This window comes from Ornithorhynchus anatinus, chromosome 7 (genome assembly GCF_004115215.2).
Source record: "Ornithorhynchus anatinus isolate Pmale09 chromosome 7, mOrnAna1.pri.v4, whole genome shotgun sequence".
Classification (NCBI taxonomy): Eukaryota; Metazoa; Chordata; class Mammalia; order Monotremata; family Ornithorhynchidae; genus Ornithorhynchus; species Ornithorhynchus anatinus.
The window spans coordinates 56,744,895-56,805,842 of record NC_041734.1 but is presented as its reverse complement, the minus strand read 5'-3'; the positions used below and the strand labels follow the sequence as shown (position 1 = coordinate 56,805,842).

The 60,948-nt window shown below is 51.9% G+C and overlaps 4 protein-coding genes across 7 annotated transcripts; 2 read left to right on the top strand and 2 right to left on the bottom strand.

Moving 5' to 3' along the window:
* The first annotated feature begins 1,323 nt into the window (after positions 1-1,323).
* Positions 1,324-19,407, top strand: MOV10 (Mov10 RISC complex RNA helicase). Of its 2 annotated transcripts, XM_029068382.1 has the most exons (22): positions 1,324-1,538; positions 2,404-2,500; positions 2,816-2,931; positions 3,542-3,789; positions 3,941-4,184; positions 4,999-5,127; positions 5,460-5,631; positions 7,561-7,706; positions 10,520-10,696; positions 10,831-10,978; positions 11,724-11,882; positions 12,029-12,132; positions 12,393-12,490; positions 12,578-12,691; positions 12,821-12,920; positions 13,199-13,316; positions 13,605-13,796; positions 14,010-14,084; positions 18,320-18,445; positions 18,548-18,636; positions 18,940-19,055; positions 19,150-19,407. In XM_029068382.1, exons 1-22 carry the CDS (start codon positions 1,363-1,365, stop codon positions 19,215-19,217), a joined length of 3,012 nt encoding a protein of 1,003 aa, XP_028924215.1. In that variant the 5' UTR covers positions 1,324-1,362; the 3' UTR covers positions 19,218-19,407. The 2 variants fall into 2 exon arrangements, with proteins under 2 accessions (XP_028924215.1, XP_039768692.1); XM_039912758.1 differs by lacking the exon at positions 2,816-2,931 and having other exon boundaries at positions 1,343-1,538.
* Positions 19,408-19,592: 185 nt separating this feature from the next.
* Positions 19,593-27,290, bottom strand: RHOC (ras homolog family member C). The gene is made up of 5 exons (XM_029068385.2): positions 27,167-27,290; positions 21,620-21,777; positions 20,800-20,920; positions 20,478-20,608; positions 19,593-20,324 (listed from the first exon to the last, which is right to left on the bottom strand). Exons 2-5 carry the CDS (start codon positions 21,773-21,775, stop codon positions 20,151-20,153), a joined length of 582 nt encoding a protein of 193 aa, XP_028924218.1. The 5' UTR covers positions 21,776-21,777; positions 27,167-27,290; the 3' UTR covers positions 19,593-20,150.
* Positions 27,291-27,404: 114 nt separating this feature from the next.
* TAFA3 (TAFA chemokine like family member 3) lies at positions 27,405-50,645 on the top strand. 3 transcript variants are annotated; one of them, XM_007667600.3, is made up of 6 exons: positions 27,405-27,643; positions 44,860-44,948; positions 46,184-46,299; positions 46,625-46,774; positions 47,391-47,515; positions 48,602-50,645. In XM_007667600.3, the coding sequence occupies exons 3-6, from the start codon at positions 46,185-46,187 to the stop codon at positions 48,611-48,613; spliced, it is 402 nt and encodes a 133-aa protein (XP_007665790.2). In that variant the 5' UTR covers positions 27,405-27,643; positions 44,860-44,948; position 46,184; the 3' UTR covers positions 48,614-50,645. The 3 variants fall into 3 exon arrangements, with proteins under 3 accessions (XP_007665790.2, XP_007665789.2, XP_028924219.1); XM_007667599.4 differs by lacking the exon at positions 27,405-27,643 and adding an exon at positions 32,467-32,680; XM_029068386.2 differs by lacking the exon at positions 27,405-27,643 and adding an exon at positions 41,493-41,670.
* PPM1J (protein phosphatase, Mg2+/Mn2+ dependent 1J) lies at positions 27,692-33,707 on the bottom strand. The gene is given in 11 exon segments (XM_029068384.1): positions 27,692-28,061; positions 28,471-28,622; positions 29,033-29,140; positions 29,325-29,388; positions 29,611-29,729; positions 30,536-30,620; positions 30,921-31,033; positions 31,549-31,863; positions 32,202-32,316; positions 33,385-33,638; positions 33,640-33,707. Coding segments are annotated over 11 exon segments (1,518 nt in total). The 5' UTR covers positions 33,685-33,707; the 3' UTR covers positions 27,692-27,913.
* Positions 50,646-60,948: the final 10,303 nt, after the last annotated feature.

Genomic DNA, 60,948 nt, shown 5'->3' with positions numbered 1-60,948 from the left:
CAAAGGGCAAGAGGCAGTTTGGTAGGTTCAGTCTCTCTGGATAGTAGTCAGTCTCCTGGGGGGTGGTCACTCATCCAGGAGGCAGCTGTGCCCTGGACTTGGGGAGCCAGGTGCCTGGGGAAGAGTGCTCTCAGGGAGGAGTTAGACTCTCTAGACTGTAAGCTCGTCCTCTAAACCGTAAGCTTGTGTGGGTAGGGAATATGTCTGCTTATTGTTATTATTATTGTATTATTGATTATAATTTATTATATTTTATTATTATATATTGTATTATTATCAGGTTGGATACGGTCCCTGTCCCTCTTGAGGCTCACAGTTTCACTCCCCATTTTATAGATGGGGTAACTGAGGCCTGGAGAAGTGAAGTCATTGCCCAATTACTACTACTAATAATAATGATGGTATTTGTTAAGCACTTACTGTGTTCCAGGCACTGTTCTAAGCACTGGGGTGGATACAAACAAATCGGGATGGACACCGTCCTTGTTTCTCGTTGGGCTCACAGTCTCAATCCTCATTTTCCAGATGGGGTAACTGAGCCACAGAAAAGGGAAGTGATCAGCCCAAGGTCACACAGCAGACAAGTGACAGAACTAGGAATGGAACCCACGGCCTTCTGACTCTCAGGCCCGTTATCAATCCTCTACTCCATGCTGCTTCTCATACTGTTGTAGTGTGATCTCCCAAGCGCTTAGCGCAGTGCTCTCCGCACAATAAATGAGTACTGGAGGAAGTGGCACGGTGGAGTGGATAGAGCATAGGCCCGGGAGTCAGAAGGTCATGAGTTCTAATGCCGGCTCCACCACTCGTCTGCTGAATGGCCGCTTATTACAGTGCTCTGCACATAGTAAGCGCTCAATAAATACTATTGAATGAATTGAATGAATGACTTCACTTCTCCGGGCCCCAGTTACCCCGACTGTAAAATGGGGAGTGAGACTCTGAGCCTCAAGAGGGACAGGGACCGTGTCCGACCCGATTTGCTCGTATCCACCCCAGCCTTTAGTACAGTGCTTGGCCCCTAATAAGCGCTTAACAAATACCACAGTTATTATTATCGATAAAGACGATTGAATGTCAGGGATGAGTTGGGGGGGGGGGGAGGTCGTGAAGAGGAGGTGGGTTTCCTGAAGTGACTGAGGCCCGGGGTGCAGGGGGGGTGGGCTAAGTGACCGCCTTGGGCCTCCCTGGGGAGGCTCAGGTCCGAGGTGGGGGAGACGGCCCCCCCCCCCATCCCCCGCCCCATCCTCTCCCGCCGGATCTTTCAGTTTCGTTTCTTCTGGCCCTGTGCCTCCCTGTCGGGCCCCTCCTTCCGTCGTATTTAGTGAGCGCTGCCCGCGAGCCGAGCAGTCGGGAAAGTACATGTCGGAGCGCCCCCGGACAGCCGCCGCCGCCGCCGCCGCGATGCCTTCCAGGTTCAGCATCAAGCAGCTCGTCGAGACCGGCCGGCGCTTCATTTCTTTCCTGGCCGAAAATAAGTGGGACGGAGAGACTGATCGCGAGGTGCTGCGGGACCTCTACAACCTCTTCAGATCGGGGTACAGCCCAGACCCACCCCCCGGGAGAGCATCTCTCCTATCCCCCAGCCGGCTGGTCCTCTCCCGACCGGACCGCTCACACTGAGCGCTCGATAAATACCATCGATGATGATGACGATGGAGCCCTGGGACTCCGCTCACAAGTCCTCGGGGTGGGGAGGGGAGTGCCCCCCCTGCCTCCTTTTTATTCAAAAGTATTTCCTGAGCGCTTACTATGTGCAGAGCACTGTACTAAGCGCTCGGAATGGACAATCCCTCCCCACTCCCGGCCTGGGGCCTCCAGGGTGAAATCAGCCCAGAATGAAGGAACCCTTAATTATTAATAATTATTATTAAGGGACCCGGTGGGAGGGAGGTGGGTGCTGAGATGCCACCACCCGGTGACCCCGGCCCGGGAAGTGATGGTGGTTTGCCCCCGGCTCGCTTCCCGTCAGGGGGTCGTTTGCCCCCTTGGCCAAGGTAGCACTTGGGCCCCACTGAGCAGCAGAAATGCGGGGAGGGGGCCGGGGGACACTGTCTTCAGTGGGTTTCGGGGAAGGTCGGGGGGAGGGACCGCCAGTGACCCTCGACAGCAGCCTTGTCACCTTCTCTACCCCCTCTTGCCTGCTGTTTCTTTTTCTTCTTTTAATGGCTTTTTTTTTTCAGGCCAAACGGCCCTCAGCAGTCTGGAAGGAGCACCCAGCTTGATCTTAAATATGGAAGGAGCACCCGGCTTGATCTTAAATAAACCCCTGGCTGCTCCAAGGGTCAAGCCCCTTAATAGTTGGTGGCCGGGAGGGGAAGGAGCCCAAGGGCGGCAGGTACCCGGGTTTTGTCTTCCTCTGAGCCTCAGCCCTCCTCTTCCTGTTTGGTTCCCCGTCTCCAGCCAAGGCACCCCTGTGGCCACCTTCTCCTCCATGCTATATGGCATGAGAATCAGCAACCGGGCCAGAGTGACCAAGGAGAATGTCATTTTCCGCAAGGTGAACAACTCTGACTCTCAGTCCCCAGACCCCTAAACCCACTGTCAGAGAAAGGCAGCACGGGCCCCAACCTGCCCTCAGCCCCTTAGCCTCTGTCCCTCTCAACCCCTCCCCGTTCGGACCCCAGCCCCTTCCACCTCCCCCACACACCGACCGGGATTTGCAAAATAAATGACTCTAGGAAGAGCGGTGGGAAGGATTGGGAGAGGGAAGGATGAGCCCTTGGGGAGGGGCAGAATGGGTGGATGACCCGATCGGGTGTGTCACCTCCCTGCTCTTACCCTACTGACTGCACACCAACCCTCCCATGTGCAGAAAAAAAACAAAATAAATTTGCCCTCGAGGCCCGCCGCTGGAAATAGGCCGCTGGGAATTGAACAGCCAGAAGGCAGAAAGGCAGAGTCCCTGCTGAAGCAGATCAGGAAGAAAAGGTATCAGGTTTGGGTAAGGAATTGGGCTGGTGGTGGGTCCCAGTCCACAGCCCCTTACCTCTAGTCTGCTGGCTCCCACCTTGCAGCTGAGTCTTCTGGGTGTAGACATCAGAATTTGGGAAATAATTAAAATAATGATAATAACAGTGGTATTTATTAAGCGCTTACTAAGTTCCAAGCATAGCGGTGGGGTGATACAACATAATTAGATTGGACACGATTTCTGTCCCACACGGAGCTCATAGCTGAAGGGGGAGGGAGAGCAGTTATTTAATCCCCATTTTACAGATGAGGAAACTGAGGCATAAGGAAGTTAAATGACTTGTCTAAGGTCACACAGCAGGCAAATGGCAGAGGCAGGATTGGAATCCAGTCTCCTGAAGCCCAGTCCTGTGCTCTTTCCACTAAGCCATGCTGTGTCCCATGAAGCAGGGGGAAATGACTGCCCCATCTCTTCCTACCACACCAGACCCTTCCCCTCATTGCCCCCCGGGGGGAAAAGGTGGCAGGGTTTTAAGGTGGTGGAGCCAGAGATCCCCATGTGGCAGGCTGCTTAGTCCTCAGTGCCCTGAACCCTCGGTCCCTACTCAATCCCCCAACTTCTCTCCAGGTTTGATCTGATCACAGCAAAGTATGGGGTGGTTGTGGAGGTGCTGGAGAAGGAAAGAGTCGAGGTCTGCGATGGACAACTTCGCATCCGCGCCCAACTACACCAGGAGGAGAAACTGACCCTGCAGCTGCAGAATAGAGGGACCCAGCCCGTCATCCTCACCCGACTCTTCACACTTTCCCGTAGCTCCCAGATTAGCTTCCAACCCCTGGATGACAATGAGCTGCTACCCTTCGTGCTCCACCCCAGTGAGGAGGGGGTGGTGAAGGGCAGGGGACCTTGGCAGAGTTGCATACCGGGGGAGGCTGTCCGTCAGGGACCATTTCTAGAGGGCCCCATGCTGAGGCGCCTGGTGGAGGAAGGCTAAACTGACTGTTAGCCCCTTCCTCTGTCCCTCAGATGACTCCCATAGGCTCCGTGTCCACTGCCGGTCTGACGACGTGGGACATTTCCCAGCAACGGTGCTGTGGACGTTAGAGAGGCCAGAGGAGCCTGGAGCTGAGTTCATCGTCCGCTTTCTGGCCTTCAGGGCTCAGAGCCCACTGACTCGACAACTGGAGCCCACGGCCCCCTACAGACGCCGTCAGCTCCCACCAGATCCCCCAAGAAAATCCAAAGTGGAGGAGGGGGAGAGACCAAACAGGTAATACATACAAACACACATTCACACGCATACACGTTCATTCATTTACCCTTTAGGAGAGGTGCCAACTTTTCAACTCCTGGATTGAAAAGGAGGAGGCCGATTCAGAACTGGCATTGATGGACTTTTCCCAGATTTTGGCATAGGGTGTTCAGAGTGGCTCAAGACCAGAGGCCCCTGCCAACTCTGCAACTGTAGCCCAGGCATAGAAAGCCACCCACTGCTCTGGAGGTTGGGTCCCCCAGCCCTGCCTGGCCCCAGAGCCTAGAGTAGCTGAGTCCTTTCCTTGCCCCAGCCCTGGATCCCCAGACCAACCACCCTCTCCTCCCCAACTTCCCACCCTGCTGTAGCAAGTCCAGAGCTAAAGTAAGAGGTGAGAAGCATCTTTTCTTACAAGATCTTGGAGCTGATGTGAAGAACAGGCCCACTACAGAAGTAAAGGGTAGAAGAGAGAACATTCCTAGGCTGAGTGAAGAGCAGAAGGAATTCCAGGCCTGCCATGGACACACTAGAAGGGAACAGTCTGAGGAAGGAGTCACCCTCATGGAGCCTCCAGTTAGTCAGCCAGTTCCAAGGAAGGGGGCAATTTAGCTTTATCTGCCCCTGCCCTGCCTTCCCTTGTCCTAAAAGCTGAGAGAGAGAGAGAGAGAGCGTGTGTGTGTGTGTGTGTGTGTGTGTTGGGAAGAAGGGGTGGGTGAAATTAATGGCTCCCATCAAAATTTCAGAGTTGGCATCTCTACCCTTCAGGCTGAGACAAGGCTGGGTGCTGGGAGGAAGGCAGTCCAACCCTAACCCTATCCCTCTTCCCTCCCAGAACAGCGAAGAGCCTTCTGGAGAAGAATCTGAATCTGAAGTGGTATGACTGCTCCCCTCTCAAACGCCTGGTCCCTGCACTGATGAAATCGGACTCCAGCACTGATGACCCTGAACTTACTCAGATCTGGTACCTTTGCCCCCACCCAGTCCCCTCCCCAAGCAGCCCCTTTCAGCAGCCACCCTCACTCACTCCTCCCAGCTCTCCTCCATCTCATTAATCATCCTGAAACTCTTCTCCTCCCCTTCCCTCCGGCACCTCTCCAAGCAGATGACACTAGAGGCAAAGTCAGTCCAAGACCCCATTTCCATAGCCTCCTCCACCTCATCTTTAATGACTTCTATGCCATCGCCCCCACTCTTCCAACTGCCTACCCATTTCTGAGTGCTTCCTCTGGGGTGCAATTACTGGGGGGTGAGCTGGGGGCCAGGGAGTCCTGATGCCCTTTTCCCTCCCCTCAGGTCACAGCTCAACACTCCACTGAGCTGGGACAATTATGAAGAGAAGTTAAAGTTGCTGCTGCAACTGGAGGAACTGCAGATGGAGCAGGACATCAAACAGTACAATCTCAAGGACACAACTATGTCAGCCGAACCCCAGGCTTCCAGTGGGTCTAACCTCTTCACTCTTAAGGTCAGTGGGGGAAACACCACATGCCCTCCTTTTTTCCTTTCCCTCCACCAAGCATAAGCCACGCTTGGAGATCCCTTGCTCACCCCCTGTCCTGTTCCCTCTCCTTCCTCTAGCCTTACCGGTTCTTTGCAAGGTGAAAAGGGGAGGGGGAAGGAGGAGAAGAGGGAAGGAGGTGGCCTAGTGGAAAGAGCACAAGCCTGGGATCAGAGGGCCTGGGTTCCAGTACTGGATCTGTCACTTGCCTGCTGTCTGACCTTGGGCAAGTCACTTAGCTTCTCTGTGCCTCAGTTTCCTCATCTGTAAAATGGCAGTGAAATACCTATCTGTCCTACTTAGCCTGTGAACCCCATCAATCAATTAATCATATTTATTGAGAAGCAGCTTGGCTCAGTGGAAAGAGCCTGGGCTAGGGAGTCAGAGGTTGTGGGTTCTAATCCTGGCTCTGCCACTTATCAGCTGTGTGACTTTGGGCAAGTCCATTAACTTCTCTGTGCCTCAGTTACCTCTGTGCCTCAGTTACCTCATCTGTAAAATGGGGATTAAGACTGTGAGCCCCACGGGGGACAACCTAATTACCTTGTATCTACCCAGCGCTTAGAACAGTGCTTGGCACATAATAAGCGCTTAACAAATACCAAAATTATTATTATTATTGAGTGCTTACTATGTGCTGAGCACTCTACTCTACTAAGAGTTGGTAGATATGTTTCCTGCCCACAACGAGCTTAAAGTCTGGAGGAGGAGACAGACATTAATATAAATAAATGACAGATATGTATTTAAGTGCTATGGGTCTTAGGGAGGAGTGAATTAAAGGGTGCAAATCCAAATGCCAAAGTGGCACAAAATGGAGTGGGGAAAAGAGGAAATGAGAACTTAGTCGAGGGAAACTTCTTGAAAGAGATGTGCTTTTAATAAGGATATGAAGCCGGAGGGGAGAGAGTGATTGTCTGATGGTTATGAAGAGGGCGTTGCAGGTCAGAGGCAGGATGTGAGCAAGTGGTTGGCGGCAAGATAGACAGTAGTGAGTATGTTGGCATTAGAGGAGTGAAGTGTGTGGGCTGGGTTGTAATAGGAGTGTAGGTAGGCAGGGGCAAGATGATCGAGAGCTTTAAAACCTGTTAAAAGGAGTTTCTGTTTGATGCAGAGGTGGATGGGCAACCCCTGGAGGTTCTTGAAGAGTGGGGAAACATGGACCAAACTGTTCTGTAGAAAAATGACCTGGGTAGCCGAGGAAAGTGTGGATTGAAATTGGGAGAGACAAGAGGCAAGGAAGTCAGCAAGGTGGCTAATGCAGTAATCAAGGCAGGGTAGAGTAGGAGCATGGATTAACGTGGAAGCAGTCTGGATGGAGAGGAAAGGGCAGATTTTAGCATTGTGGTGAAGGTTGAACCGACAGGAATTGGTGACAAATTGAATATTTGGTTGAATGAGAGAGACGAGTCTAGGATAATGCCAAGGTTATAGGCTTATGAAACAGGATGAAGGTTCTTTCTACAGTGATGGGAAGGTCAGAGGGAGGGCAGGGTTTGGGTGGGAAGATGAGGAGTTCTGTTTTGGACATGTTAAATTTGAGGTGTCGGAGGGACATCCAAGTAGAGATGTCCTGATGGCAGGAGAAAATCTGTGCCTGCAGAGAAGGAAGAGAGAGCAGGTACAGGGTGTGTGTTTGATCTGATTATCTCATGTCTATTCCTGGGTTTATTACAGTACTTAGCACATAATAAGCACTTACCATTATTAAATCCCCATACAGCCCCTTCTGCTAGGTCTCCCTCCTCTCTACAGTCAGAACCCATCAGGGGCACAAAGATGATGAACAAAGGTGGGCATGGAACTGGCTTGGACCCGAGGGTGTGGTCGGTGGGAGAGGCCTGGCCCCGTGGCTAGTGCATACGCCCCATTATAACATGCTGTCTCCCCCACAAGGTCCCTGGGGTGGCTGAGAACCGCCCATCGGTGCTGCGTGGAGACCACCTGCTCATCACATTCAGCCAAAATTCAAGGACATTTACATACAAGGGTTATGTGCACAAGGTGGAGCTGGACCAGGTCAAACTGAGTTTACACCCAAGGTGAGAGAGGGTGTGAGGGCACGTGTTGGGGCTGAGGGAGGGGAGAAGGAGGCTGTCACCGCAGCATGGAGTGGAGACTGGGTCAAGGAAGGGAAGGAGAAGCAGAGCCAACTTCCTATGGTACTTGAGGTAGGTAACTGCCAGGGTGGCTGCGTCAGTCACTCACTCAGTGGTATTTATTGTGCATTTAATGTGTGCAGAGCCCTGTTCTAAGCACTTGGGAGAGTACAGTAGAGCCGGTAGACGTGATCCCTACCCTCAAAAAGCTCACAATCTAGATGGGGAAACTGAGCGTATCCAGGGCCCAACGTCATAGGGGATTCATTCATTCAATAGTATTTATTGAGCGCTTACTATGTGCAGAGCACTGTACTAAGCGCTTGGAATGAACAAGTCAGCAACAGATAGAGACAGTCCCTGCCGTTTGACGGGCTTATGGTCTAATCGGGGGAGACGGACAGACGAGAACAATGGCAATAAATAGAGTCGAGGCGATGTACATTTCATTAACAAAATAAATAGGGTAATGAAAATATATACAGTTGAGCAGACGAGTACAGTGCTGAGGGGATGGGAAGGGAGAGGGGGAGGAGCAGAGGGAAATGGGGAGAAAAGAGGGTTAAACTGTGGAGAGGTGAAGGGGGGGTGGTAGAGGGAGTGAAGGGAGAAGAGGAGCTCAGTCTGGGAAGGCCTCTTGGAGGAGGTGAGTTTTAAGTAGGGTTTTGAAGAGAGGAAGAGAATCAGTTTGGCGGAGGTGAGGAGGGAGGGCGTTCCGGGACCGCGGGAGGACGTGGCCCAGGGGTCGACGGCGGGATAGGCGAGACCGAGGGACGGCGAGGAGGTGGGCAGCAGAGGAGCGGAGCGTGCGGAGTGGGCGGTAGAAAGAGAGAAGGGAGGAGAGGTAGGAAGGGGCAAGGTGATGTAGAGTCTTGAAGCCTAGAGCGAGGAGTTTTTGTTTGGAGTGGAGGTTGATAGGCAACCACTGGAGTTGTTTAAGAAGGGGAGTGACATGCCCAGATCATTTCTGCAGGAAGATGAGCCGGGCAGAGGAGTGAAGAATAGACTGGAGCGGGGTGAGAGAGGAGGAAGGGGAAGTTGTGAGAACTAAAACTTTCAAAGCACTCAATCTGAGCCAGCGATGGCAGGATTAACAGGGCTATGGGAAGGATGCCAAGGTTCTATCAGTCAATCAATAGTATTTATTGAATGCTTACTATGTCCAGAGCACTGTACTAAGCACTTGGGAGAGTACAAAATAACAGAGTTGGTAGACACATTACCTGCCCGCAATGAGCTTACAGAAGGAGATAGATATAAATATAAATAAATAAATTACAGTTAGGGACATAAGTACTGTGGGGCTGAGGGAGGGGTGAATGAAGGGCGTAAATCAGAGTGATGGAGAAAGGTGTAAGAGAAGAGGAAATGTGTTTGTGTGTTTTGTTTTATTGTCTGTCTCCCCCTTCTAGACTGTGAGCCCATTGTTGGGCAGGGATTGTCTCCATCAGTTGCCAAATTGTACTTTCCAAGCACTTAGTACAGTGCTCTGCACATAGTAAGTGCTCAATAAATACGATCGAGTGAATGAAAAGGAAATGAGGGCTTAGTTACGGAAGGCCTCTTGGAGGAGATGCGCTTTATTTGAAGGTGGGAAGAGTCACTGTCTGTCGGATATGAAGAAGGGTGTTCTAGCCCAGAGGAAGGATGTGGGCAAGAGGTTGAAATAGACGAGATCGAGTAGGTTGGCATTACAGGAGTGAAGTGTGCGGGCTGGGTGATAATAGGAGTAGCGAGATGAGGTAGGAGGGGACAAGGTGATTGAGTTTTTTTAAAGCCGACGGTAAGGATGTTGTGGAGGTAGATGGGCAACCACTGGAGGTTCTTGAGGGATGGGGAACACGGACAGAACATTTTTGTAGAAAAATGATCTGGGGAGCAGGCTGAATCAAGGCGGGATTAGATAAATGCTTGGATTAACTTGGAAGCAGTTTGGATGGAGAGGAAAGGCAGATTTTAACAATGTTTTAAAGGTTGAATTGACAGGATTTAGTGGTAAATTGAATATGTGCATTGAATAAGAGAGAGGATCCAAGGATAACACCAACTTTACAGGCTTGTAAGGTAGGAAGGATGGTGGTGCTATCTACAGTGCTATCATAGTGCTTCTATGAGAAGCAGCGTGGCTCAGTGGAAAGAGCCCGGGCTTTGGAGTCAGAGGTCATGGATTCAAATCCCGGCTCTGCCATTTGTCAGCTGTGTGACTGTGGGCAAGTCACTTCACTTCTCTGTGCCTCAGTTACCTCATCTGTAAAATGGGATTAAGACTGTGAGCCCCACGTGGGACAACCTGATTCTCCTGTGTTTACCCCAGTGCTTAGAACAGTGCTCTGCACATAGTAAGCACTTAACAAATACCAACATCATTATTATTATTATTACAGTGATGGGAAAGTCAAAGGGAGGACAGGGTTTGTGGGAAGATAAGGAGTGCTGTTTTGGCCATGTTAAGTTTGAGGTGATGGCAGGACATTCAAGTAGTTTTAGAGCAATGCAGGAGGTGAGAGAGCTGGGGGTCGTATGGAATGTCATATGTACTCCAGCGTAACTTGATGAAGTCTCATGGATTGGGAGGGGGCGGTGGATTTTTCCTTTATTTTAGGGTGGCCAGATGTCTGAAGACAACCTGGGAGGTGGGGAGGTGGGTCAGGGACCATGTGTAGACTTTGACCATGTGTAGACTTTCAGGGAGGCAAAGAAGGAATTTCCAAACTCCCCATTGCAACTTCAACATCCCCTCCTCTCCTCCTGCACAGCTTCCCGAAGGAGTCTATAGCGGGGCTAACCTTTAATGTGGCTTTCACCTTAAACCGGCTGCCCCTGCGCCTCCAGTATCGTGCCCTGGAGCTGGCCCGTAAAGTGTCGTTGGAGCCAGTGCTGTTCCCTGCCGCCCCCCGCAGGGTCCCTCTCATCTCTGGAGACCTGAAGCTCACGTGAGTCACAACTGAGATGAGGTAGGAGGAGCTGGGTGGCCGGGAGTAAGGAAGACCCTGGGGAAACCAGCTCCTCCTGGGCTACAGGGGAGTTTGACAGAACACCCCACCCAGCCACGCTCCCTCTCCACCAGGCTGCATGATCGTCGTCTGGAGTCCAACCCACAGCAGGTTCAGGCCATTCGTAATATCATCCTGGACACCTCCCGTCCAGCCCCCTATCTCATCTTCGGACCTCCAGGCACCGGAAAGACCGTTACCTTGGTAGAAGCTATCAAGCAGGTGAGGGACGATTGGTAGCAGAGGCACCGCCCTCATAATCCAAGAGCTCCTTCCACCCCAACCCAAAGGACAACAGAGGAAAATTTTCCGGGTCACTTTTGGAAACAAATTGGGGGTTTCCAGCAACTCACTTTTTAATTTTCTGTTCCTGGTTTCCTGGTTTAGTTCCTTGCTGTCCTATGATTCTGAGACTTCTCTATCAACAGAAGGAACCGGGAAAAGGACTTAAGGGTGACTTAAGCTGTTTAAGAAGACAGTGTGAGCACCTCAGGGTGCTTCTCATTTTTTTTTGGTATTTGTTAAGAGCTTACCATGGGTCAAGCTGTTCTAAGCATTGGAGTAGATACAAGTTTATCAGGGTGGACACAGTCCCTGACCCACATGGGGCTCACATAGTCTAAGTAGGAGAGAGAAGGATTTAATCCCCATTTCACAGTTGAGGAAACTGAGGCACAGAGAAGTTAAGCAAGCAGTTGGGAGAGCAGAGATTAGAACCCAGGTCCCCTGACTCCCAGGCCCGTACTCTTTCTACTAGGCTGCGCTGCTAGGAGAGTCACTGCTTTCTCCTCTCTAGACACTCTCCCCTAGCCTTGGCTCTTTCCTAACCCTTTGATGTCTCAGAAAGTATTGCCTTCTAGGTCAGGGCCAGACCGCTTAGAGGGAGGAGTGATCAGAAACTTCTTTGGACAGACAAAGGGGCTGTGAGGAGGGAGTCAGTTCCCCTTACCCTCTTTCTCCCTAACAGGTGGTGAAGCTTATGCCAGATGCCCACATCCTGGCCTGTGCTCCAACCAACTCGGCAGCCAACCTGCTATGCCAGCGGCTCCTGCCCCATCTGTCCAGCGGGTTATACCGCCTCTTGGCACAAAGCCAAGACTTTCACTTAGTGCCTGAAGATATCAAGGTGGATGGGAGATCATGGGGATAGGTGTTGAGGGAAAGGGGCATCAGGACCCAGGCCCTGTGGGAGGGCCAAGGAGTGGGATTGGGAAGAGGGGAGGAAACTGGGGTAAGCAGTTGACCACTGTTGGCCACTGTCCTTTCCCCCAGGACTACTGTAACTGGGATGAGGACAGTAAGGACTACGAGTACCCACCCAAGGAGAAGTTGCAGAAATATCGGGTTCTCATCACCACACTGCTCACTGCGGGCCGGTAGGACTGTGGGGGAAGAATGGCATGGGGAGCTGGAAGGCTGGGGTCTGAGGGGCTGTTGGAAGTCCGTTAAGCTCTTTGAGGGCAGGGACTCTGGTACTTTTCCAAGTGCTTAGTACACTGTTCTGCCTCCAGTAAGCGCTTAGTAAATGCTGTTGATCTATAGGAGTCTAGAGTGGGGGTCACAGAAGGGAGAGCATTTAGCTACCATCTCTGGGAGGAGTGAAGGGGGCCTGAATTCATCCTTCATTCTTGCCTAGGCTGGCATCAGCTCAGTTCCCCCGTGGTCACTTCTCTCACATATTCATCGATGAAGCGGGTAACACCGCGGAGCCTGAGAGTCTCATAGCTGTGGCAGGTGAAGTGGACATGGGGAGTTTGGGAAGTGAGGGAGAGTGGAGGGGAGTCAGCCTTTCTTTGATCCTCACTCCGCCCCTCTTTCCAGGGTTACTGGATGTTGAAGATTCTGATACCCCAGGAGGTCAGCTGGTCCTGACTGGAGATCCTAAGCAGCTGGGCCCAGTGTTGCATTCCCAACTAGCCCGGAACCACGGTCTGGGTGAGATGGGGGTGCCGCGGCCTCTGCTGCCGTGCAGTGGGAGGTGGGGGCTGCTCTTTCAACTTGAGCAGCTCTGGGCCTGCTGGGGGAGGGAAAATCTCCCTGCTCATGATGTTCCTCCAATGCCAGGCATGTCCTTGCTGGAGCGACTTGTGGAGAAGGCACCGCAGTACAAGCAGGGACCAGGCTATAACTCCACTCTCATAACCAAGCTCCTGTGTAATTACAGGTGATTTTCCCTACCATCCCACCCCTACACCCAGTTCATGTATCCAAATTGTTGGCTCCTGAAGAATTTATTTGCTTCCCACTTCTTGGCATTTATGCCTTTGCCCTGCTCCTGCACGACCCTGGCTCCCAGAGAGAGACCCAGGAGCCAGTAGGCCGGAAGGGTTGCCCACTCAGGATTCACAGAGGGCTTGTGGGATTGATCTGGGACAAATCCCCTAAATGGAGCCTGGCCTGCTCAGTGGTCTGTGTCCTTGCTGTGTCATCCCCACAAACCAGGTCCCATCCATCGATCCTGGAAATTCCCAACCGACTCTTCTACCAGGGGGAGTTGCTGCCCTGTGCTGATCTTATGGATCGGGAACGCTTCTGCCGCTGGGAAGGGTTGCCCCGCCAGGTGATAGGGTGGAGTGGGAGTGGGGTAGGCGGGGCGAAGAGATGGGTAGCAGCAGGGGGAAGCCCTCACTCTGGAGGAGCTAGGACTGGGATCTTCTTCTTCTCTCTGAGGAGCTCTCATCCTTTCCCACTGACCAAGAGCGGGGTTCTGAGGCATAGGGATGGAATGGGATCAAGTTTAGTGAGAACCAAAGCTGGGACCAGGGGTGGTTGAGGGAATGGGCTGGGGGTGGGGGAGGAGCAGGGACAGAGCTGATAGCTGCCCCTTTCTCCCATCCCTGCCCCCCAGGGGTTCCCCATCGTGTTCCACGGAGTACTGGGAGAGGACATGCGAGAAGCCAACAGCCCATCCTTCTTCAATGCTGAGGAGGTCCACAGAGTTGTGGAGTACTTGCATGAACTCCTGTGCTCCCAGCCCAAAAAGGGACAGGGCCGCTTGTCCCCCCAGCATGTGGGGGTCATCTCTCCTTTCAGAAAACAGGTCAGACCTCTGTCCTTCCTTTGCGGCCCCTCTCCCCACCACTAGCACCAAGCACCAGAGCCTGAGGTGGAGGGTGGCACGAATGGAGAGAGTGCGGCTGGAGTTGCCAGACACAGGCTCATAGACCTCTTCCCTGCCCCCAAAAGGCAAATCAATGCAGGGAACGGGATGGGGAAGCAGAGGGGCTGTGACATTTCCTCCTCCTTCATCCAGGTGGAGAAAATTCGTCACTGCCTCACTGTACTGGACAAGAAACTGCGAGACCTGAATAACATCAAAGACCTGAAGGTGATTACCCTCTCCGAAAGAGTGCTTCCACCCTGGAAGCTTCCCTTTTCGATTCTGACTTCCCTTCACCCTCATATCCCTTTCTCCCTTAATCCCCCTTCCCCCTCATCAGGAATAGTTAGTAAACACCTACTCTGAGCAGAGTACTGTACTAAGGCCCCAAGGGGAATGGTAAAATAATAAGATCAGGATGGTCCTTGTCGTTAGGGAGCACATGCAAGTCTAACAGGAAAGACACCCAAACCCAGAGACCCGACCATTATTCTGAGAGCATATGGCCTAGTAGAAAGAGAATAGCACTGGGGCTCAGGAAACCTGCGTTCTCTTGCTACCACCATGCATTACCTGCTATATGACCTTGGGCAAATCTGTGCCTCAGTTTTGTCATCTCTAAAATGGGGATTAAATACCAGTTCTGTCTTCCCCTTAGACTGTGAATTCCATGTGGGACAGGGATTGTGTCCAATCTGATTGGATCTATCTCAGAGCTTGGCACAGAGTGAGTGCTTAAATACCACAATTATTATAAGCAACAGAATTATGACTGGGCAAGTCATTTGACTATTAAAATGGATTGTGAGATTGTGAGTCCTCTGTGGGATAGAGACTGTGTCCAACCTAATTATCTTGTATCTACCCCAACACTTAGCACAGTGTCTGCCACATAGTAAGTGTTTAACTTGTAGTTTCAGCATTCTGGGGCAGCTTCACCAGCCTGAATTAGCATCAGCCCCGCTAGTTGAGGTGAGATCACGGGGGAATTTTGAGAATTTTAGCTTTGGCTGAAGGTGGAAGACTGGACTTCATCACTCAAGAGCCCTTCCAGGTCTCTGATTCAACAATGCATAGCATGGCCAGTGAGGCAGGGAGGTAAGGGGAAGCTACATGCAGGAGGGGAGTTTTAAAACAGTGCTTTGAAAGAGGAGTAGGGTGCAGGAGTCTCAGACACAGTTCTGTGCAAAGGATGGGGAGGAACTTTTGGGCTGAGATCACAAACTAGAGTGGAGCCAGTGAAGAGGGGGTAGAAATGTACAAGGGAACCAGCTCCTGGAGAGTGTAGCAGCCTAAAAGTCAAACATTGTAATTTGATGCAAGAGGCAAGGATGTAACTCAGGGGGCAAGGATGTAACTCATGGGCAGTTAAAATAACAGAATGGAGAGACCAATAAGGAGGTGCTTTCAGAAGTAGCTTGGCGAATTGGACGTGTTCTCGTGTTGTGGCATGAAGAGACATGACTTTCATAAAATGGTATTTGTTAAGGGCTTTCTATCTGCCAGGCACTATACTAAGCACTGGCAGGTTGTCCTACAGAGAAACAGCGTGGCCTAGTGGAGAGAGCACAGATCTGGGAGTCAGAGGACCTGAGTTCTAATCCCAGATCCGCCAGATGTTTGCTGTGTGACCTTGGGCAAGTCTCTCAACTCCTCCGTGCCTCAGTTACCTCATCTGAAAAATGGGGGGTTAAAGCTGTGAACCCCACGTGGGGCACAGACTGTGTCAAACCTGATTAGCTTGTAACTATCCCAGCACTTAATACAGTGCCTTGCACATAGTAAGTGCTAAGCAAATACTATCAACACACACACACACACACCACACAGAGGGCTCACTTGCATGAACTGGGAATTCAGGACCTGGCCACGTACTAAGTTCACAGCATGATGCCAGGGAGCAAGAGGCAGAAATTTTGCTCCCCTATAAGCTGCTGCCTTTCCCAAATGAGGTACAGGGACTGATCAGAATTGGTTTGGAACCAACCCCCACCCAGCTCTGAGGATATGGATTCTACATTTTTTTCCCAAGCTTTTGAAAGGTCAAAAGAGAAAGGCAGAAGATGGGTGAGATCTATGAAATACTTGAGCAGGATGTGAGACAGTGATGTCAAAAATGTTTCCCAAAGTGCAAACTTAGGGAAAAGGGAAGATGGTAGGTGTGGAAAAGTGAGGGGTAGGAAAGGGCTTAAGGGTGATGACTCATAAGCAGGAGAAACCTAAAAGTGGAGAGTAGGTAAGAGATCATCTGATTATTTTGAATTTACCTCAGTGCTCAGTACAATGCTTGGCAGATAGTAAGTGCTTAACAAAATACCACAATTAATATTAAATCAGGACTGGAGAAAGATTTGGAAGCCAGCCTCAGAGAGGAGGTAATTGGAAACACATAAGTGTGTGAATTTTTCCAGAGAGTGTGATGTAAAGTGAAGACAAAAGCACTCAGGAGTGAGCCTTGAGAAAAGCCATAGTTTAAAGAGGAGGAAAGTAAGAAGCACCAGTAGAGGAGGAGGCATCAGCCTATAAGGACAGGAGTGCTAATACTGCAAGCACTGGCCAAGCACTGAGTCGGTATCACAGCACTAAGCAAAACTAAACTGTCAGCTGAAGGCCAGCTCACAGAAACAAGTGCCAGATTTACCTGCTTTGGGAGAGGCCTTTCCTCTTCAGAAACATGACTCTCAGGGGTTGAACTTGCAGTCAGGTGACCAACAGCTTCAGGCCTTCCAGATCTGCCCAGAGGCAGAAGGAATTGTTTCATCCCATTACATGCTTCCCCTAAAGGACTTTGGGAGAACTGGTCGGTTTGTTTTGCTTTATGGTATTTGTTAAGTGCTTATTATGTGTCAAACACTATTCTAAGCCCTAGGGTAGGTACCAGTTAAGTAGGGCTCTGTACTATTTAACTACTTGTACTACTGAAGTCGGACAAAGTCCCTGTCCCACATGGGACTCACAGTCTGTCTCTGAGGCATAGAGAAGTTAAGTGACTTGCCAAAGGTCACAAAGCAAGCACTTGGCAGAACTGGCATTAGAAGCCAGGTCCTCCAACTCGAAGGCCCATGCTCCATTAGGCCACGCTGCTTCTCAAGGTGGTTTGGAGATTTCCACAAGAGTACTCAATTATATGAATTAATTAAATTATTAGCTCCTCAAGGGCAGAGATCATACCTTTTTACTTCTTTGTATGTTCCCAAGCGCCTACTACATGCAGGTCTCTTATAACACTGGGTTATACTCTTCAAGAGCCCTTCATGAAGCAAAAAAATCACACTATTGGTACATATGCTTTGATCAGTGTTATGCATACAACTGCCTCAGTGGATGGAGCCTGGACCTAATACTGGTTCAGTCACTTGTCTTCTGTGTGACCTTGGGCAAGCCACTTCACTTCTCTGTGCCTCAGTTACCTTATCTGTAAAATGAGGATGACTGTGAACCCCATGTGGGACAGGGATTTGTATCCAACCTAATTAACTTCCATCTACCCCAGCACTTAGAACTATGCCTGGCACATAGTAAGCACTTAAATACCATAAAAAAGGAGAAAGAAGCAGTGTGGCCTACTGGAAAGAACATGGGCCCAGAAATCAGAAGACCCGGTTCTAATCCTGACTCCACCACTAGTCTGCCAAGTCACTTTGGACAAGTCAGTTTCTTTGGCAGTTTCCTCAGTTTCCTCATCTGTAAAATGGGGTTTCAATAGCTGTTCTCTCTCCTAATTAGATTGTGAGCCCCATGTGGGCCACGGACTGTCTGACCTCATTATCTTGTACCTTGTCCATCTTATGGCATTGAGTCGCCTCTGACCCATAGAGACACCATGGACACATCTCTCCCCAGCGCCACCTGCAATCTCTCGTAGGGGATCTTGTACTTACCCTACTTCATACAGGGCTTGGCACCTATTAAGCACTTAAATGCCTCAATTATCAACACCAGGTCACAGTGTATCCAGTTAAATGCTCATTGTTGGAAGAATGTTCCCTAATTCAGCCATCAAGCTCTATCCATAGCATGTAATAAATACATGTATTATGGAAGAAAGGAATGTACGGAGCTTCGCACAAGGTTGATGCCCAAATGCTGGAGGAGGAGGAACCTAGAGAGCCAAAGTGGGGGCTGAGACAGGGCTGGAGGTTGAAGAGTTAATTGTGAGAGCATGGTGAGGGCTGTAGCCACAGGGTGGGCCCATTTAGTCTGGGAACAAGACAGGAGAGGGAAGCTAGTGGGTAAAGGCAAGTGGGACAGGATTAAGAGACTGGAGGTCTTATGGCTAAGTAGAGTGCAGGTTTGGAGGGGGAAGGTATGAAGTAAAGTGGTTGTGGTGGAACAGAGCATGTGGAGTGAGGACTGGATAAGTTCCCAGTCCCTACTGCGATCTCACAGATGCTACAACTCGTGGGGAAACAGTAAGTGCCCAGTGAGGGCTCCTCACCGCCCCCCTCCTTTTTGTTCCCCAGGTGGGCTCGGTAGAGGAGTTCCAAGGCCAGGAACGTTACGTGATCATCATCTCCACCGTCTGCAGCAGCCATAACTTTGTCCAGTTGGACAAAGACTTCACCCGGGGTATCCTGAACAACCCCAAGGTCAGAGATTTGGATGATCAACTCCCTCACCACTCCTACCTGCTCCCAACTGGCCCCTCTCCTACCCATTTCCCTACAACTTTTCCAAATCTCTTCCCGCAGAGGTTCAATGTAGCCATGACTCGAGCCAAGGCCCTGCTCATAGTAGTGGGGAACCCCATTCTGCTGTCCCAGGACCGCCAGTGGAAGACGTAAGGATTAATCATCTCAGGCTCCAACCCCAACTTCCTTCCTCCACTGATTCATCCCCATAATCCAACTGCCACCCTGTAGTACTCCAGTCTCCCTCACCGGTGATGTCTGCCCTCCACTGCCCCCCACCCCCCACCAGCACCTTTCTCTGCATCCTCTCCACCCCCAATTCCTTTCCAATGTGCATGCCTCAAGCCCTGATGGTCCACTCCCCCTGCCCCACCTTTGCAGCAGAGCTTCAAGGAAGGGTGGAGGGGCTCTCGCCCTGAAAAACACATGCTTACATTACTCCTCTCGCCAAGGTTCTTACAGTTCTGTAAAGACAATGGCGGGTACAAAGGCTGCCCCTTCCCTACGGACGAAGAGCAAGGCGTATGTCAGCAGCTGAATGAACTGAGCCGCATTTTTCCCACTCAGGGTAAGGAGAGGAAAGGGCTAGGTTGATGGGACCTGGTAGGCAAGCATGGGCTCTCCCTTCCAACTGCTGTATCCTCTCCATTCCTCCCATCCAGATAATCCCGCCACCAAGGACAGCATCTCACCGCTGCAGGAGGAGCTAGCCTGGAAGTGTGAGATGTGATTGCCCAGTCCCTGGAGTCAGCCACCCACCCACCCCCACCCTTTACCTGCCCAGTTAGTCACGGGGAGGATTCCTGCAGTTCTAGGTCCAGCTCCTTGGGAGGAGCACCACCTTGGGAGAACTTGGAAGTCAGGAGATTCTACTGTTGAAAATAAAAGTTTACTTGAGCCAAGGACCTTGGAGGAGTGGACACATGCCTCCCTGGTCATCGTCGCGGCTGGCAGCACAGGCGGGTCAGCCGGGGAGAACTGCTGCCATATTGCCCTTTCTCACTAGCTGGAGGGCACTCCTGAAGGTGAAAAAGCAAACCCTGGGAGACAGAGCAAAAGGAGATGGGTGGTCGAGGAAAAATAATCAGATCTGATACCAGTGCAAGCCCAGAGAGTTCCCATAGCCTTTATTCACCATCATCCTCAACCCCCACCCCTGAAGCCCACAGGAGATCTGCCATTGCGGGGGGGAAGGGGAGAGCAGGGATGGTGGAGGGGAAGGGGAGGAGGAAGAGGGAGAAAAGTTCAGGAGCTCTAACTGTCCCAGCTGAGGGCAGAGGCCATTCCCCTGTGAGTATAAAACACTGTTGTGAGCGTGTGTGCATACATGCGTTACCCCACCCAGGGCTGCTCGCACCACCCCTCCCCTTTCTCCATCCTGGGGCCAGGAGAGCAACCCAATTCAGACCATACAGGGTCCAGCGCCCCCCAGATAAGGAGAGCTTCCCCTTCCTTAGTGATCCTGAGCCCCCAGACCTGGGGGTGGGGAGGAAAGCAGGTGCAGCGTGCACACTCCCGCTTCAGGAAGGGAGTGAACCCTAGAAGGTTGGGTTTAGGGTGTGTGTGGGGAGGGGGCTTCCTGTATACCCACCCATCCCCACAAGGATTGGGATGGGGGGATGAGAAAGAAAAAGGAGGGAACAGGAATCCGGGACAGGGAAGCTCAGAGGAGGGGGCAGCCTCGCCGTCGTTTATTCTTGCGGACCTGCAGGCCAGCCCTGGTGGCCATCTCAAACACCTCCCGCACCCCCTCCTTGGTTTTGGCCGAGCACTCCAGGTAGCCAAAGGCACCAATGCGATTGGCCATGTCCCGGCCTTCATCCGGTCTCACAGGCTCCTAGGGAGGTAGGTGGGAAGAGAAGAGAAAAGAGGGGAAAAACATGAGAGTCGGGCTAGTTGTCTGGGCAGTGGGGGGAAGGAGCAGGGGGATCAATTTAAACATGGACCATGGCCCTCCTCAGCACCCTGGTCACTCCAGTGTCTTCCCTACCTGCTTCATCTTTGCCAGCTCCCGTCGCGTGTGCTCATCCAACCGCAGGTCCTTCTTGTTCCCGACGAGAATGATGGGCACATTCGGGCAGAAATGCTTCACCTCTGGGGTCCACTTCTCAGGAATGTTCTCTGAATAGGTGGCCCACATCAGATGTTAGCCCCCCGAGATGCAGGGGAGGGGGTGGGGCGGAACTGTATAGGCCACCGGACCCACCCACCCAGGACCAACTCCCCTCACCCTCCATCCCTGCCCAAGACTCAAGTCAGGAGCCTGGGTGCCCTCCCTCTTGCCACAGCTTCCATCATCCTCTTCCCCTCACCCAGGCTGTCAGGGCTGTCGATGGAGAAGCACATGAGGATAACATCCGTGTCAGGATAGGAGAGCGGCCTCAAACGGTCATAGTCTTCCTGCCCAGCTGTGTCCCATAGCGCCAGTTCCACCTGTCAGACACAGGAGCTCCGGCATCCTTCCCATCCCCAGACAGGACCAATTTAAAGCTCTGGGGCCCTGGGCAATGGGAACCCTAGGTCAGTGTTCACATCATCTGCTCTTCTTGGAGCAGGTAATCACCTCTACCTCCCATCTCATTGGATCTGTGTCCTTTGGACATTTGATATTTGCCTCACTCCCAAGCCACAACACTTATGTACTTATTTTTAATTTACTTATATTAATGTCTGTCTCACCCCCTAGACTGTACGCTCATTATGGGCGGGGAATATGTCCACTAATTCTGTCATTTTGTGCTCTCCCAAGCACTTGGTACATAATATGGTATTGCTCTGCACATAGTAAGCGCTCAAATGCCATTAATTGATTGATTCCCCTTTCTGTCCCTTAAACAGTGAGCAAAGGGCAAATCATTGTTTAATCAGTGTTTCCTCTAAAGGTAGAGGACCACGGGTAAACCCCTAGTTTGCTAGAATGGTTGGAATGGCTCTGGAAGGGGTCAGGCTGAGGGCAGCAATATACAGGACCAGGAACGTCCTGGTGTTAAAGCCTCCTCAATCTTGGGGCTCAGTCTTTGCGCTGTCCTACACAGCTCTCCCCATCCCAAAGGTGGGGCCCCAACAGCGAAGGGGCTAGTGGTCCTGTCCAAGTGGGGCCCAAGGTTGAGGGAGGTGGAGTCCCCATATCACCTGCTTGCCGTCCACTTCAATATCAGCAATGTAGTTCTCGAAGACAGTAGGCACATAAACTTCAGGAAACTGGTCCTTACTGAAGACAATCAGCAGACAAGTTTTCCCACAGGCCCCATCGCCCACAATTACCAGCTTCTTTCTGATGGCAGCCATGGCTGAGGGAACAGAAGGGAAGAAGTCGAGGGTCATCTGGACCTACTAGCCTAAGGCAGGTCGAGCTAGCCACGCTCTTCCCCCACCCCACACCACGAGAACAAGGTGGTGAGCCCAGAGACAGCGAGAGCAACAGGGAAAGGGTTTGCTGTGGATCTGATCTGGGAATAGGACCCCAGGGATCCTAATTTTAGCCAGGACAGTAGGGAGAGGGAAAGGGTGAAGCTCTTGCTGTTCACCAAGCCAGTCTCAAGTCAAGGCAGGAGGCAGGTCCAGGGTAGCTTGTATGAGCCCCCCGGCCTATCACCTTCTCCAGAATGTTGCACAAAGTAAGAATAGTCCTGGGTGGTTGCTGCATCTCCAGTAACCGGGAAGCCCGCCTGGTTTCCCTTCTCCCTCCCCACCATGCTCTGGGACTGGCAGCTAAGCTCGCTCAACCCTTGGGAGTCAGACAATGGAGACACTGTGCAGGAGGTAGGCCAGCAAGCTCCCAAACAACCTTCACACTCTTTCTCCTTGTATCGCCTAAATAAATCCCATCCTCAACCCAGGGCAGACAATATTGGATCCCGGTATATCTCTCCTCTTCCTTCACCCCTCTTAATTCCTTCCCTGGAGAGAAAGCGTAGGGGATTTGTCGGGGGTGGGAGAGATGAGGGGAGAGGACTCCAGACTCCAAACATAGGAAACTGACATCCAGCCACCCAGGGGCACCACAGGTTGCCTTCCAGTCACACGCCACAACTCCCACCAGTCACCTTTCCCTCCCAGAGGGAGGGCAGCAGGATGCTTCTCTAGGACTGGGACAGAGCCCTCACCCCAATCCTGTGACTCAAGCTTCCTGGGGCGGCCTCCTTCTCTAATCATACCAGGCCCAAACAATTTGTCACGACCTGTTCCCAGAACCAGCTCGGGGCTAAAAGATCCCCCTAGGCATCTTCCCCATTTCCCTGCTCAGCTCTTTCTACACTCATTTGAGGCAGGGCCTAAACCCCACTCGGTAACCCCCTCCGGGTCTCAATTCTAGCAGTTGTCTACAAATCCAGGAATCCTGCAGCAACAGTGCGATCCTTCCCTTGAGGACTACACCAGCTCTAGTGGAAACAGATTGGACTGTAACTCCATCTGAGCTCGGATAAGTGGGACAGGCTGGAGTGGAGCCGGGTTTCTACAAGCTGGGGGAGTGGGATGGGCAGACAGGAAGGGAGAGACAAACTAGCTCAGCCCTAGGGTGGAGGCGGTGACGATGGGCCTGAGCCTGGCCCCTCCACCACAGTGTGGCCACAGCCCAGGGAGGGCTCCTCTTTCCTCCTCCTCCCCCCACCTCCCTCTCCAGTAGAGAGGGGAGAAATCATGCAAAAGTGCTTTCAGGAGGCAGGAAGACTCAACCCCCAGGCTAAGAACAAATCCTACCCTCTTCCTCCTCCACCTGAACACTCACTAGCAACTCAGAGAGGAACAGATGACGTGACACTTCTCCTGCTGCCGCCCCACTGCCTAATCAACCCTCAAGTTCATTCATTCATTCAATTCAATAGTATTTATTGAGTGCTTACTATGTGCAGAACACTGTACTAAGCGATTGGAATGTACAAGTCGGCAACAGATAGAGACAGTCCCTGCCCTTTGACGGTCTTACAGTCTAATCGGGGGAGACAGGCAGACAAGAACAATGGCAATAAATAGAGTCAAGGGGAAGAACATCTCATAAAAACAATGGCAACTAAATAGAATCAGGGTGATGTACATCTCATTAAACAAAAACAAAATAAATAGGTGATAAAGATATATACAGTTGAGCGGACGAGTACAGTGCTGAGGGGGTGGGACAGGAGAGGGAAAGGGGGGAGAAGAGGGTTTAGCTGCGGAGAGGTGAAGGGGGGGGTAGAGGGAGCAGAGGGAAAAAGGGGGGAGCTCAGTCTGGGAAGGCCTCTTGGAGGAGGTGAGCTTTAAGTAGGGATTTGAAGAGGGGAAGAGAATTAGATTGTCGGAGGTGAGGAGGGAGGGCATTCCGGGAGCACGGGAGGACATGGCCCAGGGGTCGACGGCGGGATGGGCGAGACCGAGGGACGGTGAGGAGGTGGGCGGCAGAGGAGCGGAGCGTGCAGGGTGGGCAGTAGAAGGAGAGAAGGGAGGAGAGGTAGGAAGGGGCAAAGTGATGGAGAGCCTTGAAGCCTAGGGTGAGGAGTTTTTGTTTGGAGCGGCAACTACTGGAGGTGTTTAAGAAGGGGAGTGACATGCCCAGATCATTTCTGCAGGAAGATGAGCCAGGCAGCGGAGTGAAGAATGGACTGGAGCCGGGTGAGAGAGGAGGAAGGGAGATCAGAGAGTAGGCTGACACAGTAGTCTAGCCGGGATATAACGAGAGCCTGTAGCAGTATGGTAGCCGTTTGGGTGGAGAGGAAAGGGCGAATCTTGGCGATATTGTAAAGGTGAGACCGGCAGGTCCCAATAACGGATCGGATGTGTGGGGTGAACGAGAGAGATGAGTCAAAGATAACACCGAGGTTGCAGGCCTGAGAGACGGGAAGGATGGTGGTGCCATCCATGGTGAAAGGGAAGTCTGGGAGAGGACCGGGCTTGGGAAGGAAGATGAGGAGCTCAGTCTTGCTCATGTTGAGTTTTAGGTAGCGGGCCGACATCCAGGTGGAGACATCCTGGAGGCAGGAGGAGATGCGAGCCTGAAGGGAGGGGGAGAGGCCAGGGGCAGAGATGTAGATCTGTGTGTCATCTGCGTAGAGCTGGTAGTCAAAGCCATGAGAGCGAATGAGTTCACCAAGGGAGTGAGTGTAAATGCAGAACAGAAGAGGGCAGGAAGAGGCTGGGGCTGGGAGTTGGGCGGAGGGGTGCCTGAGGAAGAGCCATTCTCACGCTGAGTTCTCTCCCAAAAAGAGACAGGAGGGCGATTACCTTCTCCCACCATAGTTCCAGGATTTCCTTACAACACCTCATTCCCCCAGACCCAGTGAAAGGCAGAGAAGTGAACCCCTAAATAATAATAATGGTATTTTAACATTTACTACACTCCGAGCACTGTTCTAAGCACTGGGGTAGATGCAAGGTAATCAGGTTGTCCCGGGGGGGGGGGGGGGCCTCACAGGTTTAATCTCCATTTTCCAGATGAGGTAACTGAGGTACAGAGAAGTTAAGGGGCTAGCCCAAGGTCACACAGCAGACAAGTGACAGAGCCAAGATTAGAACCCACGTCCTGTGATTCCCAAGCTCGAGTTCTTTCCACTATGCCAATCTGCTTCCCTTTTTCTCAATTGTTTCTCTCTGGCTGGTGTATGGAGAATGCTTAAGGCTGCTCACTTCAATACTGCCCAGGTTCAAACTCCTCCACCACCCACTCGCATGCTGAGTTTTGTGTCCATCTATGATCTTGGAAAAGTGTGTGTGTTTGAAAGGATGTGGGGGGGGAGGTGGAAGAACGGAGAGGCAGTTAAACGCCTACCCCTCCACTCATCTTCTCATTCCATTTAGAAATGTTACTAGGAAGTGAGTTTACATTATTTTCCTTAATAATCCAGGATGGCTCCCTCTGATAGGCAGGGCTATTCAGAGTCTCCAGTGTGTTTATCCATCTTGAGTGAGTTGCTTCCAGAGACCAGCTGGCTCTGCCTTCCCCCTCCTTCCCCAATCTCTCCTCCTTTCCTCCAAGGAAGTCTGGCTGAATTCTCCTAGGGTATGGCTGAATTCTCCCAGGGAATGGACCACCAGGGGTGGTTGGTAGTGAAAAACATTTCCACCTTCTTTGCTGAGCCTGCTTTGGAGTTGAGGGATTCCCACAGAGCAGGGAGCCATCCCCCACCCTACCGGCCCGCTCAATCCTACACAGTTTCATTGTTTACCAACTTGTCTTCAGAGAGAGATTTAAAGGGGCATTTCCACCATCACAGAGCTGGAGCAAAGGCTAAATTGCAGTTAAGAGAGGAAGAGCAGCACTCTAATTCCTGGTTATACTTAAGGGTTGAGGGGAGGGGGACTGGCAAATCTCCAGAGCGTCCTACAGCCTAGGCCTCAGCCTAGAGCTCCCAGCTCATCAGAGCCCCGCGCCTGACCAAAACAGCAGCAGCTGGGGAAGGAGGGGAAATCAGCTCATCAGAGTCACATCCCGGCCTTCAGCGGCTAGTGGACAACAGTCCCAGCCAGCACTCTCTTGGCCGCAGGCCAGTACGGATAAGGACAAAAGCTCCCTGTGTGTGGGAGGCGAGGACTGCCCCACTGACCCCCACCCCGCCCACCTCCCTTGGGCCCTAGCCAGACCTCCCCACCCCCCACCCAGTAGACTGGACACCAGGGCTTCGAAGGGTGGGGGGCAGAAGGCAAAGGTGGATGACCTCAGAAAGAATACCCTCTTTCCTCAGTCTCACCCCTCCCTATCCAACTGCCTCAGCTGATGCAGAACCGCTTCCTGACAGTCTTACTCCTGGGTCTAGCAGAGGGCTAATCCAAGCCTCAGTTTGGGGTGTGCCTTGTCCCCATTTTAAGAGTTCTAAGAAGGCTCTTGGGGAGGCGTCAGGTCAGTAGGTAAATGGAAAAAGCCTACCCTCTTGACCACTCGCACCTGTGATCAAGGCCCCATTAGGAATTACACTTTTTGTGTGTATCCCCCAAATACTGATCCAAGACTGTACCCAACTGGATACCACTCACTATTTATAAGTAATGTTGGCAACCCCCAAATCTACCCTGACGATTGACCCCTCTACCACACCCCCACAGCTCCCACCACAAACCTCCGTTGCCCGGAATGGCTTAAAGGTCCAGATTCGGGAGGCAAATGGGGGCACTGGGAAGGAGGTGGTCTTCCCCTCCCCCAACACGGCCAAACCCTGGAACGTGAGAGGGGTCCTGGGTGGGGTTCCGGGCGGAGGGGTCCCCGTCCCACCTTCTTAGCCAGCTCCAGTCCAAGAGACCCAATCACTAGGCCTCTGAGCCCACTCTTTTCCTGCGACCCCCAAGCAGGGCAAGCTGGCTGGAGGGTGGGCCTGGAGCCGGCTTTCCTTTCCAGCTCCCACCCCCTCCACCGAGCTCGGCCCACGCTGGGAAAAGGCCCGTCAAAACCGGGGGCCCGGGGCGCCCGCCCCACCCGGTGCCTCAGTTTCCCCTGGAGCAGAGGAGGACGAGGGTGGGTCTAACCAGGGGAGGGGCGTTCGGGCCCTGGGCGGGGGTCGCGGCCCAGTTGTGGCGCTGCTGCCCCGGGTCGGGGAGGGAACAAGGCCGCACCTCAGCCCCCCGGCACAGGGTCCGGAGGATGGGAATGGGGGGCGGAGGGGAGGACGAACGGACAGACGGACGCCCCCTCCCTCCAAGTCGACCCCCTCTGAGCTTCGAGGGGGAGGGGATGGGGGGGGGGGTTAGGAGCGTCCACTCTTCGGACAAGTTTACCCAAGTGCAGGATCGGTGATCGGTGGTCAGCCCCACGCCGCTGGTACTGTCCGATCCGGTCCCTCCGCCGCTGCCCGAGGCCGAAACTGACCCGGAGGGGGCCGCCCCGCCCTGCCCTTCTTGAGTGCCGCCGGGGAAGGGGGAGGGGAGTGGGAGGGGGCGGGCCCAGGCCCGGAGGGGCGGGGAGAGGCCCGGGGAGGGTGGGCTCGTCCGGTCCGCTGCCCGGAGAAGCCCCGCTCCCCCGGCCATCCTCTCGGGCTGGGGCCCCGGGGCGGGGGTCGAAGGGACGGGCCTGGGGACCCAGGCGTCCGGGAGGGCGAGTCCCGCCCTCGGCCCCGAAAAGTTGGAAGAGCGACAGCCAGGAAGCGGCCCCTGCCGCCCTCCCGCGGACAGCCGGGACCAACGGGGCGAGCCCGCCTCCTCCGGGACGCCCTCCAGGAGGCAGGGCCGGGGAAGGCCCCACCATAGACCCGAAAGGTACTTCCTACCCCCCCAGACCAGACCGAGGAAGAAGGAGGCTCCGAGGTCTGACCATGCCATTTATTTACGGGTGGATGGGAGGGAGAGAGGACACACACTGCCCCTCCCTCCCCAGTGGAGAGGAACTTGGGATTGACTAGGGACTGGGAGAGGGACAGCCTGGACTGGGGACGGTTGGAAGCCAGTGTAGGTTTGGGGCGCAAGATGGGGCTCTGGAGAAGGGGGCTGCTGGAGGAGGGGCGGGGTGGGGCTAGGGTGCTTCCAACTTCAGGCGTAGCTTCCAGGCCCACCCAGTGGGATGATGAAGACAGAAATATCATCCCCAGAGCCCAACTTGTTGTTGGGGAGACGCCAGCCCCGCTCTCGGGGGGCACCACGGGCCCCTAGCACCAGCGCCTGGGCCAACGCCGTGTACCTGCCGGGAGAGGTCAGAGGTTGGCTCCGGGCCACGAATGTGGGGCACGGTAGTTCCTTGGAATTTGCGGGGTCGGGGAGGTTGGATCAGAGAAAACCCCGGCGAACGAGGTGGGCACCGTGGATCAACAGTCCCTGAAGATGCGGGTTTGCGACCGCTGGTGACCATGGGACTGCACACACCAGGTGGGGGATGGGGAGGGGGGCGGGTTTGACATCAGGTACACGTACTGTCAGTCAACCACGAATAGTTGAAACCACAAACAAAAAAGTCATCGAATGCCAAGGGACGACTGTATACGTGGGGTCATGCATGCATGCACGCACGCGTACACTCCGCTATCACACTGAGACACTCCATGTTCCCTTTCCATCCCCACACCTGCCCGACCCCCAGGTTCAGGCCTCACCTGCTGGGGTCATTGGGTTCTAAGCTGGTTAGTACTCTGTCCACAGTGGCAGCCACATCGCGATCACTGGAGACATCCCACAACCCATCCGTGCCCAGAACCAACACATCATCTGGGCAATGCTCATACTGAGTCAAGTCGTACACACGCACCTAAAGACATAAGGGAGGGGAGAAATGAGGACCACAACAGGAAAGGGGCCTTTATGGAAAGGTCATTACGTAGCAGGGGGGCAGAACCAGTACAAAAGGAAAAAAGGATAGTGGGGGTGGGGCTGGGAGACAGGAAGTCTCTCCTTGGGCATACACCTTCTCCACCAGGAGGCCGGTTTGACCCTATCGTCTTGCTCCCATCTCTGCCCTGAGCTCTGCAGAGGCTCACATGGAGGGGGCGGGGGGATCAGCTGCTGAAAGAAAGGGGAAGACCAGGGGGAGGATGTTGGCCTCCTGGAAGAGAGGGTGTGGAGCTGGGTAGAATAGGTGGGGTCCAAGGAAGGGATGAGGGAGTTAGAGAGTGTGTGGGCTTCGTGGAGGAGGCTGGGAGGGCGTTGTGGGGGTCTGACCTCAGGGAAGCAGGACAGGAAGGGCTTGATGGGGAGGGTGGAACTGCAGACCCTGAGGTTGTGGTCTCCCAGGCCCCGGGTCACACCGATGGTGGCCATCATCCGGGCCTGTGGTGAGGACAGGAAGGGGTAAGGTGACATTTTGCCCCTCGGACCTGGGTCCCTCCAGGTCCTCTGCTTCCCACCCACCTGAGCCAGAAGCACCCCTCCTTGAAGACACTGCAGCAAATTCTCCCCACAACCCTAATCACCCAACTTCCATCCCCCCAGCCTCTGCCCCCAGAACTTTTACCTTCTTGCCCTCCCCATGGACTAAAGGGAATCTGAGGTCCTCCAGCTCGATCCTTTTGTATGCCCTGAGAGGAGGGGGTGGGGGGAAGGGGAGGAAGGGGAGGGAGGAGAAGGTTCCACACCGAACCCCCACCCTGCCCCACCCAAGCCCCAGGAGAGCAGCACCCAGGACCACCCCCAGCCTCTTCTATTCAGCAGCAGAGAAGCTGAAGGTACCATTTTTCAGGGAGAATGACTTCAGAGTGGGTGGGGATAATTATCTTTGGCTGGTTGAGGGAGGGGGTTACCAGCCGGTCATGCTCTGATCCCGATACAGCATTCGATGCCCTAGCTCCTTGGACAGCACTCTCCGCGGGAACTCCAAGTGAGTGAACTCATTGCCTAGCAGTTCTGGCTTCAGGAAGCCCTGGGGAGAGGATGTTTGGAGGTCAAGAAGTGTTAATGAATCCAGTAGGTGAGAAGCACCATGGCCTACTGGATAGACCACAGGACTGGGAGTCAGAAGGATCTGGGTTCTAAACCTGGCTCTGCCACTTCCCTGCTGTATGACCTTGGGCAAGTCACTTCATTTTTCTGTGCTTCAGTTACTTCAACTGTAAAACGGGGATTAATACATTGAATCCCACGTAGGACATTGACTGTGTCCAACCTGTTTAGCTTGTTTTTACCCCAATGCTTAGTACAGTGCCTGGCACATAGTAAGCGCTTGACAAATACTGTTAAAGAAAAGAAGTCTGAGAGGGCATTGCCATCACACCATCCCTCACATTCATTCATTCAATCGTATTTATTGAGCGCTTACTGTGTGCAGAGCACTGTGCTAAGCACTTGGAAAGTATAATTTGGCAACAAATAGAGACAATCCCTACCCAACAACGGGGTCTGTCCCAGCCTTGTAAATAGCAATTATGTATCATGGGCCAGGCAGTCTGGTCCCTCCAACATTGGAAGTAAAATAGATCCAAACAATTCACCTTCTTTCCTGGCAGACCAAATCATCTCAGACCCCAAGTATCATTTCATATCATCTTTAAGGGCTCCTCTTCCCTGATTTGTTAATTGAGGAAGTGAGGCTTAGGAGGCAGAGGGATCCAAGCAGTAACCTAGTTCCTGGAAAATGGTCCTGGGGTTCTTAGGTTGGAGAGATTGCAGGGGCAGGGGTGGTGGTGGTGGGTGGGGGGAGAGACGATCACACCCGCGTTCTCCACTTACCAGGAGCTGCAGCCGCTGCCTCTCTGTCTCTGGGGTGAATTCTCGTGACATTGGAATGATGTCCCCATTCCTAATGATGATGGCCCTGGGGGAGAGAGACGGGGAGAGTACTGTGTGCCCAGGAGAAAGATTTCAGGGTCAGATTAACCTAGATCTCAGGCTCCGGCCCCCACCCCACTGTTCTCTGAGAAATGGAAGTTCCTGATCAGGCCTTCTCCCCACTCCACCCCCACAGGAGTTCTAGCAGAGGCTGCAAGTCCACCTCTTAACCTCACAGGCTGACCTCCTGAAAGGTTCCAAGGCCCAGTTTTCTCTTGCCCCAACTCCCTGCCTCACTCCTGGCCTCTGCTGTCAACGCTTCTTCCTTCATCCTTCCCTCTGGTACCTGCTGTCCCCAGCATTGGCCACATACAGCTTCCCCAGCAGGTAGACCACGACCAAGGCACAACAGCCCCCCAACATACGCTGGTTTCGCCACTCCCGCTCCATCTGCTCATCCTGACAGAGAAGGAAGGGGAAAGTGACTCCCACTTGTACTCCCACCGTTGCCTAGGAGTGAGGGTCCCCCCAGCCAGCAGGCCAGATGAATTCTCCAGCCCCCAGCCTCCTGCAGAACTTGCAGGAACTGGTGGTGCCCTGCAGCCTGCACAATATCACAAGCTTCTCTTGGGAGAGTTGACCCTCGCCCTTACCCTCAATCGATCCATCAAGCAATCATATCTATTGAGTGCTTACTGTGTGCATAGCACTGAACCAAGCTCTTGGGTGACTACAGTAACAACAGAGTTGGTAGACACATTCCCTGGCCACAACGAGCTTACAGTCTTGAGCGGGAGACAAGGGCAGCCACATAATGAAGGTTCTCTCCCCTTCTCCTCCCCCACCACCCATTATTCTGAAGTCAAACTTAATACATTCCCTAGGGACCCTCACCTCACCCCACTCCCTCCTTTCTCCTTGGACTTCCCCCTCCACCTCGCCCCGTATTCTCTTCCTCAGGCCGCCGCCCTCACCATGAGCTGGAAGGCACTCTCGATAGCCCCTATCACCAGGCTCTCGTGGGTCACTTCTTTCTGCAAGTGGCAGCGGGGCTGGAACCCTAGGGATGGCTGGGGCCCAGGTTGCGGGGAGAGATCCATGGGTTCAAGGGCTTTAGAAGGGCCTGGTAGGCAGAGAGGAGGTGGAGCGGGGTCCTGCAGGATTTCCACCAGGTCCCGCAGCTGCTCCCGCACATAACGATGAAGGAAGTGGGAGGCCATCTTGGCTGCCCCTCCGCCTGCATGTCCATCAAACAGGCCCCAGTAGTGGAAGCAGAGACCTGGCCGGTCCTGGGAGATGGTGAGGAGGAAGACGGAGGAATGAGCGGGAGCTAGGGTGTGAGGCCAAAGGAGAGTGCCAGGAGATTAAACATGCCAGGCCAAAGGCAGGGATCAGAAAGCCAAAGCCAGGTGTTAAGAACCCAAACCCACAAATTGCCCAAAGTTCTGTCTTACAGGCCAGGCCAAAGGTCACAAATCAGAGTTAAGCCAGGCAGCGGGCAGGTTACAGTTGGGGTTACAGTCAGCTCAGGCTGCGCCACAGTCTTCAAAGTCCTCAGAACGAAGGTGAGAGCAGGAACCTCCCCAGATCCAAAGAGCACAGGCCAGGGGGGAGAGAGGGAGCTCACTTGGTTCCCTTGGGGCTCCCCCTGTCCCCCTGCGCCGCTCTGCCGTCCCTCCACGCACACCACCTCACAGCAGGCCTGGTCCTCATTGTGCTGACTCTTGCCTGCATTGATGACCCTGCCGGGCCAGAGCCACTCTGTCAGGTCAGAACCATGGCCGGTCTCCCAGAATAACCACTCCCTCCCCGCACCTCCCCCTCCACACCCTGCTCCACTGGGCAGGAGAAAAGGTCACAGGTTCCTGGGATCAGGGCCAGAGAGACTCAGAAACAGAGGCGGTGATGGGGGGGAGTTGGAGGAGCGGAGACACAGAGCTCTGGGATGCTTGGGTTCCAGGCCAGCTACCTCCTGCCTGCACCGTGCCTCAGTTTCCCCCCTGGCTTTAAGAAGACTTTCCCCCCTCGTCGCCGCCCTGGAGGGTCTCCGTGGGGACCTGGGGAGCGGTCCGTGTTGACTCCGTATCGCGACTCGTTGGATGCCCGGTAGGAGTTCTCCCTCGCCGCCCACTCGCGACGCTTGGACGGGCCTTAAACCCGCCCGGGAAGTACCGGGGCGTGAAAGTGGAACTTGCAGGCGTTGGAAGGAGGCTGGGGGAGGGAGAACGAGGCCATGATGGGGATGAGGGGGAGAGAGACAAGGTACTCGGGGAGACCGGGGGAGGGAGAACGAGGTCATGATGGGGATGAGGAGGAGAGCGACAAGGTACTCGGGGAGACCTCTCCCCCAACTGCCCCTCTCCTCGAGGCTGTGCGGCCTGTATCCCTTCGGACCGGGTCCTGCCCACGAAGGGCGTGGTGGGGAGAGCGCAGCCCCCGCCCTCACTGCACCCTATTCCTCTTTCCCAGCAGGTCCATGAAAAATGCATCGGGCCCGGCCTCCCCCTTTCCCCTCCAGACCACAGCGTCCTGACCCTTCCTTCCCCGGCCGGTCCTGGGCCCCGAGCTATTTCTGGGCGTGCAGAGAGAGGGGAGAGGAGGAGGGGAGAGGGGAGAAGAGGGCGGGGAAGGGGTTATCGGCTGCAGGGGGTCGAGGGAAGGGACCCGAGGGAAGGGACCCTCCCTATGGTGCACCCTTCCCTCTCCCGCGGATCCGCCCGTCCACCCCCTGTCCGCCTCCCTCGGGCCGTCGGTGGGGTCGGCCTGGGTAGGTGGGGAGGGGGTGGGGTGCGGGGTCTCGGAGGGCTCACTCGGCGTATCCGGTGCTCCAGGGCAGGCGGGGGCCGCCGTCCGGGGGGCTCTGCACCGGCCGGCCCTCGTGGTCATCGGCGCGCCGCAGCTCCGCCAGGCTCAGCCGCAGGAAAGCCGGGCGGGAGAAGCCGTCCCCGGGCCCCTCGGCCCCGCGGCCCCCAGCCCCAGGTGCGGGACACCGCCACCCCCCCGGGAGGGCCGGGGCCGGAGGAGGGGGGGAGGGGGACTGGGGGCCCGGGGCGGGGGCACCCCCCCGAGTTGACCAGGTGCGCCACGGCCGAGCGCACCCGGCTCAGCATGATGCCCCCCTCTCCGCCCTGCCACAGGCCCCGCCCCTCCCCCAGGACCCCGCCCCACCCCTCCCGCCACTGACCCCACCCCCAGCGGTCCACCCCCACCCCCGATGACCTCCCCCCCACCCCTCCTCCAAGGCGCCCGAGGGAGTCGCTGACCCTCGAGCCGGGGGACGGTAATGATGATGGTCTTTGGTAAGCGCTTCCTACGTGCCAAGCACTGTCCTCAGCGCTGGGGAAGGCACACGGTGATAATAATAATGACGAGGATGGTATTTGGTAAGCGCTTCCTACGTGCCAAGCTCTGATCTCAGCGCCGAGGTAGGTACACGGTAATAATACGAATGATAACGAGGGTAATTGTTTAGCGCTTCCTATATGCCAAACACTGTCCTCAGCGCTGGGGTAGGTACCCGGTAATAATACGAATGATAATGATGGTAATTATTAAGCGCTTCTTATGTGCCAAGGACTGTCCTCAACGCTGGGGTGGGTACACGGTAATAATAATGACGATGACGGTATTTGTTAAGCACTTCCTATGTGCCAAGCACTGTCCTCAGCGCTGGGGTAGGTACTCGGTGATAATAATGACGATGATGGTGTTTGTTAAACGCTTCCTATGTGCCAAGCACTGTTCTCAGCGCTGGGGTAGGTACACGGTAGTAATAATAATAATGACGATGATGGTGTTTGTTAAGCGCTTCCTGTGTGCCAAGCACTGTTCTAAGCACTGGGGTAGGTACAAGGTATTCAGCTTCTCCCACATGGGGCTCACAGTCTTCATCCCCATTTTACAGATGAGGTCACTGAGGCACAGAGAAGTGAAGTGACTTGCCCAAAGTCACACACCTGACAAGTGGCAGAATCGGGATTAGAACCCACGACCTCTGACTCCCAGGTCCGGCCTCTTTACACTAAGCCACGTTGCTTCGCTAAGCACCAAGCGCTTGGGAGAGAACAATATAACAGTCAGTCAAACTTTCTGAGTCTTTACTATGTGCAGAGCACTGTACCAAGCGCTTGGGAAAGAACAACGCAACAATAAGCAGGGACAGTTCCTGCCCACAACGAGCTCACAGTCTAGAGGTGGGGAGACAGACATCAAAAAAATAAATCTTTGTCCTCCAGACTCACAACCTGGGGGGTGGGGGGGATGGACGCTGTCCTGAGAGTGTATCAGCACCCCTTCCCAGCAGCCTCTCCCTCTGCCTCTCAAATGGAGAAAGAGAACTAATGCTAATAATGTTGGTATTTATTAAGTGCTTACTATATGCCAAGCACTGCTCTAAGCGCTGGGGGAGATACAAGGTCATCAGGTTGTCCCACGTGGGGCTCACAGTCTTCATCCCCCATTTACAGATGAGGTAACTGAGCCCAGAGAAGTGAAGTGACTTGCCCAAAGTCACACAGCCGACAAGTGGCAGAGCCTGGATTAGAACCCACGATCTCTGACTCCCAAGCTCATGCTATTTTCACTAAGCTACGCTGCTTCTCTAGCTGACCAGTTCTGCCTCTCAGCTGCCCCACTTCCACACACTGCCTACCATCCTACCAACTTCCTGCCTTTGTGTCCCCGCTTTGTACGGCTTCAGGGAAAGAGGAAGCAGGAGGGACCCGACGGGTCTGTACCTGAAGTGGCCGAGAGAGGGGCCTTTGACTCCCAGACCTCGGTCAGACATCACATTCTCCATGACCACCCAGGGCAGGAATGGGCTGGGGGAAGGGGAGAGCTGTCAGTGAGGGCTGTCAGTGAAGGAAAGACTCTCCTTTGGCCTGGGCCATCTCACCAGGAGACTGGGACCAGTCGATTTCCAGCCACCCTACTGGGAGGTGCCAAAAATTTGGCTGTCAGGCCTGACACTGCACAGGGGAAAAAGTGGAGAGAGGACAGGGGAGAAAGAGGGTCACTTAGGACTCGGCTGGATTGGAGAGGAAGGGCCCACCAGTGACAAATTCACAAGGGTGGGAGGTTTCTCCAAAGAACACTATTTAGTCCCCAAATTTCTGGGTTCATGCAGGTGGTATTTTCCCCTGATGAAGAGCAGCACATCACTGCTCTCTTCTCCGCTCATTGCTCCCCTGCTCACCCTTCTCTATCTACTTTTTCTACAAAACTGTTCAGTCCATGTCTCCCCATTCCTCAAGAACCTCCGCATCAAACTGAAACTCCTTACTTAAAGGACTTAAAGCAGTCAGTCACCTTTTCCCCTCCTACCTTACCTCTCTGTCCTTCTACAACCCAGCCCGCACACTTTGATCCTCTAACACCAATCTACTCACACTGTACCTCAATTTCTTCTATCTCTCCAGAGACTCCTCACCCACCTCCTGCCTCTGGCCTGGCCTCCCCCTTTCTTTTGCATAGTTGATCACTCTCCCCCTCTTCAAAGCCTTACTGAAGGCACATTTTCAAGAGACCTTCCCTGATTAAGCCCTCATTTCCTCTTCTCCCACTCCCTTTGCTTTGTCCTTACCCTAGGATCTGTACCCTTTATTCACCCCTCTCTCAGCCCCCCGGAACTTATGTATATATCCGTAATTTATTTATTTATATTAGTGTCTGTCTCCCCCTGTAGACTGTAAGCTGGTTGTGGGCAGGGAACATGTCTACCAACTCTGTTATATTGTACTCTCCCCAGCGCTTAGTATGGTGCTCTGCACTCAGTAAGTGCTCAACAGACTGATTGACTGAAACCCTAGGGAGGGGAGGAGAGGAAAGGAGAGAGGTAGACAAAGGGAGGAAAAGAGAAGAAAAAGTGGGGCAAAATGTTGAAGAAAGGGAGGGGCTCAGATTCACTTAAATAAATTAATTCGATAAATACGATTGAATGAATGATTAAATTCATCCCTCACCCTGGCACCAAGACATTTAAGAAACGAAGGATGTGTTATGACCGAGTAGATACCACTGGAGGGAGACACAGGCTGAACTAAACAGTCCATCCAGATGGAAAGAGCCTAAAAGGGGCATTATTCTTACCATTGTTATTATTATTGTTATTATATTTTTTAAATGCTTACTATGTGTCAAGTCCAGTTCTAAACTCAGGGGTAGATACAGATTAATCAGGTCAGATCCAGTCCCTGTCCCACATGGGGCTCCTGGTCTAAGAAGCCTTCTCTCTATCTCTCACCTACCCTTCTTTCCAATCAATCAAGAGTAACTGTGGTATTTCTTAAGCACTTACTATGTGCCAAGCTCTCTCCTAAGCACTGGGGTAGATACAATATAATCAGGTCCCAAATGGGGCTTGCAATCTAAGTAGGAAGGAGAACAGGTAATGAATCCCTATTTTGCAGGTGAGGGATCTGAGACAGAGAGAAGTTAAGTGACTTACCCAACAGACAAGCGGTGGAGCTAGGATTAGAACCCAGGTCCTCTGATTCCCAGGCCTATGCTCTTTTCATTAGGCCACACTGCTTCCCTCAGTGAGAACCGAAGGGAAGAGGACTGTACCAATCACTTGGGAGAGTACAGCAGAGTTAGAAGGCACTGCCCTTTAGGAGCTTACAGTTTAACGAAAGAGACAGAGCTGGAGGGGAAAGTGTCTTTCCTCCAATGACTTACCCCACTCACAGAGGGGCAGATCAGAACCTAGGTCCCCAAGGGGAAACAGTGGCTCTTAGACCTCTGTCAGTTCCCCGACTTCCAGGCTCCACAAAGCCTTCTTGGGGTTCTTGGCATGGCTCTACCGATTCAGGGAATCTCCTCATCAAAACCCCAGTGGGACTTGAAAATAACCAGGAGAGAGAATGCGAGTGGAAGAGAGAGGCAGAGAGATAAAGGTGGGAACAGAGAGGCAGTGTTAGAGGGAGAAACCGTCAGAAGGAAAAACTGGAAATATACATAATTAATTAATTCATTCAATTGCATTTATTGAGCGCTGCCTGTGTGTAGAGCACTGTACTGAGCGCTTGGGAGAGTACAATACAACAATATACATGTATATATTTTTATGTATGTGGGGCGGGGGCAGAGGGTCTGGAACTTAGAAGCAGAGGCAGACGTCCAGGGAGAAAGACTGAAAAAGAGTAAAGGTACAGAGAGCACTAGAGCACTGCTGTTTACCTTCTACTCCTTACTACAGGTAGTTACAGAGGCAACTCAAATATGGCTCACTGAGTTATTATTACTTCTACTACTTATGTAGGAACTTTGTAACTAGATGGTGAGCCCCATATTAGACAGGGACTGTGTCTGACCTAATTAATCAATGTTGGTATTTGTTAAGCGCTTACTATGTGCCAAGCACTGTTCTAAGCATTGGGGTAGCTACAAGGTCATCAGGTGATCCCACGTGGGGCTCACAGTCTTAATCCCCATTTTACAGATGAGGTAACTGAGGCACAGAGAAGTTAAGTGACTTCCTCAAGGTCACACAGCAGACAAATGGCGGAGGCAGGATTAGAACCTACGTCCTCTGACTCTCAAGCTCGTGCTCTTGCCATTGAGCCATTCTGCTCTTAGAATAGTGCTTGACGCTTAGTAACCACTTAACAAATAGCATAATTATTATTAGTCAAAATCTTATTTTGTGCAAAGTACTGTTAAAAACCTTGGGGAAAGCTGCAAGAGAATTGGTTCAAACAGGGTCTGAATGGATTGTAAGGTCCTTGGGTGTAGGAATTGTGTCTACCAAATTGTTTTGTACTCTTCCAAGTGCTCAGTTCAGGGCTTTGCACAGAGTAAGCACTCAATAAATACCATGTTTGATTGATTTGATTGATGGCCAACAGAGGAGCTCACCATCTGAACATGACAGAGAGGGTGTGCGGGGGTGGGGGTGGGAGGTAGTTATGGCAGGCAAACCTAAGAAGAGAATTCTCACTTCACATTTGCCCCTCCCCACAGCACTTGTGCATATTTGTATATATTATTTATTACTCTATTTTATTAATGATGTGTGTATATCTATGATTCTATTTATCTCAATGGTATTGACGCCTGACTACTTGTTTTGTCTGTCTCCCCCGTTTAGACTGTGAGCCTGTTGTTGGGCAGAGACTGTCTCTATTGCCGAATTGTACATTCCAAGCACTTAGTACAGTGCTCTGCACATAGTAAGTGCTCAATAAATATGATTGAATGAATGAATGAATTTTCATTTACCCATCCACTCACTCATCACACTTCACACTTTCTCCCTTTCCTCTCTGTGTTTTGGAGGTGGAAACTGAGGCTTGTAGCTTGGGGAAGGTAGTACTTCAGAGCTAACACTTGACTAGTCAAGAACTCAGCGGTTCTGAGAGGGAAAGATCTAGTTACAAGGGCATTTAAACAAGTGTCAGCATCCCCTCAACCTCTATAAAACCTAGAGCCCTAGAATGGGGCTTGAGGCCAGAGGACTCAAGACCCTGAGCAGAGCTCTCCTGACTACCTTCTGTGGCTCAGTGGAAAGAGCACGGGCTTTGGAGTCAGAGTTCATGAGTTCGAATCCCAACTCTGCCACTTGTCAGCTGTGTGACTGTGGGCAAGTCACGCACCTTCTCTGTGCCTCAGTTACCTCATCTGTAAAATGGGGATTAAGACTGTGAGCCCCACGTGGGACATCCTGATTCCCCAGTGTCTACCCCAGCGCTTAGAACAGTGCCTGGCACATAGTAAGCACTTAACAAATACCAACATTATTATTATTATTAACTCTCTGGGGCCTGTGGCAGCCTCTGGAGAATCTCTCTGAAATCTGGGACTCTTCAGTGGAGCTCCTCTGCAGTTTAGGGGGACTCTACTGGGTGATCTTTTCACAGACCCTACTGTGGGATCTTTTAGGGGGCCTTTTTGTGGGATCTTTCTGAAACCCAAGGCTGTAATTTAAGTTCTGTCTCCCCATGAAGACTGTAAACTCCTTGTGGACAGGGATCCAGTCTACCCACTCTATTGTACTGTACTTCCCCAAGCGATTAGTGCAGTGTTCTGTAAACTTTAAGAGCTCAGTAAACACTATTGAATAATTGATTGATTGATTGCTGAGAGGGCCAAAAGTTGGGGTTCCAGCAAATTGCCATCCGGTTATTCATTCTATCATTCATGCAATCATATTTATTGAATACTTACTGTGTGCAGAGCACTGTACTAAGCACTTGAGAGAATACAAAATAACAACAAACCGACACATTCCCTGACCCCAGTGAGCTTACAGACAGGGAGAGAGATGTTAATATAACTAACTAAATAAATAATAGATATGTACATAAGTTCTGCGGGGCTGGAATCTGGTCATTTGAGGAACCTGGAGGAAGTGCGTTCCTTTGGGTGAGCCGTCTGGGAGAGGTGCCCGGTAGCGGCTGGGTACCCCTAAGCACTTAGGTACTCATGCCCCCCGCAGTCCCCCCATCACAGCCACCTCCACAGACCTTATGTAATAATAATGATAATAATCGTATTTCATTCAATAGTATTTATTGAGCACTTACTATGTGCAGAGCACTGTACTAAGCACTTGGAATATATAATTCGGCAACAGAGACAATCCCTGCCCAATGTCGGGCTCACAATCTAAACAATTCGTTAAGCATTTACTATATTCCAGGCACTGTACTAAGCACTGGGGTGGATACAAGCAAATCGGGGTGGACACAGTCCCTTTCCAGCGTGGGGCTCACAGTCTCAATCCCCATTTTAAAGATGAGGTAACTGAGGCCCAAATAAGTTAAGTGACTGGCCCAAGGTGACACAGCAGACAAGTGGCAGAGAGGGATTAGAACCCATGTCCTTCTGACTCCCGGGCCCTCCTTCTCCACTACAACATGCTAATTCCCTAACTCGCACAACCCTTAGATCCTTATATTCGGTTGTTTCCCCCCCCGCTACACAGAGAGCTCCTTGAGGGTAGGGATCATGTCTGCTAGAGAAGCAGCGTGGCTCAGTGGAAAGAGCCTCCCGGGCTTGGGAGTCAGAGGTCATGGGTTCGAAGCCCGACTCTGCCACTTGTCAGCTGTGTGACTGTAGGCAGGTCACTCAACTTCTCTGTGCCTCAGTTATCTCATCAGTAAAAATGGGGATTAAGACTGTGAGCCTCACGTGGGACAAACCTGATGACCCTGTATCTACCCCAGCGCTTAGAACAGTGCTCTGCACATAGTAAGCACTTAACAAATACCAGCATTATTACTGTTATCAACTATTGTACTCGCTCTCAGGACAGCTCCCAGACTGAGCTCCCGTTTTCTCTCTGCTCCCCCTCTACCCCCCCCCCCACCCGCCACCTCTCCTCAGCTAAACCCTCTTTTCCTCCCTTTCCCTCTGCTCCTCCCCCTCTCCCCTCCCCTCCCCTCAGCACCGTACTCGTCCGCTCAACTGTAAGTATCTTCATTACCCTATTTATTTTGTTAATGAGATGTACATCACCTCGATTCTATTTATTTGCTATTGTTTCAATGAGATGTTCATCCCCTTGATTCTATTTATCGCTATTGTTCTTGTCTGTCCGTCTCCCCCGACTAGACTGTAAGCCCGTCAAAGGGCAGGGACTGTCTCTATCTACCGATTTGTACTTCCCAAGCGCTTAGTACAGTGCTCTGCACATAGTAAGCGCTCAATAAATAGGAAGGAAGGAAGGAAGGAAGGAAGGAAGGAAGGAAGGAAGGAAGGAAGGAAGGAAGGAAGGAAGGAAGGAATGACAGCGCTCTGCGCAGAATAAGTGCGTAATCAATACGATCGATCGATCGCTTGACCGGGAAGGGGGAGCTGCAGGCGTCCCGTCTCCGCCCCCATTGGGTTCCAGCCTCCGCCAGGGGTCGCTGTGCCCCCGCTTTAGCGCTGCGCTTGGCTCCCGCCCGTCCCCGCTCTGCGCTGCTCTGCGTTGCGCTGCGGCCCGGGAGCGCAGGCACTCGGTGACGAGCTCCGGGAGGCTCCGGGCGGCCCCGTCCGGGACGGACCGGACCCCAGAAGAAGGCATCGGCCTCGCCCCAACCCGCGGGCGGCCACGGGGGCGGGGGTACAACCCGGAGGATGGTGACCGTGGCCGGAGCGCGGGGCAGCGGCAGCAGGTAGGGCCCCGGCCTGGGACAAGGCGGAGGGGGGAGGGAGAGAAGGGGTTGGGGGGGCGGGGGAGAAAGGGGGATGGAGGGAAAGAAGGGGGAGGGAGAAAAGGAGGGAGGGGAGGAAGGCAGGGAGGGAACGAAGGGGAGGAAGGGAGGGAAAGAAGGGGAGGAAGGGAAAGAAGGGGGGAGGCAAGAAAAGGGGGAAGGGAGGGAAACAAGGGGGAAGGGAGGGAAACAAGGGGGAAGGGAGGAAAGGAGGGAGGGAAACCAGGGGGAGGGAGGGAAACAAGGGCGAAGGGAGAAAAAGAGGGAGGAGAAGAAGGGGGAGGGAGAAAAGTAGGGAGGGAAAGAAGGGTGAGGCAGGAAAAGAAGAGGGGAGGGAGGGAAACAAGGGGGAAGGGAGAAAAGGAGGGAGGGGAAGAAGGGGGAGGGAGAAAAGGAGGGAGGGAAAGAAGGGGGAGGCAGGAAAAGAAGGGGGGAGGGAGGGAAACAAGGGGGAAGGGAGAAAAGGAGGGAGGGAAAAAAGGGGGAGGCAGGGAAAGAATGGGAGGGAGGGGAAGAAGAGGGAAGGGAGAAAAGGGAGGAGAAGAGGGAAAGGGAGGAAAAGAAGGGGGAGGGAGGAGAGGGAGAGAAGGGGGGAGAAAGGAAAAGAAGGGAGAGAGGGAGAGAAGGGGGGAGGGAAGGAACAAGCGAGCGCAAATTGTAGCTCCGGAACATCCTGGTCAAGGCCAGAGCGAGGGGCCTCAGTCTCCCTCCCCCGAAACTTCCCTTCTCTAGTCCCAGAAAGAGGGGGAGAGTCGGGCATCGGGCAGAGGAAACTGAGTCAAGGAGCTAGGAAGGCTCCGGCGTTGATGGGACCCTGCTAATGGTCAGGGTTGGGGCAGGACGGAAGGCCGGGGCAGAGGCTGGAAGAAGTCGAAGGTTAAATGGGGGATTGAATAAAGGAAATAATCTGCTGGATTAAGTTTGGAGAGTGAGGGGGACGGGGCGAGGCTCCCCCCCGGGGCTCAGGCTCCTTACTGGCCTCCCTCAAGAGGAAGACCCGGCACTGAATTGGGGTGTGAACAAAGACAGAGTGGGAAACTGAGGACTGGAGAGGGGGAAGGGGGTTACAGAGATCGAGCTGGCATTCCCTATCCCAAGTTTTCTTGTCCCTCCATTTCATGAACTCCTCCGGGGCAGGGATCGTGGTTTCGAACGCTTTTGTATTGTACTCTCCCAAGTGCTTAGTGCAGTGTTGTGCATACAGTAAGCACTCAATCAATACTATTGATTGATTCATTCATTCTCAGAATTCATTCTCAGAATGCGTCTCCTACATTCCTTCCTAGAGCCTCCTCCAGGGATCGGCCTTCAGAGAACCCTCCTTGGGGCATCCCTGTAAAGGGTTAAAACTCCTCCTGACTTCCACTGTAGCCAGAAGTCCCTAACCTTAGACCACGACTACCCCCTTACTGCTTGGGAGGACAAACCCAGGGACCAGCCCTCTCCTCCCCTGAGAGCTCCTCTTGTAGACTGATTCTTTTCTTCTTGTCTTCCACTCCCTGGCCTCACTGGCCTGTGGCCCCTGGATGGATCCATCCCTTCCTCTGTGCCTCAGTTTCCTCTTTGATCATTGGGCTTAACCAGGAGCCAGAGCTCTGTGAGTCACCCTGAAGTGGGAGAGGAAGCATCAGTGTCAGGTCAGTTGAGGATGTCAGTGGAGGGCAGCTCTTTTCTCTGGGTATCAGAGACTTGTGATACCCTCTTTCTCTTCCTCTGCCTCTACCCATCCCCCAACCTCTGGAGCCACGTGGGGAATGGGACTCCCCAGAATCAATATCTTGAGAGGGGAATGTACCAGTCAGCAAGCTGGCACTGAGGAGATGAAGAAAGCGTCAAGATCTCAGGCCCTCACTTGGCAGGAGAGAGGAGGGAGAAGGGGGAAAGGGCAGGGAGAAAAGGGGAGGATGAATGAAAGAGGAAAAGAAAGAAAAGGAAGAGAAGGAGGAAAAGAAGGAAGCAGCATGACTTAGCAGAAAGAGCAAGGGCCTGGGAGTCAAAATACCTGGGTTGAAATCCCAGCTCTGCCACATGTTGACTGTGTGACCTTGGGCTAGTCATTCAACTTCTCTGTGCCTCAGTTTCCTCATCTGTAAAATGGGGACTCAATATCTTTTCTCCTTCCTACTTAGATTGGGAGCCCCGTGGGGGGCAGGGGCTGGGTCCAACCTGATTATCTTGTCTCTACCCCAACTCTTAGTACAGTGTTTGGCACATAGTAAGCACTTAACAAATATCATCAAAAAAAGGAGAAGGAAGTTCTAATAGACCCCATTTCAGACCTCTGACCCTTACAACATTATCCAGGGTCGATGACTGAAGAACTGACTGCTGGGTTGAGCTCAGATCAAGACTCCTTTGTAGGTCATCTGCCTTCATTCATCTACAGGGAGTGAGTGAGTGAGTGAGTGCAATCTCTGGTTTTGGTTGCCCTAGGGAGGTTCCTGGGGGAATGGCCTTGGGTCCCTCAGCTAGGCTTATCTTGGGGCAGAGGTAAGACTTGTGCCATGCATGAGATCCAAAAAAGTTCCTGAGGAGCAGGAGAGTCTTAGCCACATGCCCACCTTGCCCCAAAACTCGGTCTTCTGGGTTGGAGGTTGGTGGTGGGTGAGTGGCTGTGGAGCAGGGAGAGCAAGGGGAGGAGGAGGGTTCTGATAAGGTTCTGGGACTACCTAGCAGTCATCCTAATTGTTCAAGCCCTGTGAAGCATGCTGAGCTTGGAGCTTCCCCTTTGCTGGCCCTGACCCTGATTTCTGACATCAGAGGGGCTGCATTCAAACCTCAGCTAAGACCTAACACCTTGGGGTCAGGGGATTTGAGGTAAGAGAGGTGGAGAGGCAGGGGAATTTCCCCTGGGGGTTGGAGATGGGGTCCCCAGCCCGGTGGGAGGAGGGAATCCTTTCCCTCAGACTGTCCCCCTTAGAAGGAGAGCCTGGAAGGTTTGGCTCCCCAGGTTGGTTTGGGTCCGGACCCCGTCTCTCTCCATGGTCGCGGGACTCCAACTTCTTTGACAGCCCCTCTGCCCTTTTCGCCTGGGGCAGGACCTTTCCTAGACTCCCGCAACTCTCCGGAACCCTTCTCAGAAATCCCTGCCCAGCACAACCCTCCCACATTCCACCCTCCCAGTGCTCATCACTGAACCTCTCCCTGCAGAGGCCCCGATGTTCGCGTCTGCTGACTCAGGGAGAGTCTGTCTGAATCCTGGGGATACACACATAGCAGCTGGCGGACCTCAGAATTAGGTGAGTGGGGATGAGGGGGTGGGAGGTGCAGGAAGGGGGTGGGATTCCAAGCAGCAGCAGCTGCCCCATGCTTCTCCTATTGTACTCTCCCCAATGCTTATTAGAGTGCTATGCATACAGTAAGCACTCCATAAATACCTTTGATGATGATGATGATGATGATGGAAGCCGTTAGCCCAGGCACTCAGTTTTACATAATAATAATGATAATAATAATGTTGGTATTTGTTAAGCGCTTACTATGTGCAGAGCACTGTTCTAAGCGCTGGAGGGATACAAGGTGATCAGGTTGTCCCATGTGGGGCTCACAGTCTTCATCCCCATTTGACAGATGAGGTAACTGAGGCCCAGAGAAATTAAGTGACTTCTCCAAAGTCACACAGCTGACAAGCGGTGGAGCCAGGATTGGAACCCATGACCTCTGATTCCCAAGCCTGTGCTCTTTCCACTGAGCCACACTGCTTCTCCACATGCAGAAGAGGAAGTTGGATTCTGGTTCCAACACCCCGGAGGGTAGCATCTTGGAGGAGAGCACTTCACCTCCTTCTGACCCAGGACCCTCAAGAGCTGTTCCTCCTTGGGGGACTTACAATGCCTCTTCTCTATCTCTGATATGGGGCTGCTGAGTCTAGGGTTGCTGGCAGGTACAGGGGGTTATGTCCCAGGTGGCAAAAGCAGCGTGGCTTAGTGGCAAGAGCACGGGCTTGGGAGTCAGAGGATGGTGGTTCTAATCCAGGCTGATGGTGGTTCTAATCCAGGCTCTGCCGCTTGCCTGCTGTGTGACCTTGAGCAAGCCACTTAACTTCTCTGTGCCTCAGTTCCCTCATCTGCAAAATGGGGATGAAGACTGAGAGCCCCACGTGGGGCAACCTGATTACCTTGTATCTACCTCAGCACTTAGAACAGTGCTTGGCACGCAGTAAGCACTTAACAAATACCATAATTATTGTTATTATTATCCAGGGCCTGGGGAAGCAAAGGGGACCAGAGAATCCTGGCTTCTGCTCGTTAGAAACCTCCAGGCCCACCTCCTCCTGAAGGTTGCTCACCTGCTGGTTCCCTTCATAAATAGGTCCCATTTCAACCCCCACTCTCTTGAGGCACGTTTAGGAGTCTTGACTGGGCTGTAGGGAGGGCTATGTGGAAAGTGTCTGGAGTCCCTACCCTTAGTCCTTAGTCCAGTTCATTGCCCTTCCGTCTCCTCTCTTCTCCTTCCCTCCCCCTCTCCCTGGCAGAATGAGTGAGAGGGACCCACGAAGCTGGGGCACCTGGGGCTGGCTGCTGGTATTCTGCCTTGCCACACTGGGGGTACGACCGGCCTTGGCTTCATCGCACCCCCGGACCCACTCAGGTATGGGATCAGTACTGGAGGGGCCAGGAGTCCTGGGAAGTGGAGGCCGGGGTCCCGGGAAGGGAGGTGGGAGCTCGGAGGGGACCTGAGCCTGGCAGGCCCACCGGCAGGGGCCGGGGGGAGGGGGAGGCCTACACAGAGAGGACAAGGCTGCGATGGTTAAATCCGGCCCCTGCCCTAATTCTGAGGTTTTCCTTGCCCAGTGCTAAAATTACTGTAATCTGATAATCCTTCCCACACTGTGAACAACCCCTGCCCCAGCCCGAGCTCTGATCTGCTCTAATCTAAACTGGGCAATGTGTCGTCCCCACCTTGGACCCCTCAGTGCGTGTGGAACCTGGTACTTGTGAGGTGATTGCTGCCCATCGCTGCTGCAACAAGAACCGCATCGAGGAGCGATCTCAGACCGTGAAATGCTCCTGTTTCCCAGGCCAAGTGGCTGGCACCACACGGGCAGCCCCCTCCTGTGTGGATGGTGAGTGCCTGTGGTGGGAGGGAGGGAGGGACATGGAAATTCCCCCACCCCCAGGAACAGCTAGGGGCCCTACTCCCTCCTAACATCACCCTAGGTGGATGGGAGGGCAGACTGGGGAAACAGAGAGTTGGCAAATGTGCAAACAAGGTTCCCCACTCCAAGAGACAGAAGGGTGCCAATCTTTGGGGGTGATGGTGCGGGTCTAATCCTGCATCCTCTTGCACAATCCCACACATACTGGCCCCCTCATAATCCAGCAAACCCCTGGGCCACTTGCTGACTGAACTTTGAGAAAGGCAGGAGCCATTATATATTGGAAATTCATCCATTTTTGCTCCTGCCTGTCTCCTTAAGCTCTAAGCTTCTTGAGGGCAGGGATGAAACCTGTACTTTTTATCCCACCTCTTGGATTTCCCTGTCAGCAGCCTAGCCTGCTGCTTGGGACTCAATCCCCAATACTGGTGCCGAGTTTATACGGTTCAAACGGTAAAGAAGTGCGTAACAGAAGAAGAACAGGAAGAGAAAAGGGAAGGGACGGGTGGTACTGCTAAGCAGAAGGGGCCCAAATTCAGGGCATTGCACTGATCTTCCCTTACCCCCTCCCCTGCTCCCACAGCCTTCATTGTCCTGCAGAGATGGTGGTGCCAGATGCAGCCATGCCTGACAGGAGAGGAGTGTAAGGTGCTGCCAGACCTGTCTGGGTGGAGCTGCAGCACTGGGAACAAAGTGAAAACCACAAAGGTATTGTTGGTAGGTGAGGGAGGTGGGTTTTGGGAAACAAAGACCACGTAAGGAGCTGCTTGTAGGCAGAGAGAGTCCATGACTGGGATGCAGCCTGTTCTTTCCTAGCCTGGAGGATTGGCAACAGCAAGCTTAAACCCCAGACCTCACCTGAGGTAGTATGAATCCCTGAGTAGGGCCCTCCCCCAGTTTTGTTTTTTTTCAAACAGGATTTGTTAAGCACTTAGTATGTGCCGAGCATTATTCTAAGTGCTGGGGTAAGTACCGGCTAATAAATTTGGACACCGTTCATGTCCTTCATGGGGCTCCCAGTCTTAATTTTTATTTTATAGATGAGGTAACTGAGGTATAGAGAAATTAAGTGACTTGCTCAAGGTAACTCTGTTTCTCAGGCTCTTCCTGAGCTTCAAGGGTAGGAGTGAGCCTAGGACCAATGCTCAGGACTCCATTAGAACACAACCACTAGAGAAAAAATGATTTGGATCATTCCAGCTTCTGCCGTAATCCCCTCAAACTCCCATCCTTGGGGCAATTTATTTCGGTTCCACCTCTTCCCTGACCCCATCCCATGGAGCTTTCGGGCCTCTGGGGTTCTCCCGTTCAGTCAGTGGGCTGTGATGGAGCCTGACGCAATGAAGATTTTGCAGGTTTGCATTTGTTGTCCTGAATAGGGAGAAATTAAACAATGTTTTGATTTAATCAGTCTCCTAATTCAGTCACATGGATGAATAGGAATGCCCTGTTCCCCAGAGTTTATGTGTCCCCCAGTTCCACCCTCTCCCCTCTGCCTCCCACATATCAGAAAATGTCTTCACTAAAGAGGCTGAGGCCGAGATGTAGCCAGACTGTCTTCAGAGATCTGACAGGTGATTGCAGGGAGAATGGTGCCCAGGTGTTCTCTGTGCAGGGGCGAGTGGGATTAGATGTCTCTCCTGGGAGTGGGTGTGGCTCAGGATAAGTGACTGAATGGGGCCCGGAGGCAGGAAGGTGAACAAGATGAACTTGGGGGTGGGGTTTACATCCTGAAGCTTCTGTAACGCTATGTGGCTTCCCTCCTTGTACCTAACCTCTATCTTTGCTTCCCAGGTGACCCGATAGCCTGAGACCATGACCTAGGTGGGGGTCAGTCCTGGTCAAGGTCCTCATGAAATGAGATGGTGAGACAGAGTGAGTGTCCAGCCTTCAGCCAGACTCCTGAGAGTGAAGAGGTCAAGGGGACAAACTGTCGTGACCGCGTGGGGCACAGTGACCCCCGCGGGACCCCGAGGATTAGAAGGAACTGGTCACACTGCCTGCCGGCAGGGGAGAACCCAAGACTAGATCTCCTCACCCTCTGCTGATCTCCACCTGAAGGCTCCTCTCTGCCACCTCCGGGGGACTTCATGAGCCGGGATACAGCTCTGGGCTGCTTGCAGTCCCCTCAGCCGCTGGCAGACAAGCAGGCAGGCAGGTCAGACCTTCTTCCTGGCCTTTTCCTCTGGTCCTAAAGTCCACAGTGTTTTGGAAGAGGAAATCGTTCCCTGGAACAGGGCTGGGATGATGGGAAGAAGATGACTTAGCCAATGGCTTTCCCTCCAACTGGAGCCTCTTTCTCAAAGGATATTCTCCTGTTTTTCTAGAGCCACTGACTGCCTGCTGGGCTACATGGCCTTAACTCTGGACTGAGATGCCACTGAGAGACTGGCCCAGAGCCCTGAGTCCTGCTGTGGCCTGCAGTGGCCAAGGAATCCAGGCAGTGTTTGTTGGGGGAGGGGTCTCTACTAAAATGGCCCTGCTCCTCCTAATCCTGAAGCAGGTGGGGGGACGGGGGGTGGGCGACCATTCCCAAATTGACTTTTCCACTTTCCTACAACAATGATGTAAGAGGTCCTCTCCCACTCTTGGTTGATAATTAGAGCCAAGAGCAGAGGGAGTCTGGTCAGTGAAGGGAAGGACCTGAGCAATGTCCAGCCCACACCCTCCTTCAGCCTTCCTAGGTTTCCAATGAGGTAAGCAGGTGCCTGAGGGAAAGGGTGAAAGGGGACTCAGAGGATCAAGATGCTCTGCTCACCATCCAGAGGCCAAAAAGGGAGCAGTAATCCAACCCCTTGGGGACAGTCCAGAGAAAGATGACTGCTGGTTTCTGAAGGAATCTTGAAAGTTAGGATGCTTCTGGGAGGAGAGGTCTTGGACTGACCCAAGCAGGGATGAACTCTGACCTTTGGCAGCAGCAGTTGGGGAAGGTGCATTTCCTAGATGTGGCTCTGTCTTCCCCATGAGAGCCCCTCTGCCCCAAGGCTTCCCACCTCTCTTTGCAGCCCCTCCTTTCCCTCAACTTTCTTGCCTCCTTTATGTCATTGTTTTTTATTGAACAATGTAATCCCTGCTCCAGAAATGACTTTTCATACCGGACTGAAATACTAAATTCATTTTAATCTCTGCCAGTGTGATGTGTATGGCATTGTTATCCTTTCTCTAAGGACCCAGGAAGTAGACTGATCATTCCCTTGTGCAGCTTTGAGCCAGGTGGATGGACAAGATGACCTCTAGAGATACCAACCCCTGTTCCACCTAAAATCATTTCCCCTGGGATTAGTGGGGCTGTTGGCCCCCTTTACAGGCCTGAAATTGTGCTTCATTTCCTTCCTACTTCTCTTGAGAAGCTGGCAAATTAATTAATCTAGGGCGGGAACAATGGAAGAGTCAGACAGTGAAGCCCACTGGGGCTGTGTCCTCAGGGAGGCACAAACAGAAGACAGACTGCAGGTTCTGTAAGAAACTCTTCTTGCCCAAATCCCTGGTCCCGCTGAGCTGACTCTGCATGGAACTGGCAAAAGGCTAGAGAATGTGGCTGATGCCCAGGCAGTTGTCATCACTAGCACACACTAACACTCTCACCCTCCATAGCAATATGCCCAAGGACAGAGGAGAGTGGAGGGGGTCAGTGATACCAGGAGAAAGAGATGTGGGGTACAAGACTGAGACCTCTTCCTACCCTTGAGACCCAAGATCACTCTAGGTTACCCTTCCTGTCTGCTTTCTACTCTCCTCTCTTTGCCTTCTCTTCCTCATGCTGCTAGAAATGTTACAAAATGACCATCCATAAACTAATAATCTTGTGTACATGTGCACATGCACACACACACCTACACATACCTCTAACTGCAGTTCTCTGGTGTCGCATTCTCAGGTGACTTTTGTGTTCATTTAAAATCAAATTGGGTGACAGTGTAGGAATTTAAAGAAATTTCCTCTGACATTCTTATAACCAGAAAGATGGGAGGGGGACCAGGCCAGGAGGGTGGGGAAGGTAAATACAAAGCTGGAGTTGGTGGGGAAGGTCATCATGCAACCTACAACTAGAATGGGGGCATTCGGACCAGGACCTTTGGTTTGTCATTGATTTACCGGATGATCAACTTCTTTCTAGTATTAAGTAACTCAGGTCATCATAGACAGCAGATGGTGACTAACTAGATGGTGACATCATAAACAACAGTGAATTTCATGCCTCTTAGCCCCCATCGCCCATCCCAGGGATGAACAGACAGAGGGGCATCCCAGACTGGGTGAGGGGATTCTGAGCACCCCCCCACCCTTTCCCGGGAGGTAGGGGTCATCAATAAATGGGGTGTGGGGCCCCATTGGTCTGTGTCAGTTTAAAGAGTGGAAGTTCTGTCTTTATACCCCTCTCCAAGAAACATGTCTCAGATGCAGCCTCCTTTTCCTCTCCCACACCTTCTCTTTCCTAGCAGTAGTATTTATTAAACACTTATTGGGAGCACAGTGCAGGATACATAGATGGGCATTAGAAACCCTGGACAGCAAGCTCTAAAGAGCTATCACCAGGCAGGGTGGTATGATTGGGAGTAGGGTCTTTGGCTTGGGCAAACTGGTTTTTACCCTTTGTCCTCAGGCCCCTGAGTAGCAGCTCTCCAGGATCCCATTCAACAATCAATTAATCAACCAAATTTACTGGGAGCTTACTGTGTGCAGAGCACTGTACTAAGTCCTTGGGAGAGTTGGTAAACAGGTTACCTGCCCACAAAGAGCCTACAGTCTAGAGGAGGAGATGATAAATCATTATACTGTACTAAGTGCTTGGGAGTACAATGCAAAATATATACCAGACACTCTGTGCCTCAGTTACCTCATCTGTAAAATGGGGATTAACTGTGAGCCTCACGTGGGACAACCTGATTCCCCTGTGTCTACCCCAGCGCTTAGAGCAGTGCTGTGCACATAGTAAGTGCTTAACAAATACAAACATTACTATTAAATGACATATTTACATAAATGTTGTGGGGCTGAGGGTGGGGTGAACATTAAGTGCTTTAAGTGTACAAATCCATGTGTAACGGTGATGCAGAAGGGAGAGGGTGTAGGGGAAATGAGAGCTTAGTTGGGAAAAGACCTCTTTGGGGAGTTGTGATATTAATAAGGCTTTAAAAGTGGAGAGAGTGATGGTCTGTCAGATATGAAGGGGGAGGGAGTTCCAGGTCAGAGGCAGGATGTGGGCAAGGGGTTGGCAGTGAGAAAGATGAGATTGAGGTACAGTAAATTGGCATTAGAAGTGTGAAGCAACTGCTGGGACCACAGGAAGCTTGGGGTATCTATGGGGCCAGGCCCAAGATAATTCCCCTCAACAATAGGGCCTAGAGACAGTCCTGCCTAAAAGTCTCCAGACTGGGGACATACTTAACCCCCCTTCCCCCTGGATGGTGGGGGAGTACCTCAAAACTCCATACTCCGGCCCGAGGGAAACTTCCATTGGAGAAGTCAGACTACTGTCCCTGGACCCTGCCTAGTGTCAGCTGGCGTGGTGAGAGCAGCTGCAGCAGGGAAAGGCAGATGGTTAGTGATGTTCATTCATTCATTCAATCATGTTATTGAGCACTTACTGTGCTCAAAGCACTGAACTAAACCCTTGGGAAATTACAACAGGGAGGATAGACTCAATTCCTGCCCACAAGGATCTTACACTCTACAGGAGTCCCTCTTGACTATAAACTCGCCTTCTAAATTGTAAGCTTGTTGTGGGCAGGGGATGTGTCTGCTAACTCTGTTGTACTCTCCCAAGTGCTTAGTAGAGTGCTCTGCACATAGCACATGTTCAGTACATACCATTGATTGATGAGGCAGACATTAACATAAATTAGAGATAGGGGAAAGTAGAGTATAAGGATATGTACATATATGCTATGGGGCTGGAGTAAGTATCAAAGTGCTTAAGGGGCATACAGCCAAGTGCATAATTGACACAGAGGGAAGGGTGGTTAGGGAAAAAGAGGGCTAGTTGGGGAAGGCCCCTTGGAGGAGATGTGTGATTTCAGGAAGGGTTTGAAAGTGTGGAAAGTGATAGTCTGTCATATATGGAGGGGGAGGGAGTTCCAGGTTAGAGGGAGAACATGGGCAAGAGGTGGGTGGGATAAACGAGCATGAAGTTTTTCCCCAGTGCAGGGAGGTGTCCTTCTCTTCCCCATCCTCCCTGCCCACCTGGAGAGAATCAGGATGGGAAGGGGGTCACCAGATGGGGGCTAGGGAAGGAGGAGAGCAGTTTCCTCAGCTCTTTTCCATTTCTTCAGGGAACACAAAAAATATCTGCTTTTGTTAGAATAGTTGGAAAAGAGAAGAATAAGACAGGTGGGATGACCTGGTGAGGTCCTGTCCAGCCCAAGGAACCTTGTGAAATGTTTTTATTGGAGTCTGGCTTTGTTGGATCCAGGGGAGTGAGACACAAGCACTTCCGTCACACCCTTCCTATTAAATCTTAACAGAAGAGACCTTCACAATAATCAATGTGGTTAATGATGAATCTGAATTTATTCCCAGGGTGTTTCTGCTGCATCCTTTCAGATTGATTGAGGTGGTTCCTGCACACTAACTCCATTTCTATCGATTTTTTAAAATGCACCTAATGAGGTTTAACAACCACCAAAGAGAGGGTTCTTCTATCAGATGGAGCCAACCCACAATAACTTGAGGTCTTGAGGTCCATCTTCTATCTGCATTTTCATTTCAGACTCAAAACCACGACTTCTAATGTAAAATGGGCAAGGAAGGATGCTGGGAAGGGAAAATGTATGTTTGTGTGGTTAGGATCCTGTAACTGGGCATGAATTTGGTGTTTATGTAATTTATAGGGGAAGAAGAAGAAAAGGGGAAAAGGAGAAGGGGAGAGAAAGGGGGCGAGTGATCGTGGCCATGGAGGAGGAGAGAGGAAAGAGAAGGAGGGAGGAGAGGGAAGGTTGGGGAAGGAAGAAGGAAGGGAGAGAAAGAGGAAGGGAGGGGAAAGGAGTGATGAATAGAGGAGTAAAGTGCTGAGTTGCGAAGGTGGGGAGGGAAAGGTAGAAAATGAAGGAGGGAAGAAGAAAGGCAAGAGGGAGGAAGGTTAAAGGGGAGAGAGGTAAAGGGGGCAGAGAAATGGGTGAAGGGGAAGAGAAGGAGGAAGGGAACAGGAGGGAAAATGGGAACCAGATGGGGAGAGGTGGAGGAAAAAGGAGGGGGGCTGACATCTGATTTTCACTGGCTACTAGACTTTCTGTATTTATTTACAAGGCCACACTGTATGTTCAGTATGGGTGTACGCTTATAAATACCTCCATTAGGAAGGATGCAACTGGAAACATTCCCTCGGTGTAGAGAATCTGTAGCCACATCCCTGTAAATTATATATGGAAACGGAAAAGCCAACTGCAACCACTGAAGAGTCAAAACATTTGCACTGACAAATGAAATTCAGACCCAGGGCCTGATTTGCATATTATGTCAAGGAAGGCTGAAGGCCTGAACCTGAGAGCTGAGCGAGCGGCCCAGAGCCCCAGGACCTTCCCAGCTGGCTCAGCTCCATGGAGCGTCAGATAGAGTAAAGAAATCCAGCTGCAGGGAGGCCACCCGAGCTTTACCTTCTTGGAGGAGCTCCCTTTCCCTCTTCCTTCGAAAGGCACCTGGACCCAGAGCAACAAAGGGCTACAGTCCTGTAGAGTGTAAAGTTATTATAGGCAGTGAATGTGTCTACCAAATCTTCTACATTGAGCTCTAACTGCTTAGTACAGTGCTGTGCATATAGCAAGTGTTAGATAAGTACGACTGATTGATTGATTGGAGGGAGGGAGGAAGGGGTGGGGTACGGGGGCTGCTGCTGCAAAGCCCCTTTCTGCGTGTAGCTGGGAGAAGCCTTCTTTGCTCTTTGGAGGTAGAAATGACCCCAGATCTCCATTCCTCACAGCTCCCTCAGTAGCAGGGCCCTCCACAGGTCATTAAGTAACCACTCTACCTCCAAATAGGTAATAATAATGTTGGTATTTGTTAAGCGCTTACTATGTGCAGAGCACTGTTCTAAGCGCTGGGGGAGACACAGGGGAATCAGGTTGTCCCACATGGGGCTCACAGTCTTAATCCCCATTTTACACATGAGGTAACTGAGGCCCAGAGAAGTGAAGTGACTTGCCCACAGTCACACAGCTGACAAGTGGCAGAGCTGGGATTCGAACTCATGACCTCTGACTCCAAAGCCCATGCTCTTTCCACTGAGCCACGCTGCTTCTCCAAATCCCTGACCCAGTTGGGAATGTCTTTTGAAAGATTCCCCAGGAAGAGGTTGGGAAGGAAAAGAGGAGAATTGCGATAGGAAGGTAGAGCACAGTAGTTGGGGTTGGGGGGAAAGGAGGGATGGAAGGAGTAGGGGCTTGGAAGACTTCCAGAATCACAAATACATATTCATCTTAGTGCCCACAAAAATATTCAAAAAGCCTGACTTCCTTATGGGCAGGGAACATGTCAGGTTCAGGAAGAGGGCAGGTTGTGGGCAGGGAACACGTCTACCAACTCAGTTACATTGTACTCTCCCAAGCACTTAGTAGAGTGCTCTGCAAACAGTAAGCACTCAATAAATGTGATTGATTGAAGTGTGAGTTTGGAGGCCAGTTTGTTTCTCCTGCTGCCACCTCCACCAAGCATCCCCAAAGTTTGTGGCTTAACTGGAAAGAAGTAGGAGTGGAGAAAAAGATAAACCAGTGCACCCACTACCATCTGACCAATGACTGAAAGCTGGAAGCAGTAGCAGCAGAAGGTGGTGTGTTCTCTTTCCTGTTCGTGACACACTGTAAGCTTGTTTTGGGCAGGGAATGTGTCTTTTTATTGTACTGTAGTCTCCCAAGCACTTAGCACAGTGTTCTGCCACAATAAGCTCTCAATAAATACCACTGGTTGACTGACACAGCTGCTCTGCTTACTCCTCAACTCTGAAGAGTCACAGACATTGAGGAACAAGATTTGGTCATAGCAGTGGTAGGTATTAATTCTACCTTTTCTGTTTTGATTAGTCCACTTCTTAACTGGAATCCCCAGAGTTCTCACCACCGCTGGGGATCCCCAAGAAGCTGCTCAACAGTCTCAGACTCAGGGAGGATGAGGAACCACTTCTAGGATGCTTTTAAGATGGCTCTCCCGGCCTCAGTCATTGTACAGGACATGGAGAGAGCTTGCTGTTCATATGCTCCCTGACCTGCTAAGTCCACCCTGACAGATGAACATTGTAGGGGGAGGGGTGGCTCCTAGGGAGGTCTGACCTTGTTCCATTCTGGCATCCCTAGAAAAGGGACTTTTAAGTCCTGGAGCTAGTCCTCTCCTGGCAAGGGTCAGGGGACAAAAAACCTTAACAAGGGTGAAGTGCCTGGGGGAGGAAGAGCATAATAATAATAATAATTCCATTGATTTGTACTCTCCGAAATGCTTAGGATAGTGCTCTGCACACAGTAAACACTCAATAAATACCATTAATTGGTTGATAGTAAAAATATTTATTTAACGCTTACTCTATGCCAAGAACTGTACTAAGCACCAGTAAACACTGTACTCTGCACACTACAAGTGTTCGGCAAGTACAACTGATTGATTAGAGGGAGGAAAAGTAGTGGTGGCAGGAAAGGGGGTCGGCTTGCTGCAGTATTGTTCCTTTCTGCATTTGGCTGGGAGAAGCCTTCTCTGCTCTTTTGAATCCATTTTAATCCAAGTTAATCGGTTCAGACACAGCCCAGGTCCCACATGGAACTCAGAGTCTAAGTGGGAGGGAGAACAAATATTTCATCTCCATTTTACCGATCAAAAAACTGAGGCAAAGAGACGTTAATTGGTTTCTTCAAAATCACGCAACAGGCAAGTTATGGCTCTGGGATTAGAACCCAGGTCTCCTGGATCACAAAATTGAAGTCCTGAGTTCTGGGGGGGATCTTCCATCTCCTCTCTGGGCATTTTCCATCTCCCTTTCCCACCTGCCACTCCTTCTTGATCCAGCTCCACTAACCCAGGACTTTCCCTTGACTCACTCCAACACACACATCTTTCTCAAATGGCTGAGCAGTACTGCCTATGCCCACCTACTGAATAACTCAGAGCACTGAAGACCCCGGAGATGGACTCAAGAGGCCTGGGAAGCAGTTAGCTGCTCCCATCGACTGATCAGCACCTGCAGGGGCTCTTCTCGTTTGCTCCCGTTCAGCTAATCAACTCCACCCTGGAGAGCCGGGCAGCTGCTCGGGGGTCTCTGGGATGGCTGCTTTCTTGCATCTTCTTTTCATTCAATCGTATTTATTGAGCACTTACTGTGTTCAGAGCACTGTACTAACCGCTTGAAAAAGGACAATACAGCAAAAGAGACAATCCCTGCCTACAACAAGCTCACAGTCTAGAGGTAATTATGGTATTTTGTTAAGCACTTACTATGTGCTAGGCACTTCATTAAGCACTGGGGTGAATACAAGCAAATTGAGTGGGACATTTTCCTCCTCCCTTCTCTTACTCTTCTCTTCCCTGGGAGCAGAGACTTAAGGGAATAAATAATTTCTGCCATGGAGCTCTTCGGGGCTCTTGTTACACTACAGGTTGAAAATGAGTTTCTCTCAGGACTATAGACATTCTCTCCTGATGCCGGAAGATGGGGCAGGGCTGGGATCTCTTGAATCTCTCCTCCTCCAGGAGGCCTTCCCAGACTAAGCCCCCCCACTTTTCCTCCTCCCTCCCCATCACCCCAACTTGCTCCCTTTGCTCTACCCCCTCTCCCCACCCCCCAAAGCACTTCTCTATATATGTACTTACCTATAATTCTACTTATATTAATGCCTGTTTACTTGTTTTAATGTGCATATATATCTATAATTCTATTTATTTATATTGATACTAACTGATGCCTGTTTACTTGTTTTGATGTCTCTCTCCCCCCTTCTAGACTGTGAGCCCATTGTGGGCAGGGAGCATCTGTCTTTATTGCTGAATTGTACTTTCCAAGCGCATAGTATAGAGTAAGCACTCAATAAATAGGATTGAATGAATGAACCTCCTCACACCTGCCACCCTTTCATAATGCCTCTTTTCAAACACCAAATCCGACTCCAGGATATCACCATGAAGCCCAGCCCCCAGAGCCCATAACAATACAACGATAACTACGGTTTAGAGACAAAGGACCAAAGTATCCAAAGCAGGAGCACCAACATCATCTTCTCTCAGCAAAGATGCATTCAGGTGAGCCTTGTATTACAGGAGCTTAGACGATGGGATATTCCCAATGCAGTGTTGACCTAGAGAAGCAGCGTGGCTTAGTGGAACGAGCATGGGCTTGGGTGTCAGAGGTTGTGGGTTCTAATCCTGGATCCGCCACTTGTCAGCTATGTGACTTTGGGCGAGTCAGTTAACTTCTCTGTGCCTCAGTGACCTCATCTGTAAAATGGGGATTAAGATTGTGAGCCCCACATGGGGCAACCTGATTACCTTGTATCTACCCCACTGCTTAGAACAGTGCTTGGCACATAGTAAGTGCCTAACAAATACCATTATCATCATAACTAGAAGTGGTTATGGACTAGTATTTGCCACAGATTCATTGGGAGTCAACTGAATCCTGACGATATCACCACAATCGCTTTATATTGTGTGTGGGCCGGGGGGAGCGGGGAAAGTATCACGATAGAGACAAGCACACTACAGTGTCGCAGGGCGATGCTCTGACCGACCTGCTCATCACGTGTTGCCAATTTCCCAGGGCCTCGGCTAAGAAGCGCAAGGCACAGGAGCATTAACAGCTTGAAACAGAGGGACAATGGAGATTCCATTTTAATTAACTTCACTTGCCCGCAGCCCGATTTCTTTCGAATCCTGCTCCTGTGGGTCTGGGCTAATTTGCATAAAAATAATCACATTAATAATCCTGCCACTGCTGCTTCCGATAATAAAGAAAGGGGGACAGGAAGGAGAGTGAATTCGTAGTTCAGCAGTGTGGCCTAGTGGAAAAAGCACGGGCTTGAGAGTCAGAGGTCATGGCTTCTAATCCTAACTCCACCACTTATCAGCTGTGTAACTTTGGGCAAGTCCGTAACTTCTCTGTGCCTCAGTTATCTCCTCTGTAAAATGGGGATTAAGACTGTGAGCCCCAGCCTGAATACCTGAACCTGAATACTCCAGCCTTTAGAACAGTGCTTGGCACAAAATAAGCATTTAAATACCATCGTCATCATCGTTTCTGCAGCCTTCCTGGCCCCCCCTCAACGCCCCCCCAACCCCTACCCTGCAATCTGCAGACTGAAGCCGGCAGTGATGATAATACCTTGTTGCTTTTTAGTTTATTTTTTAAAGATTAGGCCCCTAATGAGTTGATTAAACATCAACAATCAGAAGGGAACAGATTTTAATTAAATTTACATAGAAACAACCAAGTAGATTACAATTAGCCATTTATGAGAAAGGAGAGTGAGAGACTGAAAGGGAGACTCCGTCTGGGTATGTGCAGGGCTTTAGGCAGAGAAGGTTCTGGCCATGTATATGATGAGTAGTCATATATCGTTAGCGAGAGATGTGTGTGTGAGAAAGAGAGAGAGAGAGAGAGAGAGATGACAACCAGAAAGCTAAATTGGAGTGGGAGGAGCGACTGTTTGGGATAATGGAGAGAATGGGGAGAAGGGAATGAAAGCTGGATCCCCGAGATCCCCAGATAAATCAAAAGGCGGGGCTCCTGAGGGAGATTTTCTGGGTCTGGTTGGTTGCCTGGATCCCTTCAGGGGATTATATTCTAGAGAAAAACTGAGAGGCACTGTCTCACCTAACAGCGGATTCTCTGGGTTGGGGGAGAGTGTTTGCAGTTTCCTTGACAGGAGCTGCTCCCTGTGCAGGTTGTGGGGAAAAGAAGAGGGAAGAGAAGACATGAGATAAGGGAGCAGAAACCCAATGGGGCTCCCGCCTGTCTGTCTCTAGCTAATTCATTATTTAATTAATTGACAGCAAGTCGCAGTTTTTTAGCTGAATGTTAAGACCTAGGGTGTTGGGGGGGGGCGTGGATGGCAATTCTCTTGCAAGGCAGTGGTGTTCTAGTGGAAAGTTCGTAGACCTGGGAGTCAGGAGACCTGGGTTGTAATTCTAGCTTTGCCCCTGGCCTGCTGTAAGTTACTTTGTGCTAAGTAATTTAACTTCAGCGTGCCTCAATTTAACCTCTTGTAAAATGGAGAGAAGATACCTGGTCTTCCTACTTCTTAGATTGTGAGCTTGTGTGAAACAGGAGTCTACCCAAGCACTTAATAACTCCACTGTTATTAGCACGCTCTCTCTCTCTCCCCCCATCTTCCCTTTCCCTTCCCTGTTTGATGAATTATTTCATGCCTCTCATCGGGTGCAGGGTAGCATGGAAGAGAACTGCTTGCAATTAAACACATTCCCGTGTGAATCTGCTCCAGGCCTGGGGAAAGTTCCTGCTCTGTCAGTTAAAATTTCCAAGGAAAGCGTGAGCCCAGTCACAGAGACTGAGAAACAGTCCCAGGTCTGACCTGATGCTGGGTGATTTCCAGCCTCCTGCCTATCATCAGCTGTCCAGCTCCCTTATTAGATTGTGAATCCTCTGAGTGCCAGGGACCCTGTTGAATTTATGCTCTTTTGTACTGTCCCCCAGTTCTTAGCACTGTGCTTTGGGCATTAGAAGCTCCATATTTGCCAATGGATGAATGAATGAATGGGTGACAAGGCTCAGGGAAGTGACGTGCTCCTATCTACCTAATCAATAAGCTTCGTTTCAGCCACCACATCAATCAATCAATTAAATTTACTTAGCCCCTCCTGTGTGCAGATCACCATACTAACCTGTTAGGAGAGTACAGTGGAGGTAGAGATATCTGTGTTTAAGCATTTAACAAATACCACCATTATTATTATTATTATTAGATACCAGGTCTCTTGATTCTGTGGTATGTGTTCAGATCAATAGTAATAATAATGGTGGTATTTTTTTAAGCGTTTACTATGTGCCAGGCACTGTACTAAGCACTGAGGTGGATACAAGGAAATCGAATTGGACACAGTCCCTGTCCCACCTGGGGCTCACAATCTCAATCCCCATTTTACAGATGAGGTAACTGGGGCACAGAGAAGTGAAGTGACTTGCCCAAGGTCACAAAGCTGACAACCTGATGACTATA

Bases quoted from the DNA above. Each gene is read 5' to 3' on its own strand.
- MOV10 (XM_029068382.1), top strand. From the start codon at position 1,363: ATGTCGGAGCGCCCCCGGACAGCCGCCGCCGCCGCCGCCGCGATGCCT. The intron at 18,637-18,939 runs GTAAGGATTAAT...CCTCTCGCCAAG, and splicing joins CAGGACCGCCAGTGGAAGAC to GTTCTTACAGTTCTGTAAAG. The intron at 19,056-19,149 runs GTAAGGAGAGGA...CCTCCCATCCAG, and splicing joins CCGCATTTTTCCCACTCAGG to ATAATCCCGCCACCAAGGAC.
- RHOC (XM_029068385.2), bottom strand. From the start codon at position 21,775: ATGGCTGCCATCAGAAAGAAGCTGGTAATTGTGGGCGATGGGGCCTGT. The intron at 20,921-21,619 runs GTGATATGGGGA...TGTGTCTGACAG, and splicing joins TTGAAGTGGACGGCAAGCAG to GTGGAACTGGCGCTATGGGA. The intron at 20,609-20,799 runs GTGAGGGGAAGA...CCACCTATTCAG, and splicing joins CGACAGCCCTGACAGCCTGG to AGAACATTCCTGAGAAGTGG.
- TAFA3 (XM_007667600.3), top strand. From the start codon at position 46,185: ATGAGTGAGAGGGACCCACGAAGCTGGGGCACCTGGGGCTGGCTGCTG. The intron at 46,300-46,624 runs GTATGGGATCAG...TGGACCCCTCAG, and splicing joins GCACCCCCGGACCCACTCAG to TGCGTGTGGAACCTGGTACT. The intron at 46,775-47,390 runs GTGAGTGCCTGT...CTGCTCCCACAG, and splicing joins AGCCCCCTCCTGTGTGGATG to CCTTCATTGTCCTGCAGAGA.